Below are 72,089 nucleotides of genomic sequence, written 5' to 3' on the forward strand. Positions count from 1 at the left end.
TCAACTCACTTTATTGCCGGACCGGGACACACTCGGGATCGCACCCGAGTAGAGTCGCTACTATTCAAGTCCTAACGAAATGAGTTTAGTACTTACAGGTTTTATGAAAATGGATTTTGTATACAAATATATATATATATATATATATATATATATATATATATATATATATATATATATATATATATATATATTCTAAGTATATTTCTTATTTATTAAGTCCATTTTAGTGAAGCTCATAAATCCATTTTATATTCTGAATCCCAAATCCATCAACACCTCAATCCAGGTCCAATATCAAATATTCCTTCAATCCAGACGTTTTAGCCCAAAAAGTGTTGTACATTTGGCCCAAAATATGAAACAAGTCAATCCCAAAAGATGTCCTTATTTTCAAATTTAAGCTGAAGTAACACACTTATTGGTCCTTAGTTTTAAGTGTAAGTGATATGGTCAAGAAATGCATCTAATTGTTTTAGTCCAAATCGAAGCAGTACAATTTCAAAAATGTCACATTTTGAGCTCATTCTCAACTGGATTTCCAGGCCCAATATTGATATAATACAACTACATTTTAGCCCCAAATTTTCCATAAAAAATGTCATTTCCAGCCCAAATCACACTATTTCCAGATCCTCTTAACCCTTTTAATTTTATACCATTTGGAAAAAAAATGTAATCAGCCTCGTAAAATTTAGGAACTTTAACACGACCCAGTGTTACAAGTTAACACGACTTCAGCTTTAAAATCCAATTTACCTTTTATCTTGAAAATCACTTTGTTTAAATCCAAAGAAACTCGTTTTAGGTCAGTTTATCATAACCTAAAATTTAAAAGGGATTTGTGCCTGTTTAGCTTAATTGTCCTATTTAGGTAAGTGTTTGTCCTAATTCTACATTCATAAGAGTTTCACTAATAATGGGGTTTAATTACATTTTGTACATGAAATAAAAAAATAATAAATGAGAGAGGGAAAAGGAAGTCTTTTACTAATGGGCTACTGATAAGTCGTGAAATTACGCGATATTCGATGCTAATTCCTTAAATTTTTGTGACTCTTTAAGAACTTTTGTTGTTACTTTGTGTGTTTTTATGTTGTTTTGTAGGATAAGATGTCCGGAGAGCAAAATGAAGCAAAACGGAGCAAAAATTGAACAAGAAGCACTTTCTGGCAGCATATGCTAGCAACACATGCGTGCAGCATGTTGAACATGCGGTGCAGCATGTTGAACATGCGGTGCAGCATGTTGAACATGCGAAGCAGCATGTTGAACATGCGAAGCAGCATGTTGAACATGCGGTGCAGCATGTTCAACATGCGAACAACATGCTGTGCAGCATGTTGAACATGCGGTGCAGCATGTTGAACATGCGAACCGCATGTTGTGCAGCATGTTGTGCACGAGGGTATTTTTGCCCAGATTTTGTTTCCGTTTTTGGGATGATATAAATACTCTTTTAGGGTTTGTAAAACACATCTTTGGTCATTTTGCAAGTTTTGGAGGCTAGGGTTTCACCTACACAATTGGAAGAGAAGATTGGAGCACTTTAATGAGATAATTCTTAAACCTTTCTTCAATTCCTTGTTTTGTATTGAATATTTTAGTGTGTAGTATTTCATTTCTAGACTTGAATCTCGTTTATGAAAGTATTCTTGATTAAAGTTTGGTTTGAAACTCTTGTTATGCTTATGTATTGAATGATTTTTATTTCTAATGAAGTGGGTTTATTGTTTTTCTATTAACTCTTCATGCTTAAATATCTCCTAATGGTTGCAAACATTATTTGTGCCTAAGCACTTTTACTTTGCTTGAGAAAGAAAGTGAAAGTTAGGAAAAGAGTTTGATAGCAAGGATTTGGGTCATTAAACCCATCTAATAACTTGAGCTAGAGATAGGATAGTTAACTTGAGGTTGAATTGATTGTGTTTAACATCACACTCTAAGGCTTGAGAAAGCTTAGAGTGAAATTCATTGATTTGGTTGAGAAACTTTCAATGAGATTTTAGAAATCATTATCTATTAACATAGACCCGCTCTTAGTTGTAATATCATAAAATATATTGGATCGTTACTTGAGTGTAATTTCCTTTGTATCCATGCTTGTGGCCATTGATCAATTTACTTGCTTTCTAGGTTAGTTTATATATTTTCGCATTAGTCATAAATTTCTCAAAAACCCAAAATATCATTTATCGTTTGGCAGAGCTTAGTTAGTAAAAATTCCTTACTTTCTTAATCGCCTAGCACATTGTTCCCTGTGGGATCGACCCCGACTCATAGTTGGGTAAATATATTGCATACGACCGTGTACACTTTCTCTTTGAGGAGTGTATTTGGACGTTATCAAAAATGGCGCCGTTGCCGGGGAACAATTTGGCGTATTTGAGTTAGTTTGGGATTTAAGCTTGCTTGCTTTGGTCCAAATTCGTAAATATTAGTGTAGTTGTTTTCTTTGCTTGATTTTATTTTTATATAAAAAAAAAATTAAAAAAAAAAAAAAAATATGGCATCATTCCATGAAAATGGGTCGGATGGAAGTTGTTTATACTTTGATGACCCTTGTCCCTATTGTGGAGGACCCCACTCTTGGCAAAATTGTTTAAAGTTTCCCGGGGGAGGATTGTGCGCACAATCTCGAACCCATGAGTGGAGCATATGTGATAGATGTGGTGGTCAAAATGGCCATTGGGCTAATTGTGCTTATTTGTCCTTCCCTTCCCCGAACCCCCACTATGACGATTCTACTTTTTGTTGTGACAATGATAGGGAAATGGAAGTGGAAGAAGTTGAGAATGGACAAAATGGAGAGTTCAAGCTCATGATGGAATGCCTACTTGAAGGAGGAAATGAAAAGCAAAAAGTCTTGGAGGAGTACTTGGAAACTAGTCTCCAAAATGACTTGATGAATGAATACAAAAATCTTCCGTGGGCATTTGAACAAAATCAAGAAGAATTCTCAAATGCTCAATATGAGGAGAGAATGCCCATGTTGGAGGCCAATCATGAAAAGGAGGAATCAAGAATTGAAAGTCCTCCAAACGAATCCATTTTCAGTATAGATGCCAAAGAAGAAAAGAAATTAGAGTCAACAGTTGTCTTGAGAAAAATGGTGGAAGTTGACTCTAGTTTGGGGGAAAATGAGAATGTCAAAATCCGAAAAATTTTGCAAATTGGGAGGTTGAAGTCTCATTCCAAGCATTTTTCAACATTGGATTTGTATGGTGATATGGGAATTGAGCCACATACATCCATGTTGGATGGTGAAGAAGAAAGACAAGTGCCTTACATCTTGCAATTCGAAAGAGTAAGAAGGCAAAATGACATTCCTCATTTGAAAGCCAAGAAGTGCAAAATGAAGAAATTAACGTTTGGCTTGTTCATCTACTTACCACCCCCCATCGCTCGTGGTCACAAACTTGAGTCCAAGTTGGGTGCCCAATTCATATCTTCCAAATGGAAGGAAAAGTGGTAAAGGTAACCGTCGTGCCGCGACGTTAAATCAAGCGCTTGGTGGGAGGTAACCCATCGTTTTAAAAGTTTTTAATCGTTTTTGAAATTTTATTTTTTAGAATAGTTTAGTCTATGGTTTTTGACTAATCTGCAAAATTTCAGAATTTTTGGAGTTATTTTGAGCAAATCGGATACCCGGACAGCCCCCAAAACCAGTAAAAGCTGCGAAATATTTTTTTCTGGTGTCATAACATGCGATTCGCATGTCATACATGCGAATCGCATGTGTCGTCGCATCTGGTGACAGAGACTAAAAAAAAAAAAAAAAAAAAAAAAAAAAAACTGATGACATCACATGCGACTCGCATGTCATACATGCGAATCGCATGTTCGGTCGCATGTCATGCCAGCAAAAAAAAAAAAAAAAAAAAAAAAAAAAAATTCCTTTTCTATTTTTATGTTTTGTTTTGATTATGTGCAGCGAGGACACTGCAATGTTTATAGTTGGGGGTGGCACGCGGTAGCGCATTATATTTTGACACTTGCTCAAAATTTTTGAAAATTTTGTTCTTTTGACATATTGTGGATTAATCACTCTTGTTATTTTATTCTCCTTTGAGGAAAAATGTGAAAACTCTTGGCTTGTTTGGTACGAATAGAGTTAGTCTCTTACATGTGAAATTGAAATGTGAATACCTCTCCAAATTGTTGTGAAAGTTAAAAAGCAAGGTGCATAGGAAAGAATGATCTTTGTGACAACTTTTTGGCTCATTTTGTGACTCTTTACCTACTAGTGTGTTGACTTTGGATTATGAGATATTGCACTAGTTGTTCTTGCTTGGAAAGTGAAATTGATCCATCTTGACTAGTTCATATGCCATGTGTGTGAGTGTTTGTTGAATAAATCTTGTGTTTACTTTTATCATCTAGAACTTGCCCGGTTAGTCGTTCAATGCTAATTTTGATTATGTTGGTTGGAGAGATGACCTTGGGCTATCTTTGTGAAAAAAAAACCTCTTTAGTCTTTCTAGCCTACCATTGCATAAATAATATCACTAGTAACCCCATTTGAGCTTATGACTTTTTCTTTGATTGCCACATTACAAGCCTTTACCATGTTTGATGAAAAGTCTCTCTTTTGAACCTTTCCCTCTTTGAACATGAAATTGTGAATTTGAGGCCAAAAGCCTAAGTTGGGGGTGTTAGTGTTGCTTGAGAGCGGTGAAGGTTGGTGTTGTGAAAAATTCAAAAGAAAGGAAGAAAAAAAAAAAAAAAAAAAAAAAAAAAAAAGTTTGAATAACTAGGGAAACTAGTATGCAAAGGAAGGAGCGATGTTTTGAAATGAAGAGGAAAGTTTGTGTAGTGTTCAAGGAGGGTGTAATCACTTGTATCTCAAATACTTATCCTACCCTTCCCTAAGCCTACATTACGATCTTAAAAAGTCCCTATGTGATCTCCGACTGAAAGTTCTTGAGTTAGTGATGAACGAAAATAAGGGCAAGCTTATGGTGTGATATTTGTTAGCACTAGAACTTCTTTGTTGAGCGTGAGTGACTTTTGTGTATTTGTCCCTTGTGTTGTTGTTGTGAATATAGTGATTTTGGGACTTTCTTTCTTGTGAGGGCATATGGATTACGATAGAGTGGTGATGTTAAATTCCAAGTTGAGTCAATTGAGCATATCTAGGAAACTAGTGGTTTTGAGTCACTTATTGAGACTTGAGTGTTGTTGCTTGTTAGTTTTAATTCTCTATTGCATTCTTGAAATTGTATTTTGAAATGAGGGAGTTATTTGGTTAAATCTTCACATGCTTGTAGCCTAATTGTTGGTACCAACCAAAGTCATGTTCTTGTGCTTAAAGTGATTCCTTATTGAGATTTTAGTTTTGATTTGCTTGAGGACAAGCAAAGACTTTAAGTTGGGGGTATTGATAAGTCGTGAAATTACGCGATATTCGATGCTAATTCCTTAAATTTTTGTGACTCTTTAAGAACTTTTGTTGTTACTTTGTGTGTTTTTATGTTGTTTTGTAGGATAAGATGTCCGGAGAGCAAAATGAAGCAAAACGGAGCAAAAATTGAACAAGAAGCACTTTCTGGCAACATATGCTAGCAACACATGCGTGCAGCATGTTGAACATGCGGTGCAGCATGTTGAACATGCGGTGCAGCATGTTGAACATGCGAAGCAGCATGTTGAACATGCGGTGCAACATGTTCAACATGCGAACAACATGCTGTGCAGCATGTTGAACATGCGGTGCAGCATGTTGAACATGCGAACCGCATGTTGTGCAGCATGTTGTGCACGAGGGTATTTTTGCCCAGATTTTGTTTCCGTTTTTGGGATGATATAAATACTCTTTTAGGGTTTGTAAAACACATCTTTGGTCATTTTGCAAGTTTTGGAGGCTAGGGTTTCACCTACACAATTGGAAGAGAAGATTGGAGCACTTTAATGAGATAATTCTTAAACCTTTCTTCAATTCCTTGTTTTGTATTGAATATTTTAGTGTGTAGTATTTCATTTCTAGACTTGAATCTCGTTTATGAAAGTATTCTTGATTAAAGTTTGGTTTGAAACTCTTGTTATGCTTATGTATTGAATGATTTTTATTTCTAATGAAGTGGGTTTATTGTTTTTCTATTAACTCTTCATGCTTAAATATCTCCTAATGGTTGCAAACATTATTTGTGCCTAAGCACTTTTACTTTGCTTGAGAAAGAAAGTGAAAGTTAGGAAAAGAGTTTGATAGCAAGGATTTGGGTCATTAAACCCATCTAATAACTTGAGCTAGAGATAGGATAGTTAACTTGAGGTTGAATTGATTGTGTTTAACATCACACTCTAAGGCTTGAGAAAGCTTAGAGTGAAATTCATTGATTTGGTTGAGAAACTTTCAATGAGATTTTAGAAATCATTATCTATTAACATAGACCCGCTCTTAGTTGTAATATCATAAAATATATTGGATCGTTACTTGAGTGTAATTTCCTTTGTATCCATGCTTGTGGCCATTGATCAATTTACTTGCTTTCTAGGTTAGTTTATATATTTTCGCATTAGTCATAAATTTCTCAAAAACCCAAAATATCATTTATCGTTTGGCAGAGCTTAGTTAGTAAAAATTCCTTACTTTCTTAATCGCCTAGCACATTGTTCCCTGTGGGATCGACCCCGACTCATAGTTGGGTAAATATATTGCATACGACCGTGTACACTTTCTCTTTGAGGAGTGTATTTGGACGTTATCAGCTACCAAAGACCCATTAGGCTATTTTCACCCATAGCTGGGTCTTCAACACAATATTTGCTTCCTTTTCGATTTCAAGCTGGACTCGATCTGAATTTGGAATTGGGCCTCGGCCCAATTCCTGTTTTGGAGGTGTGGTGACCCAAGAAGATGCAAGGGGAGTTTTTTGCACACACAACACAAGAGGTACAAAATCAATATAAAAAATTTAAGCAAGTATATTAATGCGCAAATAAATAAAATGGGCAGAACATAGACTTAACTACATACATAACTGAATCAAAATTTAGGAATGTGGACAAAACCTTGTAAGGCAGGCCCAACTTGTTTAAAACAGGACAACATTCTAAGGATATACTTGCATATATTGTCTATATATACATGCTTATACATCTATAGGGATGTGGAGTAGCCAATAATGGAAAACTATCCCTGTATTCCCGATGTCACACAAGATTCAAGGGGTTTCACGAACCCAGACATGGCTGACACTGGGGAGTACATAAGCTTAATCCTTAATGACTAACTAAGCCTCCCTACTAATGTATTGCGAGTAAATGGAGGTATATGTGCATATATCAACATTTTGCTTTATCTAAATTGAATGCAAGTAACAGAAATAGCAATACTTAATCATCTATAGTCATTCAAATTATTTGAAACTAGACAGTCAACACACAATGTCTCATGAGATACAAAGAACAAAGACAGATGACCCAAAACAGTCCCTTTACTCAATTCATATGTAAATTGATCAAGACAAAGCCTTATTGGGTTTAAATAAAAAATAGATAACACACAGATGAGCCCCAAACTTCTCAAATACTAGCATGGATCATGCTACAACTAGATACAAATTGGATTCAAATTCATTCACCAGACACAGACATAATAATAAGTCAATTACTCCAATATTGAAGTCCCAGTTCTAGGTTATCTTTAATTAAAAATCTAGTCAGGTTTCACCACACTGTGTGTCAAAATAAACTGGACAGATTTCCAAGTCTTTAAATCAGGTGAAATCTAGACAACTACATCATGAGAAAATTGTTTTTACTAAAACAAAGTAGGTGAATGCTTGTGCAGGTTCAACACAGATGAAAAAGACAACAAAAAGGCCAGTTTTTATCACAAATTCAAAGCTTAAAACAATACACAAGACATATTGTGTCAAATTAAATCAACTAATGCAAGGGGTTTGAACCAAACTCAATTCACAGTCTTATTGAATGCCTATTTTAAGTATACTCAGATTGACTAAAAAAACTTTTCTTTAGTAGAATTTTAGACTAAACCAACAAGTAAACTCAATCCCATTTTAAAGCTAAACATGTGAGTTTCCTATCTTATAATAAGTTAGAGTATTAACCACATTGCAACCTATGATACTGTTAATATCAAGTCAAATGTCCAGATTTTGAAATCAAATTGTTTTGGAACTAAGCTCAACCTGCCTTAGAGCAGTAGGTAACCACTCAGACTAATCACCTTAAATCCCAAACAAACTTACACATATTGCAGTGCACATCAAGATCAAAGAAAGCAAACAACTTCACACACATAGGTAAGGTCTCACTTAATCACTTAATGGCATAATTTCAAGTGAAGAAAGTAATTCATGGGCAGGCTGCTTTTTTTTTTTTAGGCTCAGAACCAAATATTTCATTAAACAAGACAAACAGAGAATTCGGACTTCATTTTTCTTAGATAGCTGCAACAACAACTTCTCAACTAATTGGGAAGACCTCTCTTTTAAAAATAAAAGTTTACAAAATCCATTTTAAGTTTGCAAGGTTACTCAGATATATCCAAGGTGCTTAGTTTCTCCTAATGGAGCAGATAATTATCTCTTAGTTATAAAAGTAACAAATGATCCTCCACAAATAGGTCAAATTCATAAGTAAAACTCATCCATAATTCAACTCATCTAAAATAGTTCCCTCAAAATTATATTTAGTTAAGCAGGTTCATAAGCCAAATCAAGATGTGCCAACAGCTTCACACAGTATCCCTTTAAGTCCAGTTTTAATCTCAACTCAAATTTAATCACTCATTCTCATATCAAGCGATACAAAATTCTTCAATTATATAATCACGCATTAACTAATCAACCAAACTTGACTAATTAGCAAACTAGCATTCTCTTTATTAATTCAGACCTTACACATAATCCCTTGAATAGCAAGTTAACCACTTAATTCAGACCTTACACATAATCACTTAAATAGCAAGTTAACCACTTAAGCCTAATTAAATGAACCTATTATCCTCAGCTAACACTTCATTAAACAGAACATGACTTAATCTAAACAAGTATATCAAACTCGCATTTTTATCAAACTTAAATAGACCATAATGACATACTAAACTACATTAGCAGACAAATATTAAGCAAACAAACATCTAACTGAAAAAATTTGCAGCAAAATTAAATAAATAAGAAGAAAGGTTACCTTGTGGATGTGCAACCTTTGAAGAGAATGAAATTAAAAGCCCCTTTTCTTTACACTTAATCACACAAACACTTATAAAACTTTGAAAATTTTAAACTAAATCCAAAAATTTAAAGGTTTTAAGCTGTAAGCTAGAAAATCCTATGTATTTTGGATTTTTCAAACAAAATAATTTATTTTCGTATCAAACTTGTCAGAATCAACAATATTGTGGTTCTATTTATAGAACCCCTAATTTTGACAAACCCTACACTGGGTCGATGTGGGACAAATATATTCACAAAGCTTTCTCAAACAACAAATGGTCCAGATTTGGCCAAATTAAAATGAATGGTCTAGATTCAATTATAGTACTCAAAGAAAACACATTTTCATCCTTAATCCGAGAGGTTCGTTGTGAAACAATGAAAATCTTTCACATGCAAACAAGACTAATTAAAGATTTGTAGTGCATACTCGCAAAAGTGGAGAAAAAGTAAAAGAAAACTTACTTTTATGCTTCGTTCATTTGAAAATTGGATGAAAGAGGAAGAGGCAATTAATGCCTTTCCTCAAAATAGTGATACACCCCTGTCAACCCCCTTTACACTCTGAATTTTTGCAGAAAATGGCTAAAACAAAGAAGAGAGAGAATCACATGGCGGCGCTAAGGGTTTTGAGAAACCCTAGCGAACGAAGACCCAAATGCCCTTCTAGGGCTAGCTTTTCCTGAAGGCATTGCCTTATATATTTCTTTTACATTGGGCCGGGTCGGTCCTTAATGGGCTAGACCCAGTCCATAACAAAAAGAAAAAGGGTGGGCCCGATTTCACTCTCTCTCTCTCTCTCACACACACATATATATAAAGGACAAAAAAAATGCAAATTAATGAGCAGGTAAAAAGATTTAAAGGGATTGATCCATTTTAATTAAAATTAAACAATTAAAAAACACAACTGATTTTCACAAAATATTGGATTTACAAGCATGCCCTTTATTGAATTAAAACATGTATTTTTGTTATTTTAATTAATGTCCTATTTGACTAACTAATTGATTATTTCAATTGTAGCCATAGTTAAACATATAATAAGCAATTTACTAATATAACCATAATTAATCATCCAAATTAATTATAATTAATTTGAGAATTGCTCATTTAAAGGGAGTATGCAGAAATAAAATTTTGGGCTTAAAAATGATTATTCAATCAAATCAATTCCCTTGAATTAAATGGGGTGAATATTTATTGATTAATTCCCGATAATTGCACAATTAAATAAATGGCTATTTTATACTATTTTCTAGTTGAAAATCAGTAAAATGCATCATTAATTGCTGTGAAGTAATTTCTAAATGATTTATTATAGAAATTATTTTATCAAACAATAAAGGCAAAATATTGTCTACATAGTTTATAAATCATTCTGATTTTCTTAAAATGAAACATATATTACCCCATTTAACATTCAAGTCTTTTGAGCAATTAGAATAATTTATGTGAGGTAAAAAATTAGGTGTCACAATTAACCCTCTAAACAGGTTTAATAATAGGTGAGGACAAAGAATCAATCTTGCTATGTCCAAAATTATATTCTCTAAAAACTGTACTCCTGAGAACATTGAGAGATACTCTCGATTCCTTACCATAATTGCTAGGGACTGCTTTGGTAAGTATCTGGGTTTCCCCATCTTCCAAAAAAGACCTGATAAGAGAGATTTTCAGTTCATCATTGGTAACCTTAATACAAAGCTTGCAAGATGGAAGACTAAATTCCTCAACATAGCTGGTAGAACCACCCTAGCCCATACTTTCCTCAATCCCTAACCATGTTATGCAATACATCAAGCTCCCCAGTAAGACTCACCAGACGATTAATAGAGTTCAAAGAAACTTCATCTGGGGCACTACTGATGAGAAAAAGAAAATTCATCTTATAGGTTGGGAGATTGTGACTAAGCCTAATGCTGGGTGTGGGTTAGGCATTCATAAAGTTGAGCTTAAGAACAAAACTATGCACACTGCCCTTGTTTGGAGATTACTAAAGAATCCTAGTTCCCTCTGGGCTTCAGTCCTTATTGCCAAAAATTGTAGGGCCAGTCATTCTAAGCATCATTCAAGAACCTAGACGAACATCCTAGAGGGTTATAAAACATGTAGAGAAGCTACTCAATGGGTTCCCAGTAGAGGTAATAAAATAAATTTCTGGTATGATAATTGGATCCTGAATAGCACTCCCCTTAGGGAAACTATCTATGGCCCCTTGAATAGAGGAGAAGAACACTTAAAGGTGTCAGATGTTACTAAAAGACTAGACACCCTTTCTTTTGACCTCCCTTCCCAAACTCATCACCTCATCTCCAACACCTTCAAGCCTAATAATAGTACTGAGGATGATAAGTACTATTAGAAATTGACGAATAATGGTGAGTTCTCCTCTAAATCTGCCGATAACTTTATTGCCAGAAAAGATCCTAAGGCTAGAAACAATGAGAATCTTAAACTAAGCTAGATATGGAAGCTTAGAGTGCCTAATAAAACTAAAATTTTCCTCTGGCTTATGAACCATAACAAGATTCCTACAAGCTCTTACCTTCACTACACTGGGTTAAATGTCACATCCCATTGCAAATCCTGTAACCATCCTAATGAAAATTTGAACCATATCTTCTTTGAATGCAGTACCTCCTCCGGCTTCTGGGCTAGTGTTGTTCAAACTGCACCTTGGCCACTGTTAATTGTACTATCTCTAGCAGCTGCACTAACTTCTTTAAAAGTGGCCATTTCTGAAAAAGCAAAGGTTTAATCATGGCTTAATATCCAGATGGACCCTTAAACTTGGCATGTTTTTGTAAGATATGCATATAAACTTACAAGGAGACCAGATAGACACTTAAACTTACTCAAAGTGTATTTTTCAAGTTTTCCAGTTATTTTGAAAACAACAACTATATTTTTCAAACACTCACAATTTTCATGGTCAAACAAGCCCTAAATATATCACAAAATATTTTTTTTAAAATGCAAAAATAAGGCAAACGCATATACATGAGACTATAAATGTGCACTTAAACCAATAAATACTCGCTAATCGCAATTTTGCAGCTTTCAATTAACTCGGGTTTTTTTTTTTTACACTTGAATAATTAAAAAACAATAACTTTAACCAATAAAAATCCTTAAAAAAAGAAATTTCAAATTAAGAAATTTCTAAGTTCAGTATTTCAAGTGTAAAAGAAATTTCAAATTAAGAAAACTGTAAAGCCGAGAAGAAAATCCTTAAAAAAAAGAAATTTCTTAATTTGAAATTTCTTTTTTTAAGGATTTTTATTGGTTAAAGTTATTGTTTTTTAATTATTCAAGTGTAAAAAAAAAACCGAGTTAATTGAAAGCTGCAAAATTGCGATTAGCGAGTATTTATTGGTTTAAGTGCACATTTATAGTCTCATGTATATGCGATTGCCTTATTTTTCCATTTTTAAAAAAAAATATTTTGTGATATATTTAGGGCTTGTTTGGCCATGAAAATTGTGAGTGTTTGAAAAATATAGTTTTTGTTTTCAAAATAACTGGAAAACATGAAAAATACACTTTGAGTAAGTTTAAGTGTCTATCTGGTCACCTTGTAAGTTTATATGCCTATCTTACAAAACATGCCAAGTTTAAGGGTCTATCTAGGTATTAAGCCTTTAATCATCTTTTAAATTGAGATACTTTTATCCCTTTCTGCTTTTGAAAAATTTGGCTCAATAGAAATACCAACCTCTTTAATGGGAAACTGACCACCCTAGATTTGAATGTTGTTATGGTAATGCTATTGAATATTCTCAACTCACTAACAACTCCCTCCATGAGAATAGGAAAATCAAAATTTCTCTCACATGGGAACCCCCTCCTAATGGCTTCTTTAAGCTCAACACTAATGGCTCTTGCTTAGGTAACCCAGGAGTAGGCAGCATAGAGAGGGTTTATAGAAATAGCAAGGGAGACTGGGTAGTGGGCTTCACCAAAGGTTTGCCAAACACTACTAATATTTATGGTGAGCTAACAGCTATCTTGCAGAGTCTCAAACTCGCTCATGATCACAATCTCAAGCCCTTGGAAATTAACTGTGACTCAATGGAGGTAATCAACATGCTAGAAAAAGGTCATATCCCTTATAATGTTGTTATTACTGAATGCAAGTCTCTCATGTACAACTTGGGCCATCCAACAATTAAGCATATATACCATGAGCAGAACAAGGTGGCTGATTTGCTTGCTAAGGACGGTGCTAGGAGAAAGCTTTTTGATGGACTTCAAGTGCATGTAGTCCCCCTTTTTTTGTGAGCAATGTGTTTTGGGCAGATATGAGAGGGGCTACTTATGAGAGATTTATTAATTTTGTGAATGATCAGACATTGGTCGTAGTGCCAGGTCTTGTAACAGGCATAAGCCTAGACACAGTGAACTTTTTGTACATCTTTATATATATATATATATATATATATATATATATATATATATATATAATATGTGCACCCTGGCCATACCACTCACATACATTAGTTTATACTCTAGTATCTATTCTATAAATAGAATTGCTCCCCACCATATGTCCATGCCATATCCCACCTGATCCTACACTCCACTCACTAGTATTGCTTTGAGATTTGGCCGTAGAAAGGAGTAAATGATCAAAACCACTCCATGGTTGTTTCTTCTTGCTGTAATATTAAGCACCATAACGTTCGTTCAGAGCAATAATAATGTTTTGAGCAGAGACAGCTTTCCAAAGGGTTTTGTGTTTGGAACATCAACATCTGCATACCAAGTAGAAGGTGCGGCTAGCAAGGATGGTCGTGGACCTAGTGTTTGGGACACTTTCATCAAACAGCCTGGTACATATTAATTAAATTTAGTTATAGAATGTATCATGATTTTGAGTATAAAGAGGTTGCGGATTATGGTATAAGGTTAATAGGTAGTTGAGTTTTGTCTCGCTTTCTTGTAGGTTAGGCTTGGTGGTAGTTTGGAGCACCGCTCCTCCTTTCATACAAGTAGTATTTTGTATTATTCTCGTAGTTTCTTATTTTTTGATTTCTGTTGTCATGTGTTGTTTCTTGTGTTTCGGTTATCGTATTATTTTGTTATTATTACTTTTTTTTTTCTTTCAAAAATGTTATATACGTAATGCTTTCGGTATTACTCTTGTAGTGTCTTGCCCTTCGATTTCTGCTACTATATATTGTTTCTTGTTCTTTGATTATGGTATTACTCTTTAAAAAAATTAAAAGTAACCGTCGCCTAGTATTACTTTGTGGTTGTTACTGCTATATCATGCTTTTTATAGTATGTTGCCATGGTTTACTTGTTTATGTTATTTCTTTTTTCATGCTGCTTTGAATTGTTTGTTCTTATGTCGAGGGTCTACCGGAAATAGTATCTCTACCTTCCAAGATAGGGTAAGGTCTGCGTACACTCTATCTCACTGGGTATATTGTTGTTGTTGTTGCTGCTGCTTTCCTTATCATTTTCCTTGGCTTCTTCACTTCCATATTTTCTTTGTCCAAATTGCTTTAAAATGTTTTACTTGAGCCGAGGGTCTATCGGCAACAACCTCTCTACCTTCACAAGTAGGAGTAAGATCTGCATACATACTATCTTTTTCAGATTCCACTTCTGAAATTAGACTGAATATGTTATCATTGTAGTAGTATCATGATTTGTTTAGACGATTTTGATCGAAGTAAGAGCTTTTACTGGTGCTGAAACAGGACGTGAGCCCAATAATGCAAGTGGAGAGGTCTCTGCGGACCAGTACCACCGTTATAAAGTAAGTTGAATATGTCTTCTTTCTAGCAGCTAGGATGGTTCAAATTTTATGTTACTACATCCAGTGTTCTTTTATGGTAATGCGGATTTGGTATAAATGCCTGTTTTTTTTTTTTTTTTAAATATATATATATATATTTTATGATCATCTGGTTTCAGTTACCTACTTGCCAAATTAATTCAGATTTGTATTGTGTGATATTTTATTTTAAAAAAAAACTCTCTACTAGGTATTTCTCCGTCTCACCATACCATGCCCCTTGGTGGTCAATTGCCGCTTGGCTACGAGATGTAGGCAAGAAAAAGCTTTAGGTCTTACATGTTTTAATATTTAAGGATAATCTTTCTCATAGTAATTTGATGCACCAACAGAATTTAGATGAGTTTACTTTCTGTCTGCTAATCATATAAAGTATTTTTTACACCACTAGGTTAAAGTAATTTGAGATAATAGGTAATTGTACATAGTAAATTTATGTTGTTAGTCCTTCTGTTTCATTTTATAGCGGTATTTAATTACTCCCTCCATCTCATATTACTTGTCCACTTTATCCGTTACACGTTCTTTAAGAACTCATAAATAATAATGTATTTTTACTACATTACTCTTATCTCTCTCCAATTAATTGCACTTTAATCAATATTGGCTAATTAAAAGAACAATTAATGTTAAGGGCAAAGTAGAAAAAACTTAATTAATTTTATCTTGATTTTGTAAATGGAGAAGTATTTTCAGATGGATATTTATAGTAATGTGGACAATTAATATGGGACCGATAGAGTATGTACTCCCCATGTTTCATTTGATGCAGTAGTATTTAATTAGAGGCACAAATTTTAAGAAAAAGAATTTGACACACATCAAAGTGTTCATAGAATTTTTGGTCTCAAATATATCACTTATGATATTTCTATGACTATTAAAGCATGTCATTAAGGAAAAAATAGAAAATTTAAATTTAAATTAATTTTTTTTTAAATATAGATCAATATTATTTCTTCTGTCTCAATTTATGTGACACTGTTTAATTTGACACAAAATTAAGAAAGAAAATAATACTTTTAAAATTTGTGATCTAAAACAAACTATTAAAAGAATATTTTTGTTCATTTTCGCATAGTTTAAAGGCATTTTCGAACCTTTTCCGTAATCGTAAAAGAAGATTAAATAACCCACTATAGCTAATGGTGTGAAAATGTATTAAATTATGAGCGTTCTTAATCTAAATCCACGAAAGATATGTTTGGTATCGGTCTTTTTGGACATTTTCCTGGTTGTGGGTGAAAGTCTCTTTTGACCATCGTCACCAACCATATTGAAAGACAAAATGATTAGGACTATATTACTCTTTCTTGGGAGAGAAGCTGTGACATGACAGCATATATAATAATAATAATAATAATAATAATAATAATAATAATTATTATTATTATTATTATTATTATTATTATTATTATTATTATATCGTTGAGAAGAATTAATAAAGCTAATGATCAAGTCGATAAAACATTCAACTTTAGAGTTACCTTGTTAAGGAATTAATTGCTCCAATAGCTAAGACAACTCTCATGATAATTACTCCCTTAGAGTGTGATGGAGGAAAATGTTTTTCAATATTCTCGTGCTTGGTCAAAATATTTTCGTTTAGAAAATTAATCTCTTAAAAATTAAGAAAATGACTTTTCTAATATAACTAGGAAAAACAAAATTTTCACTAATGGCAAGAAATGCTTATTTTCTTCACTTCACCTTCAACGCCCTCAACCCCGCCCCAACATCCTCAACTCACCCCACCCCCAACCCTCCATAGCCCCATAGTATTTTTCTTATTGTATATATAAATGTTATAGAGTAATGAGGTATTTTTTTTTTTAGCTATTTACCAAACACCAGAAAGTATAGGAAAACATTTTTTTTCGTACCAAACACACCCTAACACTTTGTTTGGATGGTTGTTACGTATTGTTTCTATATCGTATAGTGTTGTATTGTATTGTACTGTATTGTTTTGATGAATAAGACGTTTGGATAGATTGTACCGTTTCTCATCGTTACATAATGTTAGACATCAACAATTTGAAAGATAAATCTACAACAAAATTAAGTAGGGTATATATACTCTAGATCTGTCATAAAAAGGTACGATAAAAGATAAAATATGATTATTAGATAATAAGTAAAGATAAAATCAGGGAAAAAATAAGGTAACGACAGCATAACACCAAATCAGTCATTACATAAAATGAAACTTTTCGTGGTTACGTAATGATGAATTAAACGATACGATACAATAGAATTTAAGTAACAATCAGAACAAACATTGTATTTAAACTAACAACACAATATGATAGGTAACGATCATCCAAACAAGCTGTAAATCCTTAAATTTTGATGTATGATTTTGTATCATGAAATTTAACTGAATCCTCTTCTATGAGTACAGGTAGATATTGATCTAATGGTGAAGCTGAACTTTGATGCTTACCGTTTCTCAATTTCATGGTCCAGGATTTTCCCAAGTAATTTGATCAACTACTTTATTCTTTCCAGTTCTCTAACTTTAAAATCTAGCCCTTTGCATAAACATAAAATATTTTGTGTCTCACTTTACCAATGTAGATGGAGCTGGAAAAATTAACTGGAAGGGAGTTGCTTATTACAACAGGTTGATTGACTATATGCTCAAAAGAGGTAATTTTCTGACTGCATGTACGGACGTACCTGTTACATTAGTCTTGAATTATACACATATTAACAAAAAAAATAGTTGATGTAGTTGTATGTTTATATCCACTGGTTTAAATTGTGGATCCGCCTCTACTTAACAATAGTCAATATGAATATGTTATATAGACAAAATTATTGAAGCTTGAACATCTTATTTTTGGCAGGTATTTCCCCATATGTTAATCTTAATCACTACGATTTACCTCAAGCACTTCAAGATAGATACAAGGGATGGTTGAGTCATGAAGTCGTGTAAGTATATCAAGAAAATTTACCTCACACATGACTTTTTTGCATCTTTGTTCTGACAGTGCTTTGTCATATAAACTTTGCAGCAAAGATTTTGCTGATTATGCAGAATTTTGCTTCAAGACATATGGAGACAGAGTTAAGAATTGGTTCTCATTTAATGAACCAAGAGTTGTTGCTGATTTAGGGTATGACACTGGATTCTTTGCACCTGGAAGGTGCTCTAAAGCATTTGGCAACTGCACAACAGGGGACTCTGCAACTGAGCCTTACATTGTTGCACATAATATGATCTTAAGCCATGCTGCTGCTGCTCATAGATACCGCGAAAAGTATCAAGTAGGATTAAATATCCTTTTCTTTTCTTTTTATTTAACTTACACACACTAGAAATGTCAAAAGAAATTACGCCATCACTATATTTTAACTTGTTATAGTAGGTAACCTGTCTTATTTTTCAGGTCTCACTTTATGTGGACGGTTACTTGTAGCTATTTTTTTAGTGACGTGATAATGCAAAGTACCTTCACACTTAATTATGGAAGTTAAAACTATTTTGTTGTTGCTTTGTCCGGAAATTTTACATCATATTTCAACTCACAACATACTAGGAGAAGAGGAGTAAGGTTTGACTTCATCTTAAAAATGCAATTACAGGAGAAACAGAAAGGGAAATTTGGGATTATCTTGGATTTTGTCTGGTATGAACCACTTACTAGGTCGAAAGCTGACAATTGTGCAGCTCAAAGAGCAATAGACTTTGAATTGGGATGGTAAGAATTTTCTAACATGACACTACATTACTTAATAAGTTTCTCATAGAGTGGTCAATCCTCTATGAAATTTGGTTTGCTATAGCCTTATCTTGAGAACAACACTTAATTTGGACTTGCTATATAGGTTTTTCCATCCTCTAGTATATGGAGAGTACCCAAAAACAATGCAAAATATTGTTGGAAATCGATTACCCAAATTCACAACAGAAGAGATTGAGAAGGTCAAAGGATCAATTGATTATGTGGGCATAAACCATTATACTACCTTCTATACATATGATCACCAGTTATCCAAACCAAAAGCCCTTGCGTACCAGCAGGATCAGAACTGTGGATTTGCTTGTAAGATTTTTACTTCTTTATTTCCGATATGTGCTTAATAGTCATCGGGTTGTTACTTATAGCCATGAAGTAATGTGAAGTGACGGATTATTGCCTCATATGCGAAGTCATGAGCTTCAGATAAGAATGCGCATCAACCAATGATGTGAAAAGTGATATCTACAACAAGTGGTTGATTCTTTGAATCCCAACTGTATGAAGTTGGATTAATATTGGCATTATTCTAAATTGAATGCTGAAACTAGTTATTTATTCAATTACTACAGTACTAAATTCGTATATGTCTGGTCTTTTGTCATTTCACATAAATTGTGTTCTTCGCTAATCGCTTTCGCTTCAAGCCCCCTAGACCTCATCACCTTTTTGTGCTTTTCGCCTTTAAAAAACAGTATCTAAGCGGAAAAAATGTTCTGATGTTGTACGTAAGAGGTTTTGTTGATCCCAATTCTTTTCTTGCCGTGGTGCAGATGATCGCAAGGGAGTACCAATTGGTCCTAGGGTAAGAACGTGGAGTTAATGTTTTTGTACCTAGAAAGTACTATATCCTAACCGTTAGCTAATTCCATTTTTACTTTGAATGCTTGTAGGCAAATTCGGATTGGCTCTACATTGTGCCTTGGGGTCTCTACAAAGCTGTCAACTATGTAAAAGAACACTATGGAAATCCTACCATTATTCTATCAGAAAATGGTATGCGTGTAAAACTTTTCAAAATTGTAGTTACCTAGACTTGTTTGAATTTCCAGAACGGACTTAAAAGGAACTCCGAGGACTGACCATAGATTAATTTCAGGTATGGATTATGCAGGAAACATTTCCCTTCAAGATGCATTGCATGATATGAAAAGGATTGATTACTACAGAAGTTATTTGGCCGAACTAAAGAAGGCTATCGATGAAGGAGCTAATGTCATAGGCTACTTTGCATGGTCGTTGCTAGACAACTTTGAATGGAGATTAGGTTATACTTCTAGATTTGGTATTATCTATGTTGATTTCAGAACCCTTAAGCGGTATCCAAAAATGTCAGCCTATTGGTTCAAGCAATTACTTAAGCGCCATAAGCATTAAGCTCAGACATTGCCCCTTTGTATTGTAGCCTTTTCATTAAAGGAGTTTAATTTGCTTATTTAGGATATGTCTGTTTAGAGTAATCGTCACCCATAAGTAGGTGTAACTCTGTTTAGAGGCTAGAGTTTCTATTCCGGGGTAGAGTTCTATAGAACATCATATCTATATCCTTTTACCAATTCGGGCACTGACGTTTCAAGACTCTGTCATTGTTTGCTAATTGAATGTCTATTAGTGTTGGTTTGCGAATTAAAATGTCGTAAAGAATCGATCAGCCTTTAGCTCCTGAAATACCATCATAACACAATGACACATGAATAATGCTTCTAGATTTGATCACAGATTGAATTATTTTGCATACTAATATTGATGCATGAGGGCTTAACTTTAAGCAATAAGCACAAATAAAATGAAAACAATTTCACTAATGGCAATGCCTTCAATTTTCTCCTTTCCATGTAGACCAACTAGGAGATCTAGCTTCTTAACATCATCACCACAAAGTTCATGCAGAGTCACAATTGCTTCGGTCATCAATCAAATCCTCCCACTTGCTTATTGGTATCATCAACAAATTCCTTCTGAACTCTTTGTATTTTAGGAATCCCTCTCTCTTGGGCTCTATAAACTGATTTATGATTATGAGCATGTTAGCATCTAACTTCAATCAAAGATGCTAACATACCCTCTAAGGCAGCCATGTTAACAAAATCTGGTCTGGCTTCTAACATCAGTATCATGAGGAATAGGTCTGTTGGCACTAACACGTGTATATTTTGATGATTGACAAAGTGAATGAACAAAGTCAATGAACATGTTCCTTCTCAGTAACAGATGCGAGATAAAGTGAATGAACCAGGTGCTTGAACCAGGTCACTGAACATGTTTCAACTCAGAGCTACGAGTGGAACTCTTGATTTAAGAGATAAGGACTTGGCGGACAAGTTACAGGATTTCTTGCCAAAATTATCCAAATTCGCTTCAGATTCCTAAAGGGCTATTGAAGCCGCATGACACGCAAGAAACCTAAGTCGACTCAAACCTTGATTCTTATTTTGGGCCTCATCATGTAGGGTTTGTGGTTAGTTGACTTGCTGAGCACCAAAAGATATATTGTCAAGTCCTCTCTCGAAGATTTTTACGCACTCATATAGAGAGAGAATAGAATTTGAGCGAATACAGTCAATGCGATATTTGTGAGTTCTGATTCCCGAAGTGCGGCCTAATACAAAGAACAAGATTGAAGAACCTATTTCATTGGGTAATGTCGTTGGCATTAGCTAGACTAATGTGCATGTGAGTTTTGATTATTGACAAAGATTCATGATAAACAAAAGGCAAAAAATGATTGATACCATGAAAAAGACAAACCAAGTCTAGATACATGTGAGAGTGCACAAGAATGAATTGAACAAAGCCTAGACATCTGGTTGAATGTAGCAGAAGTTCCAAACAAAGAGTAATGTCTGAATGAGCAAGAATGCAATGCACATGGACATGGGCGGAGCCAGGATTTTCATCAAGGGTGTTCATATTTTAGGACAGGGGATGTGTGAGGGGAAAAAAACAACGCATGTAAAAAATACAATGCCTCTGCCAACTATCAATATGGCCCAGTGTTGCGTCAAAATATTTGCAACAGTGAATTATTCATTTAAGCTCCCACCGACACTCTACCCCTTCATAGAATTTATTACGAAATAAGCTCTACCATAGAACACTTTATCTGATGCAAGCTAAAGAATAAATAAGTAACTTACACGTTCAATGGCCTCACTCTCTTCAGGTGTAATAGTCACAGCTTGTAGGAAGGAAAAACAAAAGAGTGTGACGCCGAGTCTTCAGGTGTAACTGTCCAAGCAACGTATCTGCAGAGTATCTCAACCGAAGATCATGAAATTCAACTTTGGTAGGAAGGAAAAACAAAAGAGTTGTAACATCAAGTTAGAATATGAAAAAATAGAATGGAGTCGGGAAGATACTTGTACAAAATAAAATTAACATAAAGAAGTCAACAACAAAAGATTCTATTACAAACTAATAAATTACAATTGCACTCGACGAGTCTTCATCCCTTGAAATGTTTTTATAATACACTCATTAGAAACATCTTTAAATACTTTTTTTTCCACATAAGGTACTATGCAACCATCCAAGAATTCATCGTCCATTCGATTCCGCAAGTCATTCTTGATAAACTTCATCGCCGAAAAAGCTCTTTCAACTGTTGCAGTGGCGACTGGTAGAAGCAAAGCAAACTTCACCAAAAGGAATACAAGAGAATAGTTTAAATGCTTCTTTGTCTCAACTAACTTTCTCGAAAGTTCCCCAAGTCCACCTAAATTAGAGAACCTTTTGTCAATATCACGAACATTAATAATGTAATTAGCAAGTTGATTCTCAAGGGCCCTCATGCTAAATCCATCAAAGACATCATGATATAATTCAGCCATTCTCACTATCTTTTTTATGTCAAAACTAGAAAATGAATCAATTGGATTCAAGCAAGCTACTCCATTAAGCAAATCACTAGTCACCTCATTGAAACGCTTATTGATTTCTTGTAACTGCCAATCAATAATTTTATAAAACAAATCCACACGGTAATGATGCAAAGTAGTATAATCAACTACTTTACGTCGTGATCTTCCAGAGTTAGCATATGGATCATCATAATTAGGCAATGAAATTTTATGCTTGATACAAAAAGTTTCTACCTTTTCTTTAAGTGAATCCCATCCAGAATGCTTTTCTAAGTGAGGATCCCATTCATTATCTCTTAAAGCTAGCAACCTTCTCTTGCAAACCTTAACAAGAATCATGGCATTTGCAATATCTTGTTCCTTTTTCTGTAATGACACATTAAGATCATATGTGATTCCTAAAACATCAGTCATCAAATGCAACAAGAAAATAATCTCAAATGTTTGACAACATCTAAGAAATCCCGATGCACTAGCTCTTTCATCCGGACTACTTGCATTTACAACAAGAGCATCAAGGACATCAACAATAGAGGCAAATTTAGTAATAAAGTTTCCAAACGACTTGTAGTGAGATCCCCAATGAGTATCACCGGCTTTAATAAGGCCAAGTTCTTGATTCAGGCCTCTACCCGTTTCTAGCTCACCCAAATCTAATGCTTCCCGGAGTTTTTGTTTTTTAGATTCTCGAAATCCATCCACACGTTTAAAAAAAGCTCCCAACACATTCAAAACATTTGAAACCAAGAGTACAAGTTCTCCCACTTGAACACACTTTTTAGAAACTGCAACAAGAGTTAGTTGAAGTTGATGAGCAAAATAATGAACGGAATGAGCCGATCTACTTTCTTGTTTGATCAACGTTTTAAGACCACCAAGCTCACCTTGCATATTGCTTGCCCCATCATAACATTTCCCCCGTACATAAGATAAAGTTAAAGAATGGTGAGCGAGTACATCCACAATTGCTTTCTTTAGAGATAACACACTAGTATCTTTAACATGAACAAGTCCAATAAATGCCTCCATCACAAATCCCCTTTTATCAACAAATCGCAAACAAATAGCCATTTGCTCTTTGCATGACACATCTCTAGATTCATCAACCAATAGAGCAAAGTAGTCACCATTTAAGTCCTCTATTATAGCCTTAATTGTTTCAATCTTACAAGCACTCACAATATCTTTCTGGATATCATGAGAAGTCATTTTATTATTTTTTGGAGCTTTTCCTAACACATAAGGTTGAATTTGATCACATTTATCCACGTACCATGAAAGAACTTCAAAAACATTACCTTTGTTCAATGACGATTCACTCTCATCATGACCGCGAAGTGCCAAACCTTGATTCAAGAGAAGTCGTACCACATAGATTGAAGCATTTAAGCGAACCCAATATTTATGCTTACCTTTATCATCCAACTTGTAAAATGCAGCCTGAATGGATTGTTCTTCTCGCATTAGATATTCACACATTCTTTTTGATTGATTATGAACACTATTTGGTGGACCAACGTGCGTTAGCAAGCTATCCTTTCTATACCAATTTTTAAACCCTTTAGTCGAAAATACATTACCACCACCTTGATGAATGCTTTCACCTTGAAACAAATAACAAGACAAACAATAAGCTGCATCTGCACTTGTACTATATTCCAACCAATCAGGAAATTCATCAAACCATTTAGAAACAAAACGACATGGTATTCCATAAATATCAGTTTTAGGAAACTCATGATCCTTAGGCTAGCAAGGACCTTTTTGAATGTATGCCCTCCTTACCTCATCACGAATGTTTGGATGATAATAAAAAATTGGAGTTCTTTCGGCCCAGTCAGCCTTTAGATCATTTTCATCAAATTCTTGTCTCTGAGAAGAGTGAGACGATGGTATTTCTGCTTGGTTGGCATTTTCATCTCGTCCTAGTTGATTTTGATTCTGAGAAGAGTGAGACACCAAACTTTTTTTTGGTACTTTTTGAAAATATTTCTCCATTCAAATTGAAATAACAGTCAAATGCGATGCACTTATTAGAAATCAGTCATACAAATTACTCACTGAATATATAAAGAAATTAAAAAAACACAAAAATGCAGTTGGTACATCTAACACTTCTACTGTTCTACAGGAAGAGTAGAAAAATATGGAGGAATAAAGTAGCAAACTGCCATCACCTAGAAATCAAAAAGATAGGTCCTAACTACATAATTTTTCTTGCCATCATCCCATCACCTAGAAATAAAAAAGATATCTCTACTGAAAAAGTAGCAATATATGAAAATCCCTAATTTTTCTTCCCATCACCTAGAAATAAATAAAAATAAAAAGATAGGTCCTAATTTGCTATGAAATAACAATGGGAAAAAGAAAAAGCACAAATGATGAATCCCACTCTTGAATGAAAAATTAAAATCGTTTCAGGTTAAAATGAATATAAGAAATCCGATGGAATTTGTTTGGCAACTAACAAGTCGTTACTAACCCCCTAGCCCAGCTTACATACTTGAGTACAATTCTTTTTCATGTCTTTGCACTTACTCTCATCCTCACCATCTCTGTTACTTGAAGTTGATACCAGACAATTGAAGAGACAAAAGTACAATAAAATTTCCATGCTCTCAAATGTTTTTTACTTACATATATTAACTGGCGTTATGGTTGCGGACCTTGCGGTGATAGTTGATAGCGGACTAACGGTGGTCTGTGGTGCAGGTGATTTTTTGATGGAGTAAGAGAAGGCAGAAGGGCAGGCAATGGCGGGAAAGAGAAGCAAAAGGGGGTTTTTAGTTTATGAGGAAAAAATGTGTTCTGGGTAGAAGATAAAATTTTGACTAAATTAAAACAAAATAAGTTGGCTTCTGTTAGAAGATAAAAAGTTTGATGAGTAGCTTTTTTTAATTTTAAAAGAAAAAGTCAACACTTTTTAAATGTTATGGCAGTATGGCTTGTCTCATTCAGTGAAAAGAGACTACTAGTTTCTCTAATGCAAAAATAAAAAAATTGTGCCACAGCTGGGATTCGAACTCGTGTCCTCAGCGAGAGTTTGCACACCCTTAGCCGCTGGGCTATCCTTCATTTCTATGTCAAGGTTGTTCATTACTAGTATATATCCACAAAGTTCTATATTTAACATAGGCATCCGATAATTTTTTATGACGAAGGGTGTTCATATAACCACCCTTGAATAGGTGTGGCTCCGCCCCTGCACATGGAACTAGTCTAACAACCTCATCTATTGCAAAGAGACAGTTGCAAGCAATGCACATGAATCAGGTTTACAAACATGTTCCATCAGATACAAACAAGCATAGTCCAAAAGGAGAGAGAATGAGGTGACCTGGCCACAGAGTTGTTAAGTGTATAGCATGAAGGAATCTATGAATAAGAACAACTAAACAAGGCAGCAAAAGGAGAGAATATAGGGAGAGTGGATGACTCAGGAAGAGGAGCAATTCACTGAAGAAACAGAACAAGTATGCATATATGTTTTATATCAAGGAGTCATCAGATACATATGAGGAATGATCACAGGTCATCACATGCAGTGGATGAATGACCAGCAGTGAAGACATTGTATGAAGAGGATCTTAAAGTTATCAGAGAACAGTTGAGCAGTTGCAGACATAGAACATACAGATATATGAAACAGGTCTGACAATTTGTTCCAGCCAATATCTCAAAAGCAGATCAAAAGCATATGCAGAATGAAAGAGATTCGTGGAATAGGTATATGAAGATGTTCAAGTTCAACAATGTAGATATTTCGGGATGGACGAACCAGGTGAATGAAACAGGTTCGTGAACATGTTTTAGACAAATCATGCAGCAACAAGGATTTGTAGAAGAATTGTGGTAAAGACTTGGCGGTCAAGTATGAAAGATTTCTTGCCATATTTGTCGAGATTAATAAGCCTTCTATAAGGAAAAGAAGCCGACTCAATGATAAGTCGTGGATTTTCAGCTTTTTATGACTACTACTTATCTCTTTTTGGGAGTTTTTTGAACCACTTGTCTGTATTTTTACTAGGTTGCTTCATGTTTTCAGGTTTTTAAGTCAAGGACACAAAAAAATGACGAAAAAAGAAATAACAATGTTGTCATACAATGAGTATACGGGACCGCACACTCTGTCATGTGGTCGCATACTCGTCATCAAAAGAACCAGTGAGCAGCACAATTTTCACAAATATGCGACGAGTATGCGCAACCGCGAACTTGATGTGCGGTCGCATATTCGACCTTCCACGAGCTAGTGAGTGAAGCGAATTGAGCAAGAGTGCGAACAGTATGCGGCTCCGCTAACTAAGTTGGCACTTGCATAATCCCATGGGAGAAAGCAAAAGTGCGGTGATCAACAGAGAGTGAGTATGCACCCGCACACTTGTCTGGCACGAGTTCATTAAAAGCCACTTTTTCAATTTTTGTCCCCCCATCTATAAATACTAGTCCTTGGTTGTTGTGTTGGGCATTGAATATTCCTTACTTTTCAGTTCTTATTGTCTTTTAGCTTTAAAGGGGAGCATTGAATACTATTGTTGGGGAAGCTTTTAGAGAAGATTCATCACCTTTTGTCATCTTCTTCTTTAACATTATTGTAAGCTTCCATCAATATTCTCTTTGCTTCCACTTTTTATTTAATTAATATGAGTAGCTAAATCATTTAGCTAAGGTTGTGGGACCAAATGTGTTAGTTATGTGATTGGATTTTTGCATTCAACTTCCATTTATGTGTATTGATGTTTTTATATTTACTCTTCCTTCTTTAATGCCATTTAATGGTGTACAACATTATTTGTGCCTAGTCACTTCTCCTTTGCTTGAGAAAGAAGAGGCAAGTTAGGAAAAGAGTAAATAGCAAGGATTTGAGGCTTATAAACCTCATCTAATAACTTGAGCTAGAGATAGGAGAGTTATTTGAGATAAAATGGGTGTTGATATCTTCTACATTCTAAGGCTTGGGAAAGCTTAGTAATGACCTTTATCAATTTGGTTGAGAAACTTTTGAAGCCCATATTTAATTACATCTACACATATAAAGGAGTTGGATTAATACCCAGTTGCATTACTTTCCATTGGAACCACAACCTTAGTGTCTTTAGTAATTGTTAATTAAAAACCAAACATTCTCTCACCAATGATCATGACAAACATTAAAACCAAACTCTTTGTACATTCCCGTCTCTAGAAATATTGACTATTAGTCAAGCGTTACACTTAACGAGTTTATTTCTTCATTCTGTGGGATTCGACCCCAACCTTGTTAGATTCTATATTTGGCAACAACCTTTTACTCCAAAGGTGTAATTTGGGCGTATCAAATTTTGGCGCCGTTGCTGGGGAATATGGTCTAGAAATTTACTAACCAGTGTAAGACTTTACTTTTAGTCTTTATTTCTCTTCTTATTTTATTTTGTTGTTGTGTGTTGTGCAGGCAATATGGATGAGAATGGTGATCCTATTCAACCTCCGATGGCAGCCGTCGAGGAGGCGGCGGGGGCTGCCTATGCAGCCTCAATTCAACTCCCGCTTCTAATTGGGATCTCGAGTTTTCACGTGACCAACACCGTGCTGGACCTGCTCAACACTAAGGGCTTATTCGCCAGTCTACCCAAAGATGACCCGAATAGGCACCTTAAGAACTTTCTTGGGGTATGCTCTACCAATGTGAATCTGGACGTCTCAATTGAAGCAGTAAAGCTACGGCTCTTCCTGTACTCCCTAATGGGGGAAGCCACGGCTTAGTTAGATGATCTTCCGTCCAGGTCTATCACTACTTGGGAGGAATTGACATTCCTCAAGAAGTTATTCCCTCTATCTCGGATGTTGCAACTCCGTGATGAAATCAACAACTTTTGTCAACTTCCTAACGAGGCTCTCCATGAAACTTGGATTCATTTTAAAAAGAAAGTCAAAAGCTGTCCCCAGCATGGGTTGCCCGATAGTGTGCTTCTACAAAAATATTATAGATCTTTGGACTCAATCAAAAAATCTGTGGCGAACAACATTGCCGAAGGATCTATTATGGATAATTCTTATGCCACATTTTGTGAATTATTGGATAAATTGACCGAGACTAATGAAGCATGCCATACTAGGGAGTTAGAAGTAGGAAGTTCTTCCAAAAATGTGCTCACTCGTGAGATGATTAAGAAGAAGGAAGAAAGAGATGAATCCATGGAAAAACTTGTTACCCAAATGGACCTTCTTACAAAACATATCATGGGTGGTGGAAGCAAAATGGTGAATGCAGTAGGACCTTGTGAAGGGGGTTCTTTGGATGAGCAATGTTTCTAAATGTATGATGAGGAGGCGAGTTATATCAACAATCAAAGGGAGGGTTTCCGGCCAAACTACCAAGGTCCTAATCAAGGATCTTGGCGGCAAGTTCAAGGGAATCAAGGTTGGAACAAGGATCAAGGTAACTCAAGTTGGAGAGATAATTGCGATAACAACCAAGGGGGTTACAACAACAACTACAACAATCATCAGAGCTCAAATCCGTATGTCCCTCCAAAGGGAAATCAACAAAACTCTAGTCAACCACCTACTAGCGACCCAGCTAGTTCAAAAATTGAACATATGTTGTCAAGAGTGTTGAAGAAAGTGGAATCCACCAATACATTTTGCAAGGAGACGAGAGATGAAGTGAAATCAATGGGGAAAGTTGTGAGTTCTCACTCCACCTTCATTAAACAATTGGAGTCTCAACTTGGCCAAGTCTCGGCTATCCTCAATCAAAGTCAAAAAGGCACACTCCCTAGTGATGCGATTGCAAATCCAAGGAATGATGGTGATTATAAATGCAATGCAATCACTACTAGAAGTAGCAAGAAAATTGCGGAGAGGCATTGGTGAAAGATGATGTGGTGGTTGATGATGAGAAAATTGAAGAACCCATCGTTATTGAGGAAGAAGAACAGGCTAGTATTGAAAAACCCATTATTTTTTAAGACGGTCCGAAAAATGATGATGCTTCAAAAGGCAAGGAAGCGGTAGAGGAGGTGCCAAGGGCTTCACCGCCCGTTCCAAAGCCTTCTCCTCCATTTCCTCAATGATTGGCAAAGAAAGCGGATGATGGAAAATTTCTCTAGTTTATTGAGAGATTGAAAGGGCTTTCAATTAACATTCCCTTGGTGGAAGCACTTGAACAAATGCCCGGTTATGCCAAATTCATAAAAGATCTTGTAACCAAAAGGAGGCATGCTAGTTTTGAAACGATGAGAGTTACACATCATTGCAGCTCTATTGTGACAAAGGCCTTGGTTCAAAAGAAAGAAGGTCCGGGAGCTTTCACCATCCCTTGCACAGTTGGCGTGTATAAATTTGGCAAAGCACTATGTGATCTTAGAGCAAGCAATAACTTGATGTCGCTTGCTATTTTCAACAAGTTAGGTTTGGGCACTCCCCGAACCACAACAATGATATTACTAATGGCGGATAAAACCGTGAAGAGACCCGTTGGTATCCTCTATGATGTGCTTGTGAGAGTTGATCGATTCATTTTTCTGGCCGATTTTGTGATCTTGGATTGTGAAGTTGATTTCGAGGTGCCCATAATCTTTGGGAGACCTTTCTTGGCAACGGGACATGCTCTTGTAGATGTGGAGAGGGGTGACCTAAAATTTAGAATGAATGATGAAGAAATCACTTTCCATATTTGCAAGTCAATGAAACAACTGGCCGATATGAGTGTTGTGTATTTCGGATATCCAAGGGATTCCGCCCAATATTTGTACTCATAAAATTCAACTTGATGAAGAATGTGAGCCAAGTGTTGAACATCAAAGGAGGTTGAATCCTCCTATGCAAGAGGTTGTGAAGATCGAAATCATCAAGTGGTTAGATGTCGGTGTTATGTACCCTATATCGGATAGCTCTTGGTTTAGTCCCGTTCAATGCGTGCCCAAAAAAGGTGGAATCAGGCAGGTTTTCATGGATTATCGAATGTTGAACAAGTGGACAAAAAAGGACCACTTCCCAATGCCATTCATGGATTAAATGCTTGATAGGCTTGTGGGAAGGGATTATTATTGCTTCCTTGATAGCTATTCTGGGTACAACCAAATCACCATTGCCCCTGAGGATCAAGAGAAAACCACTTTCACTTGTCCTTATAGGACCTTTGCTTTTAATAAAATGTCTTTTGGGCTATGTAATCCACCCGCAACCTTTTAGCATTGCATGATGTCTACTTTCTCCGACATGATTGAGGAGTCCATTGAAATCTTCATGGATGACTTTTCCGTGGTGGGGGACTCTTTTGATGAATACTTGGAGAATCTTGCCCAAGTATTGAAAAGATGTGAAGAGACAAACTTGGTTCTAAATTGGGAGAAGTGTCACTTCATGGGGAGAGAAGGGATTGTCTTAGGGCACAAGATTTCGGAAAAGGGGGTTAAGGTTGATCAAGCTAAAATTGAGGTTATTGTCAAGATTCTTCCCCCAATCTCCGTAAATGGTGTTCATAGCTTCCTTGGGCATGTCGGTTTTTTTTATAGAAGATTTATCAAGGACTTCTCAAAAATAGCCAACCCTCTATGCAAGTTGTTGCAGAAGGAGTCAAAGTTTGTATTTGATGATGCTTACTTGAAGGCATTTGAGGGCTTGAAAGAAAGACTCACATTGACTCCTATCATCATTGCACCAGATTGGTCTCAACCCTTTGAGTTGATGTGCGATGCAAGCGGATTTGCCATGGGGGCCGTTCTTGGTCAGAAGTGTAATAAGATCTTCCACCCAATTTACTATGCAAGCAAGACTCTAAATGGTGCCCAAATGAATTACACGGTCACCGAGCAAGAGTTGCTTGCTATTGTGTTTGCTTTCGAGAAGTTTCGTGCTTAGTTGTTGGGAACCTATGTGATTGTTCACACAGACCATGCGACTCTACATTACCTCATGACAAAGAAAGATGCTAAACCGAGGTTGATACGTTGGGTCCTTCTCTTGCAAGAATTTGACTTTGAAGTCAAAAATCGAAAAGGTTGTGAAAATTAAGTGGCGGACCATTTGTCTCGCCTTGAAAAGGGTGGGTGTTCATTGGATGGTCTTGAAATAAATGAATCTTTCCTGGATGAGCAAGTGATGGCGAGGTCACATGATATGATTCCATGGTATGCCGACTTTGCAAACTATTATGCTAGTGACATCATGCCGGAGGATTTGAACTTCCACCAAAAGAAAAAGTTCTTGAGTGACGTCCGGAAGTTCTATTGGGATGAGCCATATCTATTCCAGGTTTGCGCCGACAACATCATAAGAAGGTGCATACCCGAAGTAGAAATGATGCCCATCATTGAAGCGTGTCGCTCATCTCCGGTTGGTGGACACCATAGTAGTTTAAAAATGGCGGCCAAGGTTCTTCAAAGTGGTTTTTATTGGCCTACCATCTACCAATATGCTTATGACTTTATCATAGCTTGTGACTAATGTCAACGCCCTGGTAGCATCTCAAGAAGGCATGAACTCCCAATGACGCCGATTCTTGAAGTGGAGTTGTTTGATGTTTGGGGGATCGATTTCAGGGGTCCTTTTATGAGTTCCTATAATAACAAGTATATCCTTGCAGCAGTGGACTATGTGTCTAATGGGTGGAGGCCGTAGCGCTTCCTAACAATGAAGGAAAGAGTGACCGCGTTCTTGAAGAAGAACATCTTCACAAGGTTTAGGACTCCAAAGGCTATCACTAGTGATGGGGGTAGTCATTTTTCCAACCGGTTATTCAAGGCACTTCTTGAGAAGTATGAAATCAAGCATAGAGATGCCACCCCTTATCATCCCCAAACGAGAGGTCAAGTGGAAGTGTCGAATTGGGAGATTAAAAACATCCTTTCCAAAACTATCACTGTCAATAGGGCCGATTGATCAATAAAGTTGGATGATGCTCTACGGGCTTACCGGACAGCATACAAGACACCAATTGGCATGTCTCCTTATCAATTGGTGTTTGGTAAATCTTGTCACCTTCCGGTGGAACTTAAACATATAGCGTTGTGGGCTTTGAAAGAGTTGAACCTTGAATAGGGCAAAGCTTTGCAATTAAGGATGGATCAAATCAATGAGCTGGATGAATTCTGATTTCGGCCTATGTGAGCTCCTCCATCTATAAGGCCCACATAAAGCATTTCCATGACAAAAAGATCTTGCAAAGGGAGTTTAGTCCCGGAGATCAGGTGTTGTTGTTCAATTCAAGGCTCCGGTTGTTTCTAGGTAAATTGAAGTCCAAGTGGTCCAGGCCCTTTGAGGTAGCACAAGTGTTCTCACATTGAGCTATTGAGGTCATTGCCCTGGTAGGAGAGCATTTCAAAGTGAATGGGCAAAGGGTGAAGCACTACCTTGGTTTGCCTAATGAATCAAAAACACTTGAGGTTGTTTACCTCAATGACTCTTAAAGGGGATAAAACCATCGTGCCGCGACATAAAATCAAGCACTTCTTGGGAGGCAACCTAAGTTTTTAACTCTTTTGTTTTTCTTTGGGTGTTAAGTGTGCAGGAAACAAGGTTGCAAGGAGAGGTGGTTGAAACACAAGAAAGAAAATTTTAGAAAACAAAGTTGGCTGGAGTTGCGGCCTGTATGCGAGACCACATCATAAGTTGGTGGCCACAAACTCCAGCCCAAAAAGAGGCAGTGAGTAAGTCGAAAATGGCAAGTTGATGGACCTTATGCGACCTCACATCTCTAGTATGCGGCTGCATACTTGTCAGCTTCTGTAAGTAGGGGCCACGTCAGGTAAGGCCAATTGCGAACAGTGTGTGGGACCACCAACTTACTATGCGATCGCACACTCAAAGCAAAGTGGTGTGAATATAAAAGACGGCTGCTCTCTTGTTTTTTTTTCATTTCTTTTTTTTTCTCGCCCTTTCCCCCTCTTGCGAAGTTTAAACATCAAAACTCCCCTTTTCCCCCCAAAATGTCCATCTCCACTGCACTCACACCCACTCACTACCTTCTTATCACCACACACCCCCCCCCCCCAATTTGTGCTAAGCTTCCTTGGAAAGAGCCTTAAGCCATCCTTCATTAAGCATTCATAAATACTTAAGGTATGACTGAAACTCTTCGATTTTCTTGAAAGTCTTTGTGCTAAGAGTAGAGAGCATGCCCTTAAATTTTAGTTAGGGTGTTTGATTGTTGGTTTCGATCGTGTAGCTATTTGGTTGGCCACTCGACTGTGGGGGAGGGGGTTGTGGTGACGGGTTTGTGAATTTGTGATATTGAATGGGTCTAATAGTGTACATTGATTTTGGGTAGTGTAACTCTTGCATTGGGGGTTGATTTGGGGATTTTCTGCTTCAAGCCATGAAAATGGCAACGGGGTAACGAGTGTGAAGAAGACGACGGAGTTGGCGACCGCAAACTGAGTGTGTGGGGTGGCATCTCCGTCGCCAACTATGAGTAGGGGTAGACTGGTCTTTTGAAAAAATTGCAGTGTGTGTTGGGTTTGCGTGCTCGCATATTGAGTTTGCAGAATGCAAACTCCTTAGTCAAAACTGGCAGAAGGCTACGCCTTTTTTTGCTAGTTGGTGAGGAGTTTACGGGTTCGCAAACTAAGTGTGCGGGACAAACTTAGGCACCAAAAATGGTAGTGAGCTTCTCATTTCTGGATAGTTGGCAATGAGTTTGCGGGTGCGCAAACTAATTGTGCGGAGCATATACTTTGTTGTGCTGTCCGGAAACTATATGTGCGACCCGCAAACTTTTCAAATGCAAAACTTAACTTTTGTTAAACCTGTACACTTTGATTTGGCACCATTTTTCTTATGATTCCTATATTCTCATTTTGTTTTTATTTAACAATAACTATGGCTTATGGGTGTTGTGATATACAGGATGACACGAGACAAAGCTCTTGCCCAAAAGAACACACTCGGAAAACGTAAAAAGCATTTACCGGAAGGAACAACACCTCCAGTAGGAGAACCCTCTACACCTGCAGTGGATAACCCTCGGGAAAGGAAATTTAGGAGCGTCTGGCCGCTCGGATCAAATATGAGGACGATCTACGGTGGAAGATTCCCGGGGTGAAGGAGCGTTATGACCAGAAACATTCCTTCAGTTCTGAGAAGCATATATGCCTGAAAGGGATTCAATAATACTTTCCCCAGATACTGGAGTGACTGGAGAGGCGAAACTTGATGATATTCACCGAACACCCCGACAACTACATTCTGCAAATCTGCTAAGAATTCTACTCCAGCCTCGGCGTATCTATGGGAAAGAAGAAAAATCTGATAACGGGGTGCACAGTTCGGGGAGTAACAGTGCCAATATTCCATGAAGGGATAAATCTTGAATACTTTAGAAATCAGGGCACCCCTCACACAAATTATGAGGAGAAAATTCAAAAGGGGGTGGTGGAAAGCATGTGGCCTTAGTTGGCTGAGGTGATTATGGCCTCTGGCACTACTCTTCCATGGGTGTCCTGAACAGTGGATATTCACAGGTCAAGCCTCAATATTGAGGCTAAATTTTGGCTCAGTTTCGTTAGTAGCAGATTTTGGCCATCCCAGAATGAAACGAAAGTGGGTATATACTTTTGGCCTGTATCATGACGGGGGTACATATCAATGTGGGTCGGCTTATTTACTATCACATCATGGACCGAGCTTGGCAGTCCATAAGAAATATCTCATTCCCGTGCTTGATCACTGCTTTGTGTCGATGCCACAATGTACCAGTTTGGTCCAGGATTGATAAAAATTATGCGCCCGTCGGGAAAATTGATATTCTACTTTCGGAAGATGAAGAGAGCCGGAGAAGAAAAAGAAGAGAGCGAAAACCCGAACCAATGATTTGATGTCCGATTTAGAGGACCTTGCGAGGCCTGTCGCTTCTATTATTTCGACTGGGATAGCTTCTGGGGCAGCATCTTCTAGTATCGCTGCTGGATCCACAGCCAGCGAGGAACCATCTTCTGCTACTTCTCCACCTCCTACTGTTGATGCCTCGGGTCTTAAAACCCCGATTGTGGCTAATTTCTGGACGATGGCCCGCACTATGACTGCTATTGATAAGAAGGTAACAAATTTTATTCAGAAGATTCCAAATCTGATTAAAGCAACGGTCACAGAATCCTTCCAAAAGTTAGAGGCAAAGGTTGCTAGTTTGGAGACACGGATGGAGAGAGTTGAGACGGGTGAGATCGAGCACATGCGTGGTATGAGGAGTGATCTCACCCAGCTTCGAGCTGATATGACTGCATCTCGAACTTCACTATTTGCGGATATGGGCACCACTGATGCACGAGAGGCTGAGGTGGGAGATGTTGATGGCACCGCGGCTATTGATACTGATGCAGAGGGGTTATCTGATTATTCATCTCAGGGGAAAGACCCGCTTAATGTGGGTAATTATGAGTATGTGGAGTTGGAGGACTTTGAGTCACTCCCGAGTGCCATCGATGACATTGTTAGGGCTTATAAGGCCGCAGGACATCATATGGCTCGCACTGATGATGAGTTTGAGCAGGATTTTATTAGGGCGGCCGAGCACTCACTGATGGATCTTATTCCCCCCCAAGGGGACGAGCGCCGCTACTACACCTCTTACAGCTGATGGGGCCATATCATCACAGCCCCATACATCCACATCTACTCCTATTGATATTGATGCTGCTGCGGGTACTACATCCACCGAGCCTGTTTTAGCTCCTTCTGATGATGCGGCTCGGCCTGACACTTGATACGTCGCAGGGAGTTCTCACCTATTTTTAATTATATCTGCTGCATTGGGGACAATGCAATATTTCTATTTGGGGGCGGGTAGCCTTGCTTGTGGATGTAAACTTTGTGTTTTTGGTCATGTGTACACATGTAGACTTTGTATTTTGGGAGGTTGTTTGTGTTTTTAACTATCGTTTTTGGACATGTGTACATAATTTTTGTTTCTTGTTTTTACTATTTGATGGCATTGTGTCATATTTTCTTGTGTATAATGGTTGCCCATGTATTTGGTTGTGGTATTAGCTATATCCTTGGATTTTCTTAGTCGTGGTTCTTTTCCTCAGGATACTAATGGTCTTTTGGACCTTGTACTTTTAGGAAGTTTTGAGTCGACTTGTCCCAATGATAGATATTTGGGCGCTTTCTTAAGGGAACTAAGCCTTGTAGGGCCAGGATATGAGAATAACTTGTTTGGTATCAATACAGTTAGATGTCGCATAATATTGCGTACCCCTTCAAAAATTTTGAGTGTTAATGAGAATTGATGATCATGACAACTTAGGCTTCACCTTGTTACTCTTGACTATTCCATTGGGTAAACCATAAAGTGATTTTGTTTAGAAAAACATTGACTCATTTTGAACAATGCATGTGTCATGAGTGGTGATGTTCTGTACTAACTTGTGTGATTGCTTGTGTCAACTAGAACTTGCCCGGTTTTTCTTTCTTAGCTAAACTTGAATGATCGATTGAAGAAAGAATCTTAGGCAATCTTTGAATTTCCATGTGAAACACCTTGTACATATATGTATCACTAGTCAACCCTTTTGAGCCTTTAGCCCTTTTTTTGTTGCCATATTACAAGCCGTACCACTTCATGTACCTCTTCTGAACCCATCCTTCCTTGAACTCTAAAATCTCAACATAGGCTGTTAGCCTAACTTGGGGGTGAGAGGCCATGTGAGTAAGGTCGACGAAAATAGAAGGTGGAATGGTAGTTGTTAGAAATGTAAAGGTTGCCCCTGCACGAAAGAAAATAAAAGAAAAAAAAGTTTTGTTTATCATTGTGATTGCTAGAAAAGATTCTAATAAGTGCAAAAGGGGCGATTAATAAAAAGCAATAGAAAAGATTTGACTAAGGAGATAAAAGGTGGAAGGAAAATGAAAGTGTGGTGAACCAAAGAAAAGGCCTCAACCAAGTCAAATATAGTGCTCAAGAAAGGGATAGTCACTTTGGTACCCAAATTTGTATCCTACCCAACCCAAAGCCGTCATTAAAACCGGAAAGACCTTCGTGATCTGCAATGGATTGTTTTTGGAATTAGTATAGAAATAAAGTAAGGGCAAGTATATGGTTTGATACTTGTGACACATAAGATTCTTTTTTAGTGCGAATGTTCTCTTTTTGTCCCTTTATATTAATTGATAATTATGTGAAAGGGACTTTCTTTCTTGTGAGAGCGCATGTATTGTAACAACAAATGAGCAATAAGACCATGCAAGCGAGTCAATTGAATGTGAATACGAGTTGAGTAATTTGAGAAACGATGTGAAGCCTTGGAGCGTCATGAGTTCATTATTAGTGCATTTTTGAAATAACAGAAAGGGGCAGAAATAGTAGAAGGATCGAGTTCTTGTTCTAATTATTGATACCAGGCTATAAGTCAAGTGCATCTCAAGTAGGCCAATGGGCATGTTGTGGGGGGTATTGATAAGTCGTGGATTTTCGGCTTTTTATGACCACTACTTATCTCTTTTTAGGAGTCTTTTGAAGCGTTTGTCTGTATTTCTACAAGGTTGCTTCATGTTTTCAGGTTTTTGAGGCAAGGACAAAAAAAGGACAAAACGATGAAAAAAAGAAAGAAAAATGCTGTCATGCGATGAGTATGCGGGACCGCACACTCTATCATACGGTCGCATATTCGTCATCAGAATAACTAGTGAGCAGCACAATTTTCACAAATATGCAACGAGTATGCGGGACCGCGAACTTGATGTGCGGTCGCATATTCGTCCTTTCATGAGCCAGTGAGTGAAGCGAATTGAGAAACAGTGCGAAATTTATGCGGCTCCGCCAACTAAGTTGGCGCTCGCATAATCCCATGGGAGACAGCAAAAGTGCGGTGATCAACAGAGAGTGAGTATGCACCCGCACACTTATCCCGCACGAGTTCATTAAAAGCCACTTTTTCACTTTTTGTCCCCCATCTATAAGTGCTAGTCCTTGGTTGTTGTGTTGGGCATTGAATATTCATTACTTTTCAGTTCTTATTGTCTTTTAGCTTTAAAGGGGAGCATTGAATACTATTGTTGGGGAAGTTTTTAGAGAAGATTCATCACCTTTTGTCATCATCTTCTTCTTTAACATTATTGTAAGCTTCCATGAATATTCTCTTTGCTTCCACTTTTTATTTAATGAATATCAGTAGCTAAACAATTTAGCTAAGGTTGTGGGACCAAATGTGTTAGTTATGTGATTGGGTTTTTGCATTCAACTTCCATTTATGTGTATTGATGTTTTTCTATTTACTATTCATTCTTTAATGTCATTTAATGGTGTACAACATGCTTTTTGCCTAGTCAATTCTCCTTTGCTTGCGAAAGAAGGGGGGAGTTAGGAAAAAAGTAAATAGCAAGGATTTGAGGCTTATAAACCTCATCTAATAACTTGAGCTAGAGATAGAAGAGTTACTTGTGATAAAATGGGTGTTGATATCTTCTACATTCTAAGGCTTGGGAAAGCTTAGTAATGACCTTTATCAATTTGGTTGAGAAACTTTTGAAGCCCATATTTAATTACATCTACACATATAAAGGAGTTGGATTAATAACCCGTTGCATTACTTTCCATTGGAACTACAACCTTAGTGCCTTTAGTAATTGTTAATTAAAAACCAAATATTCTCTCACCAATGATCATGACAAACATTAAAACCAAACTTTTTGTACATTCCCGTCCCTAGAAATATTGACTATTAGTCAAGCGTTACACTTAACGAGTTTATTTCTTCATTGTATTCTCTGTGGGATTCGACCCCAAACTTGTTGGGTTCTATTTTTGACAACGACCACTTACTCCTATTTTAAAGGTGTAATTTGGGCGTATCACTCAACAAGGCAAGAATCCAAGTACAACACAAAACCTTATTGCGTGTTATGGTCCAATAAGGAGAAGGTTTTGTCACCGACCTGCGGAGCTACATTGTAATAAATACCCAAGTTTTACCGATTATAAGTTTGCACACCCATAAAGAGAGATTCAGAATATTGAGCAAGAAAAAGATTTGTCCAACATATTCAAGAATCCAGGGTTGCGTCCCTAGTGCAAGAAGAAGGATTGAAGGAACTGTTTTACTGTATAATGTTTTCCAGTTCACAAGTCTAGATATCTTGTATTAGGTTGTGGTTATCGAGTTGTATCTTTATCCGCTATCATATAAACATAAAGTAGATACAAGCAATTGTTACTTCAAGTAGGAATTTACTACTTGAAAATAGCTTGCTAGTCAGAGTTTGGGTAGCAAGGCTGAGGTTAGGAATCAGGTTGCAAAGTTTGTAACTTAATTTGAAGTGGGCTTACAGTTATAGTGGATTTAGGGTAAATCCTGCAGATCTGTAGGTCGTGGTTTTATCGCCCTTGTGAGCGGGGTGGTTTTCACGTAAAAATACTGTGTCCTTTTCCTTCCTGTTTGTTTTTATTCTGCAAACAAGTTTTTTAGAACAGGTTAGGTAACGTGTTATGTCCATAGGTGAGAAGTAGGTATACATTAGGATAGACACCTAGGTCGTACAAAGCTAACAAGTGGTATCAAAGCAGGTTCTCCTCAAAGGGTTAACACTTTGGAGAAGATCATGATGAATGATGCACCTCCTATAGGACACTCAGAGGGTCTGTCCACCATAAAGCCATCATTAGTCAATGGACAATACTACCAATGGTGGAAGGCCCGAATGAAAGATCATCTGCAAGTAGAAGATCATGAGTTATGGGACAGGGTGATCGAAGGACCTAAATATCCCACAAAGAAGGCTAAAGATGGGACTGAAGTAAGAAAAGAAAACGTTGAATACATTGAAAGCGACTACAGGATTCTTGAATAGCATGCAAAGGCCAAGAACACTTTAATCTGTGGTCTTGGTGCTGATGAATATAACAGAATCTCTGGATGTACAACAACCAAGCAGATCTGGGACCCAATGCAATGAAATGCAACAAATGATAGTATCTCAACCATACACACATGCTAAAGGCATTTTTCGCACAATAGTCATGACCTGCAGGGGATCCATGGTGTCTATGTACCACTTGCTCCGGAACTGACCTCGGCTCACGAGCCCATAACTAGGCCACATCCTCACCCCCTATCAAATGTGCCTTAAACTAGGCCACATCCTCACCCCTTGTCAAATGGGCCTTATATATATATATGATAAGAACTGATATGTTTTAATGACATGACAAACCCTAAGGAACCAGATACAATTAGGTTCACTTGTCTGAACTTGGCGAACATCAGGTCTCCATCCTGCTCAGCTAACAGTGCAGTTGTAGAGATACTGACAGTGTATCCAGTACTTACAACTTGTTCAAAGAACAGATGACGAACCAGGTTCCTCCAGATAAAGGTCCTGGTCACTGAAGCTGAAATTCCAAATACACAGTTGTAAAGTGCACTATTGAAAGGTATAATGCAGATGTACCGCAATAACTCAGCAAGGCTGATTGATTAACGGTCCAGATTTCATGAGTGGTCATCTCTACTCTCAATCTCTCTCTCTCTCTCTCTCTCTCTCTCTCTCTCTCTCTCAGTGCATATAAATACATCATCTTCCAAGAGAAGACTCATCCTTGCAAAATCTAAAAGTTGCTCCATCCAAATTTCAAGTATCCATCTTTCAAGGTATCCCTCAAGAACAGAGCCACAACAACCCGAAGGACCAGATCCAGCACTAAAGATGTTTTAGGTCCTTAGGTTGTTAAGTCTTTGTTCTTTTGTGCTTAAACTGTAAACCTAATCTTCTATAAAAAGAAGCTATTTGTAGGTATTCTAAACACTCAAGGTTGCTTCCACAAGCTCTTGAATGGTACACTAGGATAGAGTTAGCTTAGTTGTCTTAGTGTGTGGCTAGAGTTAGTCACTGTGGTGAATTCTCCAAGTGTGCCTTTGAGTGGTATACTAGGCTGGAGTAAGTCTAGGTGTATTAGGGTCCTTGGCTAGAGTTAGTCAAGTGGAGGTGCTTGCAATCGGAGTATTGCAAATATGGAGGGACTACGAGGGTTAGTTCCTAGGTTACATAAGTGTTATTGTAAGGGTGAGGGATTATGGGAGTTAGTTCCTAGCTTAAAATAGAGTTGTAACCTGAAGTTGCTCGATTAGTGGAGTTGAATTCCTACAGGGTAGGTCACGGTTTTTAATCCCTTGAGCAAAGAGTTTTCCACTTAAAAATCTTGTGTTGATTCTTGTACTGCACTGCATAAGGAAAATGATACACAACCAAGTCTCTCATACATTATTTGGTGGACGCATAGCTTGCAACAATTGGTATTAGAGCAGGTTCTTTCTAAAAGGTTAACACCTAGAAAGAATCTTCATCATGGCAAGTTCACTAAACTAAATGAGGAGAGAATCTATCATAATACCACCAAGATCCAACAGAGAATATCATGGATGGTGGAAAGGGAGAATGCACAACATTTTATGGTTGAGGATCTAAACTGTGGGACATCATTTGTGATGGACCTTATGTTCGTATGAAAAGTTGCGAGGTTGGACCTGGGACTAATCAAAAGATTGAGAAAAAGCTAAGAGTTAACCGACCTAGTTTCCAGAAAAGCAAGAAGGCTTGAGTGAGAAGAGGCAGTCAAACTGTTACCTGAAAAACGTTCGCTCGAAGCATATAACTGAGAGAATGGATGATTCCCCTCATTAAACAACTTTCAAGTGGAAGTATGCTTGTTGAAATGATGCTGAACAAAAATCACTTTGGAAGAAATCGATAAGAGATGGGTTTGATCGAGCTCAACTTGTTGCCTTTCTTCAAATGTTAAGAGGAAAGGTACAATGTTAAAAGGTGTTTGTTGGTGGCATCTAACTCACTCTTTTTCCGTTACAGGTACGCATGTGTGGCAGGGTCAGGATAACACAAGCATAAGTGGCATTGCACATCTCAGAGCTCTTGCCTTGTCTTCAAAGTTGTCAAGGGACCTGATCCCTACGACTCAGGTTAGTAGTCTCTTCAGTGCTTAATATGTCTCAAATTGTCTGGAATGCTACGTCATTAAGACTCTTCTGCTTCGTATTCCAAATTAAGCCCTTTAAATGCCTGACCATCCTGGATCTCTTAGTACTTCAAAAGAAAACCTTTCCTTCGTCAGATCTTGCAAAATTTATTCCCCATTTCTTAAATTCGAGTAGTCCTTCCTCACTCGCCAGAATCTAAACCCCACCATATCACTACCAGATCCCAAAAATAGTCTAACTCTGGTAAGCCCCACTTCCATAGATCATCCTAGAACAGATAAAGGACTCTATAAGCCCTATGTAGACCTTCTACTCGATGACTCTAAATAAGGGGGAGAGAAATAGATCTAATATCATGGAAAGTGGAACTGAAATTGTTAAAGGGTTTGAAGAGGCCTTGAAGGCAAAAGAAAGCGGTGAAGGAACTTAGAAGGATCTGATGACTAAACTGATGAAGCGGAAGGAACCTATTAGGGGAGAAATGGATGCAATCCGTAAGGCGTGCAATCCATTGGAAGAAGGGTATCAGTCATGAGTAACCTTTGCGGTAGTGCAGAAGACATCATACACATCTGCTCCCTGCAAATCATAATGATCCTAACATGACAGACAAGGATGGAAAAACCTTGCCAGGTACTGTGATAGATACCAAGATGTGCCACCTTATGGAACCTAATGTTTACTGGTATAGCTACACTAAAATCCGAGGTACTAGCCGTCTAGATCATTACCATGTACTGGCTGATAAGAACGGATCTAGGGCAACTACAATCTGGCTATGCTACATATGCAAGGTGTATGTTACACCTCGGAAAAAATTTCCGTTGGTACGTAAGTGAACGAACTAGTGATAAGTATGAGTGCATGATGTCCATGAGCAAGAAACGACGTTTGATGACCTTAGGCGAGATTTCGAAGGTATCCGATGTGAGATGAGAAAGTTGGCTAAATTAAGATGAGATATAAGGTGAGCAATGCATGTGCATGGACGTGGGTGATTAAAATGAGAAGTCTAAGAAATATGGGAAGTTGCAGAATTACAACTGCCCAGTGGTCGTAAAGTGCTAGGACGGATCGTAAACTGGTATACGGTCCGTAAACTAGCAGGTCGTAAACTGCCATGCAAGGCTTCAACTTTCTGCCAGCCGAGAAATAGTAAAATACGACCTGGAGGACGGACCGTAAAGTGATTTACGGCCCGTAAACCATGGTCGTAAATCACCATGCAAGCAGCCAAAGCTTCTGGTTCTGGAAATGGTTAAAGACGATCGCGAGGGACGGTCCGTAAACTGCAATACGGGCCGTAAACCATGATGGACGACCACTGTTCACCTCAGCACAGATTTTGCAAGTCATTAAATAAAGGGACCAACACTTGTTTTATTTCATTACAACATTACACCACTTCTCTCTAAAACCTCTCTCTACATTTATTATACAAGTTTTCAAGGATATTTGAGGATCAATAACATAAAACAAGGTGAATCAAGAGTAAGAACATCATCAAAGATCATCTAGGTCAAGAAATCCAAATGGAGAAAAACTAGGGTTTTGCTCAAAGTGGAGTATTATTAACCAAAGCTTGTTCCTAAAACTACTAAGGTAAGATTCATGATTTTTTACATGATTTTAAGGTATTGAAGAGTTGAAATACATGGATTGTAGAAAATATGGTCAAGTAGGTCATAAATGATAAATAGTGACATTTTGAGGAATAGTTTGAATTGAATCATGAATGTTGTTGTGTTGTGATATGAATGCACTATAAATGGTACTAACATCATGAACTAGACACTTTAGACGAATGGACGAAGTTGGATGTTATGACCATGAATATGGGTGAATTAGAGGCAAATTAAGGAATCTAGATAATGTGGATAATGTGAATGACTAATAGCCATTGTTATGATATTAATGAAGGTATAGACGCAAGCATTGGAAGGAAGCGTGCAAGTGTAAAATAGTCTGACGAAAAGGTATGTAAGGCTAACCCTTCTTTCATAAGGCATGGTTCCTTGGCCAAACTCTTAAATCCTCTATATGAGTATGTTGTATTCAAATGATTAACACTCTGAGCTCATAAGCTCACGATCCTCGATATGTGCTACGATTGTACTACGCACCCCATATGACGAGTAAGCATAAGATATAGATGTAGCGAAAATTATGATAATAGTGATGACGATGATAATAATAATGATGCTAAAGGTGCCTTCGGGCTATTATACTTACATGTGCCTATGAAGGGCTATAATGACACCCCGAGCTTATAACGCCGGGTAGGATATATGTATATGAATATGTATAAAGTATGTATACGATTACGAAACGCGCGCACACCTCTGCAGATGGTACGGATAACCCTGAAGCCTTGGTAGGGCCAGGTATGAGTAACCTTGAGCCTTGGTTGGCCAAGTATGTATGAAACACCGATCCTATGAGGTCGGGTATGCTATGTATATGAAATGACTATGTATATAATATGAATATGAATGTGATAAGACTATGTATAAGAATACGAATAAGGACATGTATACGAATATGAGCACAAGTATGGTACGAGTGCTATTATGGAATACGGATAATGACGTAGGTGTACAAATACGTATGAAAAATGGAAAGTCCTACGAAAGGCAGGTAAGTGCTATGACGATGATATTATTTTCTCCCCCTCCTATGCTATTTCATATGTTGTTCATGATGATTATTTATTGATGTTGCTCATGCTTTACATACTCAGTACATTCTTCATATTGACGTCCTTTTGTTTGTGGATGCTGCGTCATGCCTGTAGGTGCACAGGGAGACAGACTTGATCCATAGCCGCCTATTCGGAGATTACATAGAGAGCTCCATTTCCTTCGGAGCCATATCTTTTGGGTACTCATTCTTTTGTGTATATAATTATGGGCATAGCGGGGTCCTGTCCCGCTAATGTGATATGTTATATTCTTAGAGGCTCGTAGACATGTGTGTGTGTGGGTAGATGTGTTTGGCCTTGTCGGCCTATGTTTTGTATATCATTTTGTCGGCCACGTTGGCCCATGTACATTGATGTGGCATAGATGCCTATGATGATATAAATGTGATGTTGTCCAAATGGGACTAGTTGACGAATGAATGGAAATGCATGTATAATTATGTGGCTCACCTAGATGTAAGCATAAGAGTAAGCTAAGAGGGTGCCCGGGTGGGCTAGCATCGGGTGCTTGTCGCGGCCCCAAGTCGGGTAGTGACAGTGTACCCTTTCGGTCTCCATGAATCCACCAGCCTATTATGCACATTTGGTTGCCCGTTGTGCACGATATTACATTGAGGATGATGTGGTAATCACGGAGAAATGAAAATTCTCAAGAAGGCAAAGGGACCGGGTCTTAGTAGTGCTGCAAAAGAAGCCGACTCTTAGCTAATGACTAAAAATCTTTGTCTAGACCCACTCCTCCTTAGTTCTTGAGCCCCTCCTAGTCCCCTTGAATATCTGACCCTTTGTATTCCATTGCTTAATGACTATGGCACTCATGGCATTTAAGTATTATATTTTTTATTGACTAAGACTACTATGTTTTTGATATGCTTAATCTAATCTGGTCAATTACACTGATTTGTAATGATCTTAAAACTTGTTATTACCATTCTTTCTTATGTTGTGTTGACTTAGTGGTCATGAGTTAATGCTACTGAACTTCTTTTTGACTTGTGCTACTTTTATTACTCTTTTCAATGATGCCAAAAGGGGAAATAAAACAGAGGGGTGGGAAAGGGAGACTATAAAATGGGAGGAAGAATGAGGGAGAGAGCAATATATCAATAGAGTCCCTAAGTTTGTCATCATCAAAAAGGGGGAAAATGACTATATGTTATATGTTTTGATGATTGTTGATACGCTCAAATTACACCTATTAATGGCATAAAGCGGACGTTGTCAAATATAGTAACCCAAACAAGGTTGGGGTCGAATCCCACAGGGAATATGGAGAGAAAAGGATACTAATTGTATGCGATACTATTCTTTAAAGGCTTTAATCCTATTCCGAATGTTTTAAAAAGAGATTTGGTTTGGGACAGCTATTTTGAAGTGTTTAGAATTTGTTTTAGATGTTGAGAACCAAAGTTGTGTCCCCGCGATGATTAGATGTTATGCTATGGGTGTCAATATGATATATTTCTAATGGGTCGAGGTTATGTATGCACTTAATCTCTAATACACTTTCTAATATTTTCCAATAGTTAGAAAGTATTTCTTTTCATGATTTTCCCAAATACAGAAAAGTTATAAATAAGGTTGATTAACTATGCCAAGTAGAACTCATCTTATCCCTAAGCGAGTTCATTAAACGAGGGTTAGCGCCCCGAGTCCTTGTTATATTATTTCAAATCACACCCTAGTTCATCTTTCCAAATAAACTAGGGTTTGTGCATGAACAAGTGTTTGCAACCACTTATAGAACAATGAATACGAGAAATAATAAAACACATCACAACCCATTATATATATATATATATATATATATATATATATATATATATATATATATATATATATATATATATATATATATATATATATATATATACAATGTTACATACCCATTACATAACACCCATCATTTGGGTCCACAACTTTGATTAAAGAAACTACTCACACATTATGGTCTCAAAAGTAGGAAGCAATAAATGAGACATAAAGCTTACAAAGTGTAATAAAGATGATGGAAAATGGAATATTGTTGTCTTCACTAAGCTCCAAAAGGGGAGTATTCAATGCTCACCCACCAAACGAACTTTTTAAGTGGTTACAATAAAATTTGAATGCAAAGAAAAACCTAAAATGTTCTTTAAATAGGCTCCAATAATGCACAGCAGAAACTGACAAAAGTGTCCCCGATAGCAAGATCGACGGACCGTCGATCGTTCGACGATCCTTCGATTTCTCCGTCCTTTGTACCTTTAGCAATGTGTTCCATTCGACGGTGCCGTCGACCAGTTCGACGCTCCGTCGAGTATTTCGTCTTTTTCTCCTCTTGTTGAGAGATCCTACTTGACGACACAAACGACGAAACGTCGATGCCTCCGTCCTTTGTCGTCTTCAACTTTGTCATCACTGGAAAATCGAGCTTATCGATGCTTCAAAGGCCGGTTCGTCGGCTGATCGACGGAACGTCGATTCTTCATTTCTGGCCAATTTTTCCTTTGTTCTTTGATTTTTGCTTTTGAGCCATTGTTTTCCTAAAAACATAACAAAACATATTAACGAGCACCAGACTTACTTGAAAACAACCAAATTTCATAGTAAAAAGGCGTCGAATGTGCCAAAAATCCGCGGCATATCAACACCCCCAACTTAGGATCTTTGCTTGTCCTCAAGCAAGTCAGACAAAACAACCACAAAATAAAATTGCAACTATGCTAAAAATAAAGGAAACGTGACTACAATGGTGTTTGCTCATCGCTATCGGCATGTGCATTTTTCAAATCAACTCCCTCTTTCATCATTCCCAAACAGGGTTCTTTCAAAACAAATTTGTTAGAATTGACCTTGACGCTTCAATTGATGACATCACATTATTAGAAGCATTTATGCGTGCGAGTATTCACCATTATGCCCTCACTTAGCTTGGAGAATGTCCCACACATAATTTTTCAATAAGAATCGGGACAAGGATGAATGAGAATAGAAAGCACTCGCGCTCACAAAGAAGTTCATGATTTACAAGTGCACATATCATATGCTTGCCTTTAATTTCAATGCCTGACACTTTCGGATGGTTCAGTTATGATCATTATAGGACTTGTTCTTGGGTTGTAATATAGGCTCGGGGACGGGTAGGATACTCATTTGGGAATTAGTGACTCATCCTCCTCGACACTACAGATTTCGACCTTTCTTCTCATGCCCAATTAATCTCATCATTCTTCAACTCATGACTAAGATGTGACTTTTCTCTTACTAGAATTTACAATCTTTTTATGAGACAATATTATTATTGTTATAAAACTATATATATATATATATATATATATATATATATATATATATACATGAATTGTTTTTCCGCTATCACATCCAGTTCTCGACTATGCAACTCACACACCCCCAGCTTTAGGCTCTTGGCCTTTACTTCACACATATACCACCCCCAGCTTAGGCGATTTGCCTCTTTTCTCTAATAGTGTCAAGGAGGGAATGGGTGCAAAGATGGAATGAAATCATGAAATGGGGAAAAGGTTTGTTACAGCTAATCAAGAGAAAAAGTCAAAGGCTCAACGTGCGAACTAGTGATATTCATATAGAACAGGTTTTGGGCTCTTTAAGGCTGACGTGACTATTCAGAAGGAAAGCCTATGATCACTTCACAACCGACTATCCTAAGCAATATAGCACGACCTACCAGGCAAGTTCTGGATCCACATATGCTAATAATGAACACAAGAAGTTCTCACACTCACAATGGCATAAGGATTTGAACACTCAATTCATACACACTCTAATATCTATGATGTCACAAAAAGAACCATACATGTCAATTCATTATAAGGATTTGAACACTCAATTCATACACACTCTAATATCTATGTCACAAAAAGAATCATACATGTCATAAGGATATGAACACTCAATTCATACACACTCTAATATCTATGATCTCACAAAAAGAACCATACATGTCAATTCATTATAACCTGAGATACGCAATAAACTTTTGGAGGGGTCAATTTCAAATAAATCCATAAAACACATCATAAATATCCTTTTTCATCCAAAATTCATGCCATAAGTTCAAAATGCAACAACCATGAAAGTCACAATTACTTTAATCCATAAAACAAATATAAATACTGAAAAGTACATCAGGTTACCCCACCCCCAGCAAAAAGAGGATGCATTGTCCCCAATGCATCAAAAATCATACCATCACCCCATGGTGGTGGTGCCGACCAGAAATACTCTAATCTTGATTTTGCTGCTGAGGTGTCTCCCCCGCTGCAGTCTGAATGGGGGCCCTCTCTGCTGCTGGCTCGGTGAACTGAAGCGGTGGAGCTCACTGGCTCTGTGGCTGCAGGTCCTGAGGAGCTATCGTGGTCGGCCTGACTGGCGCTGGGATAGCACTAGTGCTGGAAGATGTGCCGGTGAACCTCATGTCCAGGCGTGACCGCCGAATACCCTCCTGAAGCTCGAGGTCTTCATCCTCATTATCCTCTTCCTCATCATCATCATCAGCCAATGTGACAGGCCTCTTTCTCTTGCGACTTTCCCCAGGCTCATCCTCAGTCACCAAATCAACTACTCTGATCAAATCGGAAATGCTGGCGACTAGTGCAGGTGGTGTCGGGTCATCCACAATAACCTGCTCTCTCGTCCGAAGGGCCGCAATCTCAGATCGGAGCTGGTCAAGCTCGGTCTTCACATCTCCCGAAGTACCAGACTCACTCTTCTTCGCAATAGTGAGTATCCGCATCTCCAAACTGTTAAGTCGTGCATTGACTCTAGCATGATGCCTCTCCATAGCCTCCTAAAGGGGCTTCAACTCCGGTGCAATCTCTTTCAGGATGAACCTACCCAACTGTTGTAGTATCCGGGTCACCTGCTGATCAGCACGCTCTGCCTTGATTGCAAACTCTCTGAAGTTGGCTCTGTTGAGGACAAAGAGATCCTTGGAAGTTGATGCTGCGGTTGACGGAGGAATAGGAGATACAAATGGAACAGCAGGCCGAGGTGGTGCCTCAGAAGAAGGGGTAGCATTAGCTACAGATGGTGTTGAGGCCTCTGTGGTGGACAATCCTTCTGTGCCTATATCCACTGTGCCCTGTGGTACTGAATCAGTGACATGCTCTGCCTGCTCACCCATGAGCTCTAGCAATGAAGTACTGGTGGCCTGAGATGTACGGAGGGTCTCATCCCTACTCCGTGTGATGTCGCACATCTTTGTTGCCTGAAGAGTAGCTGCAAATGTATCAATATGCCTCACCTGGGCCAACCTACACAACTGCGTGATAAGGCACGGGAATATCAAGGTTGTCGCCTCCTGTGGTACGCGTGCCCAAATGGCCTTACTGATCAAATCACCCAAGTTCATTGGGTATCTCGATAGCATAGCAGCCACAACCACTGCTCTGTCCGGTGTGACTATGTTATCTGATCCCGTGGGCAGAACCCGATATATGACGAAATTCCACCAAAATTTAGCTTCCAAGCTGATATCTGCCTTATGGATTTTGGCACCCAAGTTTCTCACCCATGGGGCCTGGTCCGCCGGCCCTCTAGCCATCACTGTCGCAAACCATTCCTATACAGATTGCTCAGCCCTTCTTTCAAATTTATCTTCATATTCTACTGTGGTCGGTGCCACGAAGTCATCACCAAAATAAAACATGTTGATGGTGCGGGCTGAGATGTCAACATGGACACCCCGAATATACACTGTGTCCAATGGAGGGGCGGCTTTCAAAGCTCTCTTGTTCTTGTGGCACTGCTCGAGCATTACTCTGTAAGTAGCATAGAATTCCCGAACCATGGTCGGGCAATAATCCCCTGGAGGCTGTGTGAATGCCTCAAGATGATAGTGCTGGATGAGATCGGTAATCCGAGGGTAGCTCTCTAAGCCGCTCATACTAATTTGTTCTTCTTCTTGAATATTTCTCCTCGGATTATCCCCGTCGACTGTAGTGGCTCCTTTTACATAGTACTTGCGGCACCCTTCATAGGGGAAACGGATTGCTGCTATCTCCATCTTTTGCAGCCGCAGCCGCTCGTGCTCCTCATCTGAATTTTGCTCAGGAGCGGCTGGTTGTTCTGTTGCTGCATCGCTAGAATCAGCGGATGTGGAGAATGAAGTCTCCTCTGTAGACTGAGAGGAGAGTAAAGTGGGTGATTCTGCTTGGGGCGTGGTGGTCTGTGCCCTCGATCTAGTCGTTGGGACTACCGCTTGACGGTCAGAGTCAGAGGGTTCATCCCTAAGAGTAAGGGTTGTTTAACCCCAACCTCGGCCTTTTCTGGGTCCACCACCCCGCTTGACTGGATTCTTTGGAGGCACACCTGAGAAAAGAACACACTTCATTATTAAGACAACCATAGAAACATAACAGAATCAGTCAAAAGTACAAGACATGCGATAATTGTTAAAGCTGCCAGTGGTCCGTCGATGTGCTAAAGAGTCGTCGAACATATCTATGAAGCGTCGAAGTTAGGCACTGGAAATTTCGACCAAAAGACGGTGAGAAAGATGCCCCGTCGATCGATTCGACTGGCCGTCGAATCCACCGTCGATGGTGTTTTTGCTAAGAACTTTTGATAAGTCTCATTCGACGTTAAGTAGGACGGTCCGTCGATTGAATCGACGGGCCGTCGAACTGAGCATCGAATGTTTTCGCATGCTAAAACTACAGATCCCATACACTTCTTTGGCCGATGTGCCAATCGTCACGTATTTTGGGGTTACTCAGACTTCACCCCACGTTGGCTTGGGTTACACTGGGGAAAACATTTGGCGGGCAAAACAACTCGAAGGTCGTAATGCCCTCCAAGCCATCGTGACCCACAATGCCCTACTTTGGCATTTCATCGAACAGTTGGTGGGCAAAACAACAACAACCTCATGAATGAGGTGTGTTCGACGTAATGCCCTCTGACTTGGCTAAAGATCAATGACCCAACAACCACAAACAAACCAACAAACCACCCCCAACAAAAAATATGAGCATACCAGGCGAAAATAAACCAATAAAATGATGCAAAAACAAGGAAACCAATCAAAAATAAGCAAAACAAGCCATGGAATGCAAAAACAAATAACACAAGGGAGCACACAATCCAGTAAGGCACATACCTTGAAGTAGAAGGAATATGGTTTCAATTATTAGAATGGAAAAATACCCGAAGAAACACACACAAAGAGGCACAGAGAAGTAGGGCGGGGGGGGGGGGGGGGAGGGGGGAAGTGGCAGTTGTGGGGTGGTGAAGGAAGGGGATAAGTGGGTGGGGAATGGTTTTTAAAAGGGGGAGAGGTGGAGAGAGAGAGAGAGACATTTTTTTTTGTAAATTTATGAGGGCAGTGGAACGGACGTGGGTTATAAACCCACGTTTCTGAACCGTTGCGGTTAAAAGACAGAGCGTTGATTAATTCGACGATCCGTCGAGTGAACACCCCCTCCGTCGTTTGTTTGTTTTTTTTTAATGAAAAAGAGAGAAGAACACCCGTCCAACTGACCGTCGATCAGTTCGACGGAGCATGAAACCTGTCGTGGAATTGCCATTATTTCCAGTGACCAATATGTCAGGCGATCTACTCGACGGTGCATTCGACGTTTCGTCGATCAGATCGACGGTCCGTCGAATGTGTCGTGTAACTACTGTCCTGGCAATTTCTGGGTTCAACACTTAGGTTCTGCAACACATCAACAATCATTAAAACATAACAGAAAACAAAGGAAATACCAAATTTAAACTACTTATAAAGCATTAAATGTGGGTTGCCTCCCACACAGCGCTTGGTTTAACATCACGGCTCGACGTGATACCTCCATTTGCAGCTCAAGAACCGTATTTCAAACGATACCTATCAACCACCTTACCATTACCAATACACCAATGGTAATTCTTTACTCTTTGTGCGTTCACTTTAAAAGTTCGAGTGCCATCTTCGGTTTTCACCTCAATGACACTTCCATTTGGGGAAACACTTGCGATTTCAAAAGGGCCTGACCATCGAGATTTTAACTTGCCCGGAAAGAACTTTAGGCATGAATTGTACAACAAGACCAAGTCCTTCGGCTGAAAATCCCTTTTGAGGATCTTCGAGTCATGATAGTATTTCATCTTTTCCTTGTACAGTGTTGCACTTTCATAGGCATTGTACCTAAATTCATCCATCTCGTTGATTTAAAACAACCTCAGCTTTGTTTCTTCATGTCAATCCATGTTCAGCTTCTTCAATGCCCAAAGGGCCTTATGCTCAAGTTCAATAAGCAAATGACATGCCTTCCCAAATACCAACTTATACGATGAAGTCCCAATAGGCATTTTGAACGACGTGCGATATGCCCATAGAGCATCATCCAACTTTTTGGACCAGTCAGTGCGATTCACACTGACCGTCTTTGCCAAGATGCTTTTTATCTCTCTGTTGGAGACTTCAACCTAACCACTCATCTGAAGATGATATGGAGTGGCAACCCTGTGATGTACGCCATATTTTTCAAGAAGATCAGCAAATGGTTTGTTGCAGAAATGAGAACCACCATCACTAATAATAGCTCTAGGAGTGCCAAATCTAGTAAAGATGTTCTTTTTTAGAAAGGCATTGACCCTCCTACCATCATTGTTAGGCAAGGCCACCGCCTCTACCCACTTGGAGACATAATCCACCGCAACAAGAATATATTTCAGGCCATATGAGCTCACGAAGGGCCCCATAAAATCAATGCCCCATACATCAAAGAGCTCCACCTCAAGCACAAAATTCATCGGTGTTTCATGTTTCTGACCTATTGTGCCCTGGCGTTGGCATTTATCACAAGAACGTGCCAACATATTCGCATCACGATAGATGGCTGGCCAATAGTAGCCACACTCTAGCACCTTGGCTGCAGTTCTATTTCCACTGTGATGCCCACCAACCGGAGAGTCATGACAAGCCTTCAAAATATCCATCACCTCAGATTGAGCCACACATCTTCTGATCATATTGTCAGCACAAGTCCTGAATAAGTAAGGCTCATCCCAATAATACTGTCGGCAATCTCTCAAGAATTTCTTCTTTTGATATGCCTTCAAATCTTCAGGAACAATGCCAGTTACCAAATAATTGGCAATATCGGCATACCATGGTGCCACATCATTGGAGATTACCGAGACTCTTTCATCCGGAAAAATGTCATCAATGTCCAGCACATCAATCGGTCTCCCCGGTGCTTCAAGTTTGGAGAGATGGTCAGCTACTTGATTTTCTGACCCTTTTCGGTCTTTGACTTCAAAGTCAAATTCTTGTAGCAACAACACCCATCTTATCAACCGGGGCTTAGCATCTTTTTTATCCATCAAGTAGCGCAAGGCAGCATGGTCAGTGTGAACTACTACCTTGGCACCCAATAAATAAGCCCGGAACTTTTCAAAGGCATTAACAATAGCAAGTAGTTCCTGCTCTGTTACTGTATAGTTCAGTTGAGCTCCATTCAGTATTTTGCTGGCATAATAAATTGGGAGCAAGATTTTGTTGAGCCGCTGACCAAGCACAGCGCCAATTGCAAGACCGCTAGCGTCACACATTAATTCAAAGGGCAAAGACCAATCCAGAGACACAACAATAGGTGCAGAGGTTAATTTCAGCTTTAACTCGTCGAAAGCCTTGATGCACTTCTCATCAAAATTGAATTTGGACTCTTTTTCCAAGAGTTTGCACATTGGGTTTGCAATTTTGGAGAATTCTTTGATAAATCTTCTATAGAATTCGGCGTGTCCCAAGAAACTCTGAACTCCTTTTACTGAAATGGGTGGAGGGAGTTTTGAAATCACATCGATTTTTGCCTGATCAACCTCAATCCCTCTTTCGGAAATCTTATGGCCAAGGACAATTCCCTCCTTTACCATAAAATGACATTTTTCCCAGTTGAGAACGAGGTTTGTCTCCTCACACCTTTGTAACACCCGATCAAGATGGTCTAAACATTCATCGAATGAATCTCCTACCACGGAGAAATCATCCATGAAGACTTCAAGAAATTTTTCAACCATGTCAGAAAATATTGACATCATCGTCGTTAGAAAGTAGCTGGGGCATTGCAAAGACCAAATGGCATTCGGCTGAAAGCGAATGTCCCATAGGGACAAGTGAAAGTAGTCTTTTCTTGGTCTTCCAATGCAATGTTGATTTGGTTGTAACCTGAGTACCCATCCAGGAAACAATAATAAGACCTTCCAGCTAACCGATCAAGCATTTGATCAATAAAAGGCATAGGGAAATGATCTTTGCAAGATGCAGTATTCAGCTTCCGGTAGTCCATACACACTCTCCAACCGGTGACAGTTCTTGTAGGAATCAACTCATTTTTAGAGTTAGGAACAACGGTGATGCCCTCTTTCTTTGGTACACACTGGACTGGGCTTACCCATGGACTGTTGGCAATCGAGTAAACCACCCCAGCATCTAGCCACTTAATAATATCTTTCTTTACCACCTCTTGAATCGGTGGATTTAATCTTCTCTGATGCTCAACACTTGGTGAACTTTCCTCCTCCAACTGAATTCGGTGTTCACAAATTCTGGAGGAAATCCCCCGGATGTCTGCAATAGTCCAACCTAAAGCTCTTAAATGCTTCCTCAAAACTGCGATGAGTCTTTGAGTTTGGCCCTCATTCAGAAGTGATGACACAATAACTGGGAGTGTGGCATTTGCTCCAAGAAACTCATATTTAAGATGGGATGGAAGTTGCTTGAGTTCCAACTTCGGTGGCTCAATAATTGATGGTTTTGCTGGAGGAGTGGTTTGTTTCTCTAGATCAAGAGAGAATTTCTTGGGCCCATAAGAGTAAGATCCCAGACCGGTGAGTGAATTCACTGTCTCAATATATCCCTCCATTTCTTCTGCATCAAAGTTCACCAAGATGACCGATAATGCTTCACCCAAGCATTCTTCCTCCATTTTGAATTCTACCGCTTCATCCACTACATCAACAGAATTAATGACTAAAATACTTTGATAAAGGCTAGGTAATTTCATACCCTTGCTGGCGTGAAAAGTCACCTCCTCATCGTTCACCCGGAACTTGATTTCATTCTTCTTGGAATCCATAAGAGCCCTCCCTGTCGCAAGGAAAGGTCTCCCCAAGATAATAGGAATTTCTTGATCAATAGCACAGTCAAGAATCACGAAATCTGCCGGCAGTAGAAATTCCCCGATTTGAACAAGCACATCATCAACTACCCCCACTGGCCTTTTTATCGATCTGTCAGCCATCTGCAACCTCATGGTAGTTGGTCTTGGCATCCCTAATCCTGATCTCTTAAAAATCTCAAGGGGCATAAGATTTATGCTGGCCCCGTTATCACACAAAGCCTTAGCAAAATCCTGATGCCCTATGGTGCATGGAATGGTGAATGCTCCACGATCTTCCCTTTTTTGCACTGTGTTCTTGGAAATAATGGCACTAACGCGATGAGTGATACCCACAGTGTCGTGTTTCAATGGCTTCTTCTTCTTTGTTAAGAGATCCTTCAAATACTTAGCAAACCCAAGCATTTCTTGGACAGCGTCCATAAAAGGAATGTTCATCGTCAACTGCTTGAGTTGATCATAAAATCGCAAGCACTTGTCATCTTTTGTTTTTCTCACTAGCCTTTGAGGGAAAGGCGATGAAGATTTGAACAATTGGCTCAAAGGGCGTAGAGCGCCAGAAAGTTTTTCTTTTCTCTTTTCCTGTTTTTCTGCTTGTGCCTTGAGATTATCAAGATTCTGCTCCTTTTCAGCTATAATAGGGACTTCCTCCTCTGTTTCTTCCTCCAAAATAACATCAGATATATCAGGCTGCGCTTCTTCTTCAACAATTGGCTCGAGATCAATCACCTTTTTCTCAGCACCTTGAAGTATTTTTCCACTTCGGGTGCTAATAGCAGCTACATGCTTCACAGAGTTTACCCCATTACCTTTCGGATTTGAAACTGTATCACTTGGTAGTTGTCCACGTTGAGGAGTATGCACTTCTCTTGAAAGGTCTCTGAATTGCGATTCAAGCTTCTGAATGGAAGCTGAATGAGATAGTTGAACCTGAGACATTCCCTTGATTGTGCTCTCTGTTCTGTCCTGATTCATTAGCATTTTCTGCATCATACTTTTCAGCTCCGCAGAGTCATTAGGCGCATTACTAGCAGAGTTGCTAGCTGAATTGTCGCTCCACTGTTGGGAATTTGATGCTTGCCCCCTTGGTGGAATGTAGGGGTTCGAGCTCTTGTTGCCATAATTATTGTTATTATAATTTCCTTGATTTGGATTTCCCTGATCATTTCTGCTATAATTGTTCCCTTGAAATTGGTGTTGAGGCTTTTGCCATGGTTGATGACCCGGACCTTGATAATTTTGCCTTTGATAGCTCCCTTGCGAGTTGTTGATATAATTAGCACCTTCATACTGTTGTTGCCCATCTTAGTACACCCCCTCAGGGACTTGATACATGCCCTGTGGATAAGGTGGTAACTCCTCAACAACATTTACCCCTTGTGCATCCTTTTCAGCCAACTTCTTTTATAATAGATCCACCGTGGTTTGCAACTGAGCAAAGGCATGATCTCTCTCATGGTTTTCTTTTGCAACGGCAACTAGTGATGGACTACAATAAGAGAGACTCTCACTATAAGTTGAATGCCAAGCTTGATTGTGGGTGGTGAGTTTATCAAGCAAACGGGTGATAACGATAAATGATTTGTCCATAAAGCATTCTCCTGCGGCAGTATCGACAGCGATCTGATTCATTGTATCTAAGCCCTTGTAGAATTTATCCGTGAGAATAGCATCCGGAAACCCGTGAGTTGGAGATTGAGCTAGATAATACTTGAACCGCTCCCATGCCGAATATAATTGTTCCCCCGGGAGCTATTTGAACTCAAAGATCTTATCTCGAAGTTCAGCCTTTTTGCTCGGTGGGAACCACTTCTTCATAAATGTGTTGGCTAGCTTGCTCCAGGTATGGATAGAATTGTTGGGAAGCTTTTCATACCACTCCCTTGCTTGGCCAGCCAAGGAATATTTGAAGACCCGTAACCGCAGTGCATCAGCAGAAACAGCACCTTGGGATTGTTGAGCACACACATGCAGGAAGTTCTTCAAATGTCGAAGGGGACAATCCTCCAAAGAATTTCGGAAATAACCTTCAAGTTTCAGCAGCTGATAGATAGAACTATCAATTTTGAACGTAGCATTTCCAGTCCTAAGAGGGACCACAGCAGAAGCATAATCAGCCTCATTGATGAATTCCGCAAATATATTCTCCTCTTCGTCCTCTTCTGGTGCAGGTGGGTTTACTTGGAGTCCACCTTGGTTTCCCTGATTGCGATTCTGTCTTCCAGCCATGTTCACCTGGTTCACCACAACAGTAAACAAGGTGTAATGGAATAGAAAAAGTTTTAAAGAAGAGTACGCACAATCATAAATTTCTAAACCGTATTCCCCAGCAACGGCGCAAAAATTTGATACGCTCAAATTACACCTATTAATGGCGTAAAGCGGACGTTGTCAAATATAGTAACCCAAACAAGGTTGGGGTCGAATCCCACAGGGAATATGGAGAGAAAAGGATACTAATTGTATGTGATACTAGTCTTTAAAGGCTTTAATCCTATTCCGAATGTTTTAAAAAGAGATTTGGTTTGGGACAACTATATTGTTGTCTTCACTAAGCTCCAAAAGGGGAGTATTCAATGCTCACCCACCAAAGAAACTTTTTAAGTGGTTACAATAAAATCTGGATGCAAAGAAAAACCTAAAATGTTCTTTAAATAGGCTCCAATAACGCACAGCAGAAACTGACAAAAGTGCCCCCGATAGCAAGATCGACGGACCGTCGATCGTTCGACGATCTGTCGATTTCTCCGTCCTTTGTACCCTCATCAATGTGTTCCATTCGACAGTGCCATCGACCAGTTCGACGCTCCGTCGAGTATTCCGTCTTTTTCTCCTCTTGTTGAGAGATCCTACTTGACGACACAAACGACGAAACGTCGATGCCTCCGTCCTTTGTCGCCTTCAACTTTGTCATCACTCGAAAATCGAGCTTATCGACGCTTCAAAGGACGGTTCGTCGGCTGATCGACGGAACGTCGATTCTTCATTTCTGGCCAATTTTTCCTTTGTTCTTTGATGTTTGCTTTTGAACCATTGTTTTCCTAAAAACACAACAAAACATATTAACGAGCACTAGACTTACTTGAAAACAACCAAATTTCATAGTAAAAAGGCGTCGAATGTGCCAAAAATCTGCGGCACATCAATTGTCAAAGCTGGTGAAACCAGAAAGAGAAACCCGATCCTCAATATGCTTAAAATCAGAGTCTCAAGAATATAATCGATATATGTGTGAAAGATAAGGGGAACCATGAAAAAGGGAAAGAGGACTGCAAACTGGGCAAGTGAAGGACTGATCCGCAGGGGAAACAAGTGGGAATCTGGTTCTCAGGGGGAACTTTGTTTATTAGTTTATCATTATCAAAAAGGGGGAAATTGATATGTCATGACATGTTTTGATGATTTGACAAACCTTACTCAAAGAACCATAATACTACTATGTATCTCGAGGTTTGAGTTTCAGGGGGAACAAATGAGGTATCTAGGTAAGGTATCTGGCCCTTAGGGCGAATACAAAGGACGTAGCTTTATCATTATCAAAAAAGGGTAAATTGATAAGAACTGGTATGTTTTGATGACATGACAAACACCAAGGAACCAGACAAAATTAGGTTCACTTTTCTGAACTTGGTTAACCTTATGATATCTTATATGTTGTTTTCTAACATGCTCCTTGAACGATAAGATATCTGCAGGAATTGCTCATATATGAGAGACTAGATATGTTAATTCAAAAGGACCAGATGGCATCAGGTCTCTAGCCTACTCAGCTAACAATCTAGTTGTAGAGATACTGACAGTGTATCCAGTACTTACAACTTGTTCGAAGAATAGATGAGGAACCAGGTTCCTCCAAATAAAGGTCCTGGTCACTGAAGATGAATATCCAAATCCACAGCTGTAAAGCGTGCTCCTGAAAAGTACAATGCAGCTACACAACAGTACCTCAGCAAGGTCGATTGATTAACGAACCAGATTTCATGAGTGGTCTCTCTCTCTCTCTCTCTCTCTCTCTCTCTCTCTCTCCGTGCATATAAAGACATCATCTTCCAAAAGAAGACTCATTTTTCCATAATCTGAAAATTGGTCCATCCAAAGTGCAAGTCTCCACCTTTCAAGGTGTCCCTCAAGAACAGAGCCACAACAACCCGAAGGACCAGATCCAGAACTGAAGATGTTTTAGGTCCTTAGGTTGTTGAGTCTTTGTTCTTTTGTGCTTAAACTCTAAACCTAATCTTTCAAAAAAAGAAGTTGTTTATAGGTGTTCTAAATTCTCAAGGTTGATTCCACAAGCTCTTGAGTGGTACACTGGGCTAGAGTTAGCTTAGTTGTATTAGTGTGTGGCTAAAATTAGTCACTGTAGTGAATTCTCAAAGTGTGCCTTTGAGGGGTACACTAGGCTAGAGTGTGTCTATGTGTATTAGGGTCCTTGGCTAGAGTTAGTCAAGTAGAGGTGCTTGCAATCGGAGTATTGCAAGTGTGGAGGGACTACGGGGTTAGTTCCTAGGCTGCATAAGCGTTATTATAAGGGTGAGGGATTATAGGAGTTAGTTCCTAGCTTACGATAGAGTTGTAACCTCAAGTTACTCCGTTAGTGGAGTTGAAATCCTACTGGGGTAAGTCGTGGTTTTTAATCCTTTGAGCAAGGATTTTTCCATGTAAAATCTTGTGTTGATTCAGGTACCGCACTGCATAAGGGAACTGGTACACAACCAGGTCCCTCATACATTATTTGGTGGACGCATAGCCTGTAATAATATATTTCTGTATCGGATCACAATATAAATCTCAACGTACTTCCAGTTGAACACTAAGTATGAAACATGATCAGTCAATAATATCAATGTCAAGGAATACAAGGCACCAGGCCACAAGTCACAACAAGACTCAGATAAATCAACTCAACAACAGCATAAATTCATAAGTCATCTCAATCAACAAGAAGAGTATGTATGTCAACTCCTTCCTTCCCATATCACAACAAATACACCTCAGGTTTCAGTACATAAAGTAATGGCGACAAGCCCACATAATCAGCAATTATAGCAACCTAAGTAATATCCAACCAGACGTCATGTACGAGACCTAATCATGCTTTCTCCCATAAATTCCACTACATATACAATCAACTAAACAAAGTCTAACTCAAGTAAACCATAACCTGCCTCAAATGCAGAATTAGAACAATGCAAGCTACTCCGCTAGAGCTTTCCCATTTCGTAATGCCTCAGAACGCTCAATGTCTAGCAATATAACGCTACATAAGCAATTGACCATCTAATCAACATAAAAATCAACATTGGAAAAGGATACCCCAAACCACCCATAACCATTCGAATGGGCGAAACCAGCATTTAAGGGTATATTTATCCTACCCTCAGTCCTAACAATCATAATCCTCCAATTTATAGGTTCCTAATCAATTTAACCCTTTAAAATAGGATTTTTAGGCAAAAATCTCCATTTTGGGTGGAAGCCTAAGTCGCAATATATAATTCTCACAATAATTAAGCAATTCCAATCCTATAAAGTTATAACCTACACTTCTAGATAATAGAGCAGTAATAAAATCAATAATCCATAATTTATTCAAGGGTTTACTAATTCTAGGGTTTTAGGACGTTCATCCACCATTAAAGAACCTTAAACTAGTCATGGAGCTTAAAGGAGGAATGGAAGTGAACAAGATGATAGTTAGAACTTACCCTCAAAGAAGAATCCACCAAAGCTTTAGAATAATCCCCCTTTTCCCTATTGGAAATTGTTTTGGAGTTATGTGACTAATGTCTCGTACTTGGCAATATAAAAGTGGGTTATCGTTGTCCCGTTGTAGCGGCCAGACTCTCCGCTACGGCGAAGTTCATTAAACACTCCAACTCCCCATAGCGGTCAAGGCCGCGCCGTAGTAGTTCCCCTATGGCGGCCCATTATCCGTTGTGGCGGAAACTCCCTAAACCCGAGCTCCCACGGTGGCAACTAAATTCGTGTTGTGGAGAACCCGCAGCAGCGGTCCCATGCCCGCTGCGGCTGTCACCCAAAACTAGAATCCTCTGGTTTTTCACCAAGTTTTCCTAAAATTTCGACATCAATCTGAGGCCTCACATCACAAACCAGATATGCACACATGTGTAAAAGCACTCTACGGACTTACCCGTGGCCTCGGAATTTCCAACGGAGGTATAATTTACTAAGTCAACCCCCAAACAAAATAAAACAAGTTATCAAACAAGTGCACAACATACAATCAAATGCCTTCATTTTAGAATTCTAAATCTTTAGGTTTCCACTAGACTCACTTCTAGTGTCGAAATTGAACTGGCAGGAGTAAAATAGTCAAAACGCACATAACGACCTAGCGGGTCGTTACAGTACTGGCCGATAGTGGTGGTAAAGATGGCGAAAATGGCATATAATTATAATGATAGAGGTGGTAGGTGTGATATCGACTGATATAGTGGTTGGCAGCGGTGGTGGTTTCCAGTGGTAATTGAGTTGACAGAAGTGGACAGGTGATTGGTGGTTGGCGACGGTAATAGTGGTTGACAATAATGGTGGTGGTTGTGATGGCAAAGGTAGTTAGTGGTGGTGGCTAGTGATTGTGGATAGAGTGGAGGTGAAAGTTATCCACACAAAAATATTTCTTAATGATATTAAGACTTTGTTCAATATCTTAATGAATAAGAGCCTGTTTGGATGGGCTTATGCCTATAAGCTGTTTGCAGCTTATAAGCTTAAAAAAAATAAGTTGGGGTAGTCTAACTTATTTTTTTTTTGGCTTATAAGCTGTTTTGAGCTTATAAGCTGCTTTAGATAAGCTAAGTCAAATGGGCCCAATTATTTGAGCTTATTTTAAGCACAAAATGACTTTAAGCTGGCCAGTCAAACACTCAAAAAAACTGAAAACAACTTATAAACAACTTATAAGCCAATCCAAACGGGCTCTAAGACTTGTTTAGACCAATTAAGTATTTAAATCTTAATGTAAACAATTGCACTCAATGGCCTAAGGTCTGACCCAATTAGATTCAGACCTCAATTGAGTGCAAACAAATGAGACCGTACAAACTCGAACTATGACTTGTTTCAATTAAGCACATCAACAACGATAAAGTGTTACTATTAGACACTTTTAACTCAAATTTTGGAAATGTTTTTGCGTGTGTTACCAAGCGTCAATTATATAGATAAGTTAACCACTTAAAATATGTCACCTCCTTTAATTATACACATTAGCCTTAATAAGCCGTAAAACCTCATGCATGTTCTAACTTGGGCCAATGTATGATATATTTTATGTGGTTAACTTATCTATGTGGCATTTGAGAACATGCGCATAGGTTTTCTGAAAATTTGAGTCAGAAGTGTTTAATGCGAACACTTTATCATGTGTTTAAGTGCTCAATTAGGACAAGTCATAGTTCAAGTGTCTAAATGAAATACTAACCAATGTAACTGTCGAGGTATTCTGTCTTATAACAATTAGGCTACAATCAAGAAAGGATGGTCAAATGAATATGAAAATTGTATTGTGTATTTAAGTTGAATATTACTATTTTATGATTTAAATCCTGAATACTTTTATGAAAATTCCTAAGTTGCCTCTGACGCCAACTATGAAACTATATAGTATAAATAACTATCTAATATTTTTATTAGTTAATAATATACTAAAATAATTGTGTTATAAATATTATTTTTTATACATAATTAGGCAATGGAGTGTCTTTAAGATATAAAATAATTTCATATACAGTCAAACCTCATTATAACAGTGTCATTTGTCGGGATTAAATTATTTTTTATTTCTATTACAAAATATAGAGAACAATATAATACAACATGAAAATCAGTTTTAAAGAAAACTTGGCTATTATTGTGATATATTGTTATAGAGAATGATTGTTATAAAAATTCTAACTATATCTCATGAATTAATTGTTTAAGATTACCCAATTTGTTGAAACCATAATCATGATTTAGACACAATTCTGAATACTATTTCTTCTTCTGCCATCTCAATTTTTTTCTATTTTTTTAATATTTAATATATTTTTAGTTTTATCAATTACAAATTTAATATTGAAAAGTTTTTATTATTTTTCAGATGTCAAATTTCTTCATATATGCTTAAATTTCAAGGATCGACACAATTGTGTCTTCAACAAGTTTGAACCAATCAAGTAATTCCGAAATTCATGAAAAGAATTTAAGATTACAAAAAATATGTAACTTACCTCTTCTGAGAGATTCGCGTGATCCACGTGTACTTAAATTGATGGTCATTTCATGTGTTTTGAAATATTTAGACCAATCGTAAAAAAAAATGAACTTCTTCAATTGAATCTACAAAATACAAGTAAGATAAATCGTCCAATTGATTTGCTAGCCACACTTGAGAAATAAAAATGTATTAGGAGATCACATCTAAATTTTCACTTCGTCATCATCGTTCATCGAGCAAACATATATAAAGGGATGGATTCAACAAAGTAAGATAGAACATTCAATTGATCTCTAGTTATTAAAGAACCAACTTTCTCAATATATCAGAGGAATGAAGTCGCGAGCGCTCATCGAGCGGACTGAATTGACAAAAACTGTGAATAAGGAAAAATGTTAAAAAGAAACATAAACATTATATATGTTTTTGAAAAAAATGGGAAGTAAGAAATAATATATTTTAACAAAGGTCTCACCCAAGGTTTTGCTTCTCTTGAGAAGAGTATAAAGTGGGGTCATACTGTTGTACTTTTCGAACCAACTTGGTATTTGTGTTTCATGAACACATGGTGACGTCAAAAGTTTTTTTCCCGAAAAAATTGCTTTTACATACATCAACTCATATTAATTTATTATAGTTAATTACTTAGTCAATATTTTTTATATTTATTGTTCAAGTTTTGACACACCCATTAATTACAAAATAGTGATTAATAAATATATTTAGCTAAATTAGTATTCACTTGTCCTTAAATGACTAATTAATTATTATTCAACTCCTTGAAGCGGAAGAGTGATTTGGTGAAATTGAAAAAATAAAGGAGATAACTAATACCTTTTTACTTTTTAAAATGAAAAGTATTTTGGACAAAATCTTTTGACTAAAGTGACAGATTAAAAGGACCAAAAGGGGGAGATCTAAGGTAAAATACATACTCGATACATATTATTTGTGTTTTAAGTTACGCTTTTAAAAATATTTAATTATCTTAATTGTAAGGATTAAGACTTAATCAACAGTGTATTAGTAGGAACATTAAGCGTACATTTTAAAATATAATAAATGGCTTCATATTTTTTTTAACGCATCAAGTATTTAAGAACAAGAACTTTAACAAAAGGACTGATTAGGATCGTGAACATATTACTCATCAATTTTAATTTATGTGTCCTAGTATCCTTCAAGGATCGGTTGGTTGGTGGAATGAATATAATAATTTCGAAATAAAATGTGGAATTATTTTATGATGCGTTTGATCATGAGTATTAATTAGTCTCAAGATTATTTTATCCCATCATTTGTACTAAATTGATGAGATTAGTTATCTCACGCTAATCCCATGAGATATCATTATCTAGCTCATTCCATCAATAATCCCGTAGGCTCTAGCCTAACCGTGACCATAATGGTATTCTTGTTTTTTTTTTTTTCAACAATAACTGTGAATATAGATTTATTAAACTTATCAATAATTAAATGTCTCCAAGAAAAAATGAAATGTTAAGACCCTTTTTTTAATACTTCTATTACATAAGAGGCTCCCAAAAAAAGGAGGTAGCGCAAAAATAACGAGAATTTAACACAGCCATGCTATATATTATCTAGGGGAAATGGCTAAAAATGTCCCTGAACTATTCGAAATAAGTTAGATTTATCATCCACTATATTTTTTGCTCACAAATGTCTTTGCCGTTATGTTTTTGGCTCAAAAATATCCTGGACGTTATGTTTTTGGCTCAAAAATGCTCTCCAAATAGCCAAATAGCTCAAAAATACCATTCCTACTCATGGTGGATAAAAAAACAAGAAAATTTGAGCCAATTTTGTCCTTGAACTATTTGAAATAAGATATTTTTGGGGGTGATGTTGGGAACGGGGGGGGGGGGGGGGGGGAGGGGGGGGGCAGAGGGATTGAGATTGAATGTATGAGAAATATAATAACAACACAAGAAAAGAATATATACTTCCCATTTTAACAAAATCTAAAATTGACATATAACTTCTTTTTTTCTTCTGGTTCCTCACACATTAAATATGAGTTATTATTCTGAACATGATATCATGTATTTTTTCTTACATGACTATTTAATTTTTTTCTATATTAATAGTAATGAACTTTTTTGACTGACTCTAAGAATGATATGATAAAATAAAATAATTAAACCTTGGTAGACTATATTATTATTGTAACTTTAAGTAATCCGAAGTTACAGTCCATGGCAAGTATAATAATTATGAAAGGAAACAGTAGAATAAATATTTAGTTGAAAATTAACGATGGCAATTAAACTTTAAATGACATAAAATTGTCATTTTATAAAAAATGTCATTTACGATAGACAAAGTAATATCATAATCTCCAATATAATTTTTGCTAAAGTTTTTACAATTAAGAGCACTTGTCTCGAACTTTAAATGGAGGTAAAGACTGCCTCATTTCGAATAATTCAAGGTAAAATTGGTCCATTTTCTCTTGTTTTGGAGCACTCGTTAGTAGGAAAAGTGTTTTTGAGCTATTTGACTAGTTGGAGGCAATTTTTAACCAAATATGACGAAGGATAAATCTTGTAAAGACCCATTTGGTCGTTTACGTATTTCCTGTTGTTTACGCGTTTCCTGTTGAACCTTTCCCTAGCTCTGTTAGTGTGTTTGACTTGTGGGGATAGGTGGAATGGTTCCCGAGGTAGTTGGTCAAAATTGAGAAATTTAGAGGCTTTAAGTGAAAAATGATTGACCAAAAATTGACTTTTGAGTATACGAACCTTTTTGGGAATTTCGTCGATTCCATGAGGTTCGGAGGGTCGATTATAACTTGGTAGAGGGGTTGGTTCAGTTCCCGAGGCACTCGGGAGCATTTTGGTCCTTTGGTTAGAATCTATTTTTGGGGCTTTGGGGGTTAACCGGGGCAAAATGGTCTCTGTTGGGAATTTTGAGGGCACGGATGAGTTCGTAGCATGTTTTTACACTGGTTTGCATGTTTGGTTTGTATCCAGGAGGTATCGGATGAGTGTTGGGTTTTGGGTTGAAGTTAGTGAAAAATCAGATTTTTGCTGGTTCTGGTGTGCCGCACATACGGACATTTGGCCCCACTTGCGGGCCCGATTCTGTAAGGATTAGTCTGCAGGTGCGAGATTGTGTGAGTTCAGGAGGGTCCGCACCTACGAAGTATTTTTCGCAAGTGCGAAACCACTTTTGCAGAAGTTCCACTTTTGCAGAAGTTCCACTCAACAACTTAAAATTTTCATTTCGAAGTCATTTCTTTCATTCACAAAATTGAAACCTAGAGAGAGATTGTGGGAATTTGTGGAGCTTTTGGGGAATACTTCTTTGGAGTAAGTTCCCTACACTCTCTTTGTGATTTTAATATATTTAAGTATAGAATCTTTGGTAAATATCATGAACTAGTTGGGAAAAATTGGGTCATAAACCCTAAGATAATTTTTATGAATCTTATTCAATGCAAATGAGTTTTGTTGGGAAATTTATTGATTTCTAACCATCTAATCAATGGTAATTAGTCTCTAAGCATGAATCTTCCTTTTTTCCCAAGAATCTTTGTTATGGAAATTGGGGGTTTTCTCTAAATTGAAAATTTTCGATTGATGATGAAATTAATGCTAAACTGGGACTAGATTGTGTTGATAATGAGTGTTTTGATTTCCAAGATTTGAGTTAACCTTTTCCAACTTGAATTTCGAGTTTTTGCCCTTGTGGGCCCGAATTTCCTTTCTAAAGATCCTTTTCGATTTCGAATTGATAAGCTCAAGTGGATTTGTGTTTTGATGATTGTCAAACTGATTCAGAACCAGATAGAGACCTGGTCTGTGATCTGCTCTCTGTGCATCTTGTACGCTAAGCAGAGACAGCTATTTCACGACCCATTTTAGGATCGCGCGGGCACCTACCTTTCCCACCTCGGTAGGCGAACCCTCTCATTGAATACACATCAATTAAAGATGATTCATTTAAACCAATAGATATTTAGAAATAACAGCAAAATATCATAATATATGTTTAATAAACTCGAGTATTCATATGATTACAACAAATACACGATTACAAACTCAATCCATTTTCCCATGACCCGGTCTAGACTAGTACAAGAGCGACTAAATGAATTCCGATTTCCACTATATTCTAAGACTTAACCTCCGTCCCGGAATAAAATGGGAAAAGGCCTTCCAGATAGGCACCGCACATTCCCGCTTCGTATCACAATCAACCACCTGAAACAATCTACACCCCAAAAAGGGTGTAGCAAGTGCAATATCAGTACAATCCACGCGTACTGAGTAAGTATCATAGGCCAACAATGGTTAGTAACACATATCAATAAAAGAATTCGCAGATTACATGATAACAACCCAATCAAGTCATACGTCTATCTATCACACACTATACATCAATACCTTTAAGCATTAATTTCATTCCAATAATCACCAGTCAATCTCACAACGATCTCGAAACTCACATATCATTAAATTGTTCGTTTCAGTCTAATAGTCAACTCATCATCGAGACATCCCTTACCCTACATCACATAGAGACCAAACATATAACTAATCTTACGGACGATCTATGGGATAATTCAACAAGTTCAATCAACAAATCCAGATCCACGTACATGTCATTGCCTAAGTAAAGCACCTAATCCCAAATGTGCCAAGTCTGAATATATCAAGTCCGAATCCAACACCACAAGTACAACACCAACATCTCAAAATCAATAATAATGCAATGCAATAGTGTATTAATGCAATGCAATGCCATGCAAATGAGGTGTACACATGTACTCTGGACGGAAATATCGATGTCTCGGTAGCACAACCCAGCGTGACTCGCGAAGTCTAAGTGCCACCCGTCCCGGATCTTTGCCCATGAGGGGTTCTCACCGGCACCACTTTGGGGGTCCCGCGGAGTCCATCCACTAACAACGATTCTGAAAATATCATCGAAATCAGCCATGCAACAACGATGCCGGAATGGATCATTGGACATCGGCCATCTCACAATCACTCAAGTAAAAGAGTTTCATCAAATATCATTTTCACACAATCAACGATTCCGAAATTGATCATCGGACATCGGCCTTCTCACAATCACTCAAGAAAAAGAGTTTAACAAATATCAGTTTCACACAATTAACGATCCCGGAACTGATCATCAGACATCAGCCTTCTCACAATCACTCAAGTAAAAGAGTTTATCAAAATATCAGTCACACTCAATCACCGATACCGGATCATCACCGGGTATTGGCCATGCATCATGAATGAATGAGAATGCATGCTATGTGTGTATCAACCTCAAGCTCAATATCACAAGTACCAACAATGTGGTACGCCAACAATGTATCATATCGCAATACCAATAGTGGGTATGCCAATAATATATTAATATCATAATACGAACAGTGGGTATGCCAACAATATATCTATATCAAAATACCAACGGTGGGTATGCCAACAATATATCAATATCACATTACCAACAGTGGGTATGCCAACAATGTATCTACATCACAATACCAACAGTGGGCATGCCAACGATGTATCTACATCACAATAACAACAGTGGGTATGCCAACAATATATCCGAACCGCAAATACCACAGTGGGTATGCCAATAATATATCCAAACCAAGACGGATAACAGGATCTAATCTCTATCAACACTCATGGCATCAAGCCAACACAATAGAATAGTCAAACACAACACAACAGGGTGGCTAGTCCCAACACACAACAAGTCAATCAATCGGTATACATTATTACCACTAAATCGGCCTAACAACTTAGAACACTAATCTCACCCTATGTCACGCCCTATTTTTAACGGGTTAAAACTAGTTCACAACTTACGACTATATTTCCTCTGTTTGTTTTTTTAAAAAAATTCAGAGTCGCCACCTAATTTTAGGAAATATTAGGAAACCATTTGTAAAATGTAAACTCCATTTTTTAATCTTTGAAACCTGTGAGATTCTAGGTAAGGGTTTTTTTTACCCCGAGGGGAAAGTATTAAGCATTCCTCAGAGCCTGTCCGAGAACAGTCTTTAAACTTAGTTTAATTAACACTAGAGAGGGATTGTTTATCTATTTCTTATTTATTATTACCTATTTTAAAGAACTACTAAAGGGACTAATTTCCTAAGATAATTCATACAAATAGCAATTTTAAAGTCATTATAATCATGTATAGAAATGATTAGTGAGAGTATGTATGCATGTATGTAAAAGATGATATATGTGTATGTTTATTTCTAAAAGTAGTTTAGTATGCATGTGGTACACATGTATTTATGATGTATTTTTGTATAGAATAATAGTATAACAATGGGAGGATTAGTAAATAATGTATATATGTGATATACTTATATCCTATGTAAAGATGGTATATAACGCTTCAAAAATGGCTTTTTGTAATATGAGTAATATATATGATTAAAGGAATTATTGTTTACGAGAGAATACCTTTGGGCCAATTATTTGGGCCACAATGATAGAGAAACCATTTGTTCTTGCTCGAGAATTGATTCGTTATAGTTTAGACCTGCCATTAACTCAACACTAGTAATAATACAAAATTAAATCAATCTTAACTTTAACTAATAGCGAAATACCAAATTGGCAAGCTTCGAGTTTCAACTGGATTAAGAAGGAAAACCAAAGTAAATAAGTTAGCAATTTGTTATAGATCCAAATATACATATGTAATACTTGGATACATAAATTTAGATAGAAATAAATAAGGTTTAAGACTTGAGCCCTATTTGCCCCGTTTCTAGTTCTTCGGCCAAACATGCCGTGCTTCCAAATTTCTTCACTTCCAACTTTTGGTACATCTTTGTTCTACTGCCTCGCGTTATTTGTCCTCGCAAAAAATATGAAAGGAAAATGTTAGAAAAAATGATTACGCCACCCCGTAGGGTGACGTTTAGGAACATAAATAATATCCCGCGGACTCGTATCAAACTTTGAGAGCTTTGATTACGGAGGCTCAGACTCACGGTTCCGAGTATGGCAAAGGAATCCGAAACATGTCTTGGCTGCAGACTAGTGGCCATTCTAGTTGCCTCGCCAAACGCATGTTCATTCCTACCTCGTGATACTACTATGAGGTCATCAACACCTAAACTGAGGGATAACCTTTTCGGACAAAGACGGCCTCAAATTAATGTTTTTTTCATCCGCCCCAGTGTAGTATATATTCTTATCAGTGAATATTTCAAGTGTAGCAGTCTGTTCGGATGAATGAAGCACCTGCTCATTATATATATATGTTCGGATGAATGAAGCACCTGCTCATTATATATATATATATATATATATATTAACAGGGCAGCAACTCAATCACTCATAGGGCAACAATTTTTGACCTCAAACTTAACAGCAGCAATTCTACAATATGCCATAGCAAGCATGTAGCAAACAAGACATTAACTCATAATGGGCATTGAGGTAGAGGTAGATGCCAACCCCTCAAAATAACATTTCAAAGATATAGCAGTTGTGTCTTTTAGTATAGCAGC

At 37.9% G+C, this 72,089-nt stretch overlaps 2 protein-coding genes, 1 long non-coding RNA gene and 1 other non-coding gene across 4 annotated transcripts in view; 2 read left to right on the top strand and 2 right to left on the bottom strand.

The window, feature by feature from the left end:
- Positions 1–13,759: 13,759 nt before the first annotated feature.
- On the top strand, positions 13,760–20,289 carry LOC132602331 (beta-glucosidase 44-like). Its single transcript, XM_060315226.1, has 11 exons — positions 13,760–14,020; positions 14,897–14,955; positions 17,399–17,474; positions 17,575–17,646; positions 17,847–17,934; positions 18,018–18,270; positions 18,589–18,704; positions 18,832–19,049; positions 19,517–19,548; positions 19,637–19,739; positions 19,843–20,289. Exons 1-11 carry the CDS (start codon positions 13,813–13,815, stop codon positions 20,118–20,120), a joined length of 1,503 nt encoding a protein of 500 aa, XP_060171209.1. The 5' UTR covers positions 13,760–13,812; the 3' UTR covers positions 20,121–20,289.
- Positions 20,290–22,165: 1,876 nt separating this feature from the next.
- Positions 22,166–24,082, bottom strand: LOC132601608 (uncharacterized). The gene has a single exon (XM_060314690.1). It carries the CDS (start codon positions 24,080–24,082, stop codon positions 22,166–22,168), a length of 1,917 nt encoding a protein of 638 aa, XP_060170673.1.
- Positions 24,083–58,015: 33,933 nt separating this feature from the next.
- LOC132604798 (small nucleolar RNA R71) lies at positions 58,016–58,121 on the top strand. The gene has a single exon (XR_009568896.1). It is a non-coding gene; the product is annotated as a small nucleolar RNA R71 (small nucleolar RNA).
- A 13,110-nt stretch (positions 58,122–71,231) lies between these two features.
- The window catches only part of LOC132603581 (uncharacterized), a 5,171-nt gene continuing 4,313 nt past the window's right edge, over positions 71,232–72,089 (bottom strand). Inside the window, exons 1-2 of the long non-coding RNA XR_009568421.1 lie at positions 71,859–72,089; positions 71,232–71,820 (exon numbers count right to left, since the gene is read on the bottom strand). The exon at positions 71,859–72,089 is cut by the window's right edge and continues 4,313 nt beyond it. This is a non-coding gene — a long non-coding RNA (uncharacterized LOC132603581). The remainder of the gene's footprint in view (positions 71,821–71,858) is intronic.

Source organism: Lycium barbarum, chromosome 7 (genome assembly GCF_019175385.1).
Source record: "Lycium barbarum isolate Lr01 chromosome 7, ASM1917538v2, whole genome shotgun sequence".
Lineage (NCBI taxonomy): Eukaryota > Viridiplantae > Streptophyta > Magnoliopsida > Solanales > Solanaceae > Lycium > Lycium barbarum.

Excerpts from the sequence above, each read along its gene's own strand:
- LOC132602331 (XM_060315226.1), top strand. The coding sequence starts at position 13,813 with ATGATCAAAACCACTCCATGGTTGTTTCTTCTTGCTGTAATATTAAGC. Across the intron at positions 17,475-17,574 it reads ATGGTCCAGGATTTTCCCAA|ATGGAGCTGGAAAAATTAAC; the intron begins GTAATTTGATCA and ends TTACCAATGTAG. Across the intron at positions 19,740-19,842 it reads CATTATTCTATCAGAAAATG|GTATGGATTATGCAGGAAAC; the intron begins GTATGCGTGTAA and ends GATTAATTTCAG.
- LOC132601608 (XM_060314690.1), bottom strand. The coding sequence starts at position 24,082 with ATGTGTGAATATCTAATGCGAGAAGAACAATCCATTCAGGCTGCATTT.